General features: G+C 45.4%; 3 protein-coding genes across 5 annotated transcripts; 1 reads left to right on the top strand and 2 right to left on the bottom strand.

The window, feature by feature from the left end:
• Positions 1-28,049: 28,049 nt before the first annotated feature.
• On the top strand, positions 28,050-28,298 carry LOC121435761 (cytochrome b-c1 complex subunit 8-like). Its single transcript, XM_041635203.1, has one exon. It carries the CDS (start codon positions 28,050-28,052, stop codon positions 28,296-28,298), a length of 249 nt encoding a protein of 82 aa, XP_041491137.1.
• Positions 28,299-29,248: 950 nt separating this feature from the next.
• Positions 29,249-30,523, bottom strand: Becn2 (beclin 2). Its single transcript, XM_041635240.1, has one exon. The coding sequence runs from the start codon at positions 30,521-30,523 to the stop codon at positions 29,249-29,251; it is 1,275 nt and encodes a 424-aa protein (XP_041491174.1).
• Positions 30,524-43,727: 13,204 nt separating this feature from the next.
• Exo1 (exonuclease 1) lies at positions 43,728-66,774 on the bottom strand. 3 transcript variants are annotated; one of them, XM_041635425.1, is made up of 15 exons: positions 66,647-66,774; positions 66,180-66,396; positions 64,456-64,629; positions 60,977-61,096; positions 60,360-60,483; positions 58,947-59,084; positions 57,817-58,029; positions 55,946-56,133; positions 55,235-55,328; positions 54,164-54,383; positions 52,540-52,783; positions 50,229-51,156; positions 49,005-49,106; positions 47,222-47,415; positions 43,728-44,172 (listed from the first exon to the last, which is right to left on the bottom strand). In XM_041635425.1, exons 3-15 carry the CDS (start codon positions 64,614-64,616, stop codon positions 44,037-44,039), a joined length of 2,862 nt encoding a protein of 953 aa, XP_041491359.1. In that variant the 5' UTR covers positions 64,617-64,629; positions 66,180-66,396; positions 66,647-66,774; the 3' UTR covers positions 43,728-44,036. The 3 variants fall into 3 exon arrangements, with proteins under 3 accessions (XP_041491359.1, XP_041491360.1, XP_041491358.1); XM_041635426.1 differs by lacking the exon at positions 55,235-55,328 and adding an exon at positions 55,329-55,341 and having other exon boundaries at positions 66,500-66,698; XM_041635424.1 differs by having other exon boundaries at positions 66,500-66,698.
• Positions 66,775-71,263: the final 4,489 nt, after the last annotated feature.

Raw genomic sequence — 71,263 nt, 5'->3', positions numbered from 1 at the left:
ACCTGACTTTAAACAAAAATACTTACTATGGTCCAGTGAGACAGACGCCTCAGCAGGTAAAGACACTTGTTGGCAAATTGACAACCTGATTCCAGTGCCTGGACCCCACATGGCCAAAGGAAAGAACTGGCACATGAGAGTTATTCTCTGACCTGCACACAAGGGGATGAGGAGAGGGAGAGGAAGGAAGAGAGAACTTCAGAGTTCTACCAGGTAAACCTTGAACATCAGTGTTCGGTTCCTCAATTCTCAATAAATGAGAACTTCAGGGTAGATCTACAGAGAGAGTTGGGGTGTGTCTTAGTAGTAGAACTCTGGCTTAACATGACAAGGCTCTGCCCAGATGTCAGCAACCAGAACAGCGCAGTGGGTGACAGCAGATGTGGCCCCTCCCCTCATCCCCACTCCTTCCTGCTGACCTTCTGCGTGCTCACTCCCATAAGCAGCCCTGGATTATCTGCTTTCTTACATTCCCATGCCATCTTTTCCCTGCTCCCATGTCCCCTGACACCTGTTTACCTTGGTTTCCAAACACCCTCTCATCTTCCTGCCTTTCTTCAGCATTCCTTCAGTGTTTGACCCCCGTCCCACCAGGCTCTTCCGGTGCTCAAACACAACCTTCCCGAGACAGCTGCCCTCAAGACAACAGTCATGGGGGAAAGCAGAACTGTGTGTCTCTGATTACCTAGGGCACACGACTCATTTGTGGAGCTAATAGCCAAATCTGGTCCTAAGAGTGACAACGACTCTAGATTTGCTGTGTTAGAAAATATCGGGAGACCAGACGGGTTCTGCTACTCAGGCTGTGTGGGGCTTGGCACATCAACTAGTGCCTCTTCTTCCTCACCTGAGGAAGGCATCCTGAGGGATCCTCTTCAGGCTTAGTTATGGTCTGGCTTCAGTCTGTGTACCGAGGGATCTTGTAGCACCACATGGCTCAGTGATGAGGTAACAGCCCGCAGCTTTCCTGAGTCCTCCTGACTCAGTGGTTTCCCTCAAGTCTCTTCCGTTGTCATTCGCCAACAAATCCTGATTCTGTGGCTGGAGAGTCACACATCCATGGTCAGCTTTACAGGTTTCTTTTTCAGTAGCTGTTCTTAGTGCCAAGTAATAGATTAAATGTTTGTCCTTCACCTCAGGATCAATTCGAATGTCATTTTCACACATGTGAAGGCCCGATATTGGCCCTCGCTTCTGTAGCCAATGCTGTGGCAAGTCTCCTTGTATGCTGCAGTAAATTGGCACATGCTGAGTCCCTGGTGCCATTTGTCACCTCAGCCGCTAGGCCAAGTGTTGGAAATGGGGGAGTGTAATGAAGCTCCTGTCCCCCTTTCGAGGTTGAGTCCTTCTGGATTGTGGCCTAGCAGAAGAATTCTATTCTGCTTCTTCACTTCTTTCTGTGTTCTCCTTTGCCCTTCTGTTCCTGAGGAATGGAGTGGATGGAATGGGGAACAGAAAACAAGAGAGAAGAGGACACTATTTTAACCTTTGCCACCTTTGCTCTCTGTGGCCCTATTCCCTCCCAGTGTTGTCTGACTCTAGTACAATTCAGGCAAACCAAAGAATTCTAAGCTTCCTGGAACACTTAAATTGGGCCCAGCCTGTCAGAATCCCTTTCACATATCCGCAAGTGACCCCACTTAGACACTTCTCCAGAGTGCTGAGAAGCATCGTTGTCTCCTCTGGAAAGAAGTGAAAGAAAATACACTGCCTCTGCTCCAGACTATCCTCTGTGAACCCGGACCCATATACCCAGTGCAAACATGCAAGGAGTAGGAAGGCTGGAAATGAAGATAGAGCATGCTCAGAAATGCAAAATACTCAGAAACAGGGCCCATGCAACATTTTCAGGAAAATGGATGTGACCGGAAAGCCTTGCATCAAGCAAAATAAGCTAGATTCACAAAGACAAACACTGTATGTTCCGGGCTAGAGAGATGGCTTTGTGGTTAAGGGAACCAGCCACTCTCACAGAGGACAGTTCCCAGCACCCATGTGGTGGCTCACAACCATCCATAACTCCCATGCCAGGGGAGCTCATGCCCTCCTCTGCCCTCTCCAAACACCGGAGGTGCACATGATGTATATACATATATTCAAGAAAAACACTCAGGTAAATAAAAAAATTTTTAAAAAGAGTCTTTTTAATAAAAATACCATATGTGCATATATGAGAGATACTTTAAGGATGCAAATGGGTTCAAAACATGGATAAGAGAAGCAAGAATATATTTTTAAATATGTTATTTCCTAATTTATTATTTGAATTTCCCACACTAAAATACAATATATCACAGGAGAATTTTTCTTGATGACTTTGTACACATGAAGCATTCCTATGGACTAAGCCTTATTTAAACATTGAAGTGTATGCAAGATTTAGTATGACTTTGAGATGCTGTACTTTTTGTTAGCTCTGGTTTTCTCAAAATGCCATATTTTTACAGTATGACAGACCATAACACTATTTTTGTGTCCATGCAGGAACTGGGCCAGTATCCCACACTTTATTTTAATAACCTACTATATAATAGTTGTTAAAATCTATTACTGGATTGTTCTGATGGAAAAGTTTTTGGAATGTGTTGCAAGAAAAGCATTTCTATTTTCTCCTTGGAGAAGGAGCTGCAGACTTTCTCATCCAAGTCATGCCTCTATAATAAAAATAGTTGGGTCTCAAGCGCCTCCCAGTGACAAGGACTATGGAACACAACTTCTCAAAGGATGTACACACAGGGTAAAAACAGCCTCAGGTTCCATAGTAGGAACACCGGTGAATGTACATCATAGCTTTATCACTGTGCAAGTCTCTTCCTGACCAATAAGAACCCAACACAAGTATTTTTGTTGGGTCCTTTAGCTCCCCCCAAGTCCCTATAATCCTGCCATTCTTACAATAGACAGAGAAAAGGAGCCTCACTTACAGATGTGATGAAATCCAACATGACCCTCAATCTCTCTTAACCCAGAAGTCGAATCTCAGCACATATCTGTGAGGAGGAGAGATGTGTTTGGTGGACACTGGACCTCTGCTTGAATGAGTGAGAGACATAACTATGTATACATAAATATGTATATCAGGCGGCTGGAGAGATGGCTCAGTGATTAAGAGCACTGGCTGCTCTTCTAGAGGTTCTGAGTTCAATTCCCAGCCACCACATGGTGGCTCACAACCACCTGTAATGAGATCTGGCGCTCTCATCTGGTGTGAAGGTGACCATGCAGGCAAAACACTGTATATATAATAAATAAACCTTAAAAAAATAAATATGTATATCAGGAAGCCTAACCTGGATTAGGAAGTTATACTTCCCACCCGGGACACTACAGCAAATGGATAACGAAAAGGGCACTGAAATTTTTTCCTCATAGTTCTGGTCCTGCTCAAAGTCCTGGCAGATTTGGTGTCTGGTGAGGGCTTGCTTTCTCATATTGTTCTTACATGCTAAAAGGAGCAAGGGTGCCTCTGCAGCTGCAGCCTGTTTCCTAAGAACACTCATCCCGTATGTGCTAGTTACTTGTCTTGTATAAAATATCCGACAGATGCAACTTAAGAACTTCTTTTGGTTCACAGTTCAGGGTGCAGCCCCTTATCGCAGAAAAATCATGGTGCGGGAGCTCAAAGCAGCTCACAGTGCACCAACATCAGGATGCGGCTAGTCACATTGTATTCACATCAGGACATGGCTGGTCACACTGTATCCACATCAGGACCAGATTTGTCACATTGTATTCACATCAGGAAGCCACTGGTCACACTGTATCCACACTCAGGAAGCCACTGGTCACGGTGTATCCACACTCAGGAAGCCACTGGTCACGGTGTATCCACACTCAGGAAGCCACTGGTCACACTGTATCCACACTCAGGAAGCCACTGGTCACACTAGATCCACACTGAGGAAGCCACTGGTCACGGTGTATCCACACTCAGGAAGCATCTGGTCACACTGCATCCACACTCAGGAAGCAGAGGGTGGTAAATGACTGCTGAGATCACTCTCTCGTCTCGTCGTAAGGAAGACATTGTATGTGATTCTGCCCTAAGTCATGTGGTCTCAGGAGTGCTACAGGGAAAGACTGGGGAGGGAGGCACCATCCGTATGGCTTTGAAAACACTCTCATGTCTGCTGGGTTAAAACTTTTTGATGTGTTTTTTTTGGGAAGGGTGAGAACCTCCCACAGCCCCTCACCTAAGCCATGTAAGAAATCCCAAAAACTCATTTCCCCTAGAATGAACTTTAATGGACTTGTACCTTAGTTTGTCATCAGAACTCTAAGGAGAGGGGTAGCTGTTGTTTATGTCTCCCTTGGAAAGGCTTTTAACTGCATGTGGGGAGCTAAGAAGGTGATAAGAGCTAAAAGAAGAAGAGAAGGAAAAGAAAAGAAGAGGAAGAAGAGCAGGAAGAAGGAGGAGAAGACGACAATAGCAAAGAAGAGGAAGAAGGAGGGGAGAAGGAAGAAGTCATAGGGGAGAATACTAGTAGAGCAAAAGCAAAATAGTCCCACAAAGAGAAGAGGCACCAGGGACCTCTCCCTCCGCCACAGAAAGAGGCACCAGGGACCTCTCCCTCCGCCACAGAAAGAGGTACCAGGGACCTCTCCCTCCGCCACAGAAAGAGGCACCAGGGACCTCTCCCTCCGCCACAGAAAGAGGCACCAGGGACCTCTCCCTCCGCCACAGAAAGAGGTACCAGGGACCTCTCCCTCCGCCACAGAAAGAGGCACCAGGGACCTCTCCCTCCACCACAGAAAGAGGCACCAGGGACCTCTCCCTCCGCCACAGAAAGAGGCACCAGGGACCTCTGCCTCCGCCACAGAAAGAGGCACCAGGGACCTCTGCCTCCGCCACAGAAAGAGGCACCAGGGACCTCTGCCTCCGCCACAGAAAGAGGCACCAGGGACCTCTGCCTCCGCCACAGAAAGAGGCACCAGGGACCTCTCCCTCCACCACAGAAAGCCAGAGAGATGCTTCTGTGTCAACCCAAGGTCAAACGCGTCAGCAGCCTCAGCTCATGTGCTCAACCTCCAGAACAGAGAGAAAAAGACATTTACTTTGCTTAAACCATCTAGTCCGTGGTGTTTTATGTCAGTCCAAATAAAACATCAGAGGGAAGAATTTACACAAAACCACCCTTGCTGCTAATACCAACTGCAAGTTCAGGGGATTCCCAAACCACTCTCAAGCTCAGTAATTCATTAGAAGAATTCATAGAATTCAGTGAAGGATATTATATCTGTGGTATTGCTGCAGGGGAAGACAGGAATTAAAATCGGCCAAAGAGGATACAATCTGAGACCTCCGGAGTCAAGAGAAAGAGCAGGAGACTGTTTGAATGGATGGATGTCATGGCTGAAACACTCCGTCACCTGTGGAAGGAAAAAATAAAACCTGCATCAAGCCATCAGCATCATGGGATTCTGGCAACCGAGAATGGCAGACACGGAGGAAGAGGGGGACACTTACTTTTTTTCATGCATCTTTGCATTATTTAGCTGATTATAACAAGTGTGCACAGATCCCTCCCCAACATCATTTCAAAACAAAAGTCCCAGAGCTGTAAGAGGTTGATGGAAGAGAAAGAATCACCCACTATGAACTGTGACTTTCAGCTTAACATTCTCTAATGCCCAGAACCCAAATTATTATTAGCTGCTCTCCTGGAAGATTTATTATCTCTGATGCTCAATGATGTGTAGCAACTGTTTACTCAGAGTGACTGGAAGACAGATGAGAGAAGAGAGCCTGGTTGTCGGCTATGACAGATTTGTGCAAGAAGTAACGTTCCCTGTCTACCTCCTAGCCTGCCTTGAGGCTTGCTGCACAACACATGTGTGCAAAAGGGCACATTCCCTTCGTTGTGGGTGCACCAAGAAGCTGAGTCTTACATGTGTACTGACGTTCAATGCTGAGAAAATGAACCTACAAGGACTACTGCAGCACATCCTAGAGCTGCCTAATGTATGCTGAGATAATACTTCCCAAAGATAAAACTTCCCAAAGTATTATCTCAGTGGCCCTCATGACAATCCATAGCATGCATTCGTTCAATGGCAGACATTACTGCTAAACATTAACCTTACTGTTTTGTATATCAAGACCAGGAATCAAGGCTTGAAGTGGTTAAGAGTACCTGCTGCTTTTTTAGAAGACCAGAGTTCAGTTCCCAGTACCCACATAGGGCAGTTCACAACTGCCTGTAACTCTGTCTCCAGGGAATCTGATGCCTCTGGTCTCTGTGAGTACCTGCATATACCCATGTGCATATACCCAAACACACAGACATGTAGACACACAAAAAATAGAAAATAATTTTGTTTAAAGATCAGGAATTGTGGGGAAATTAAATAAGAGAGGGAATGTAGGTGCTTTTTTGTTGTTATGCACTTTACTCAAGTAAATCATATTGAAAATGTTTGTGTACAAAACCAAAACTAATTTATTTTGCTATATAACGTCCCCTCATGTTTAATATAGTTGCTGCTATGACTAAACACATGCTATATATCATGTACTGTTGCTAATCTTCATCTGCAAAATAGACTTTATCACCTTCAGGTAAAAGATAAAGTGAGAAACTGGGCATAGTGGCACACACCTTTCATCCCATCGTTACAGAGGCAGAGGCAGGCAGATCTCTGTGAGTTCAAAGCCAGCCAGGTCTACAAAGTGAGATCCAGGACAACCAGGCCTATATAATGAGACCCTGTCTCATAAAACAAACAGCCAGGCAGTGGTGGCTCATGCCTTTAATCCCAGCACTCGGGAACTCAGGAGGCAGATTTCTGAGTTTGAGGCCAGCCTGGTATACAAAGTGAGAAAGTGAGTTCCAGGACAGCCAGGACTATTACATAGAGAAACCCTATCTAGAAAATCCAAAACCAAAAAGAAAAAGAAAAAGAAAAAAGAAAAAAAGAAAGGAGAAGGAAAAGAAAAAAAAAACAAAAACAAATGTTGTTGGACCATTTGGAGTCCTGGCCTCCAGCTGCTCTTCCCTGCTAGAGATCTTTACTTTCCTTCTGATTTGAGTTACTGAAAGCTGTGTCAAAGTTGTTTACCAGCTCTGCTTCACAAACACGTGTTGCCTTGGCCTTGAGGATCAGAGGATAAGGTTTTCACCTGTTGGCCCACCTGACTGTGTTGGTGCTATTGAATTAAGGGCTTCTTACCAGTGACTAGAGGTCCATGTCCCTGTCTCTGTCTGTCTGTGTGTTTGTGAGTTTGTGTGTCTCAACCTCCAGCTCCTTGCCCGAAGCTCATGAACTGTATGTTAGCACATAGAGCACAGATGGGTGTTGTGTACTGCACAAATGAAAACGATAAAGCAAAGTTCTAAATGGCTCTCTACCTTTGCCCAATGTAATACTTTCTAACGCTGCTGTGTTACTCAGCTTTCTCCCACTATAACAAAGTGCCTGAGATGATCAAGTTATAAAGAAAAAAGGTTTAAGCTGGGCAACGATGTCACATGCCTTTAATCCCAACACTCGGGAGGCAGAGGCAGGCGAATCTTTGTGAGTTCGAGGCCAGCCTGGTCTACAAGAGCTAGTTCCAGGACAGGCTCCAAAGCTACAGAGAAACCTGTCTCGAAAAAAATCAAAGAAAAAAAAAAGAAAGAAAAAAAGAAAAAGAGAAAGGTTTGTTTTGGCTCACAGTTTTAGATGTTCTGATCCATAAATAATTGGCCTTATTGCCCTGAGTCTATGACAAGACAGCATGACACGGTGGGGAGAAAGACTCTTGAACTCCAAGTCAGAGAGCAAAGAGGGGCTGAGGCTCCACAGTCCCTTCAGTGGCACACTCCCGAGGACTTAAAGACCTGCCCTAAATCCACAACTCTTAAAGCTTCCTCCTCCCAACAGCACCACACTAGAGACAAAGCCTTTGACAAATGAATCTTCATAGGGCAATAGAAATTTAATTTCCAGGCTGCCATACTTTGTTTCTCATCCTGACAGGGATCTAGCATTGCTGTAGAAATCCTCTCTCCCACACCCTGCTGTATTCAGGATCCATCCTTTGAACAAGACTGCCAGGGCTCTCTCCTTCGCCATGTTTCCAGCAGCTCCTGCTGCACTGGCTTCTTCCTATCTAACCCACAAAACAGGTTCCCAAAGTAGGATTGAAATCGAGCCCTGAGGTTACACTACATTGATTTCTTTCTCATCTAATAACCATCCAACCCACCTACTCATTGTACTTTGGGCTGTATCAATATTTGATATGTTATTTGGAGAAACAACTTATGATGTCTTACCTAATCACTAACAAAGATGGATGAGATAAAAAAAAAAAGACAATACATCAGGAGGACAGACAAATGTGCAGGTGCACTTGGCTTCTGACTCTCCACTCTGTGGACGACGAATGATGAGAAAATGTTTGTGTGACACACCTCTCATGCTTGGTGATATGCAGATCCTGGACTGAGCCAGACTCCTCGGTGTCCCTCTGAAAATCCCATAGGAAATGGGAACTGAGGAGAGGGCTCACAATTTTCTCTTCACCCTTCTCTTCATACCCTACTTGCCCCTTAAAGTGGAGACTTGAAGATTACTAGATGGGGGGCTGGAGAAATGGCTCAGTGGTTAAGGGCACTGACCGCTCTGTCAGAGGATCCTGGTTTGGTTCCCAGCACCTATCTGCTAATTTGCAACTGTTTGTCTCCAATTCCACACACCCTCTTCTGGCAGTGGGTTCTCAACCTTCCCAATGCTGTGACCCTAATACAGTTCCTCAAGTTGTGGTGACCCCCAACCATAAAATTATTTTGTTGCTATTTTACAACTGTAATTTTGCTACTGTTAGGAATCGTCATGTAAGTATCTGATATGCAGGACAGCTAACAGTCAAACCCCAGAGGAATTTCGGCTGAGACTGAGAACCACTGGTATAGGAGAAAGTCCAGGATATTTAGTCTCTTTTAAAATTATGCATTGGCATAAGAGTATATTAGTCTATTTTAATTGTTAAATCTTAAGGTATTTGTTATTTGTATGTGTGTTGGGTGGGAGGTGCACGTGTGTGTAGGCTCTCACAGAAATCAGAAGGTGTTGGATTCCCCGGAGTTGAAGTTACAGGCAGTTGTGACCCACCCAACATTCATACAAGGACTGGAACTTAGGTGTGCGATTCTTAACCACTGAGCCATGTCTCTGGTCCCCAAAACATGCACTATATTAGAAGCTGGGACTAGAATTTCTACGTGAGGGAAGGAGAACCATTTTTGTCTCAGGACGTAACTGAGTCAGCAACATGGAGGTTAGAAGATGAAGCTGGTGACATGGGGCGGCATCGGTCAACACCACACTAAATCTCAGCAGGCAGAGTCTGAGAAGAGCCTAAGAGAAAGGGACGAAGCCACAGAGACATTGGCGAGAGCTGTGATTTGAGGCATGACTGAAGGATTTCTGTAGAGGGCTAATGGTGCTTTCAGATGTTCGTGGGTTAAAGCTCTCCCCTGCCTCGGGTTTTCAGCATGTCATCCACATGTACAGAATAACGTGCCAGGGCCTAGCTGTTCAGTGAAAGTGGGAGCGGGTGGGGGGGGGGGCTGGAGAGATGGCTCAGCGGTTAAGAGCACTGCGTGCTCTTCTAAAGGACCCAAGTTCGATTCCCAGCAACCACATGGTGGCTCACCACCATCTGTAATGAGGTCTGGTGCCCTCTTCTGGCCTGCAGGCATATATGTAAACAGAATATTGTATCCATAATAAATACATATTTAAAAAAAGAAAAGAAAAGAAAGTGGGAGCCGGAAGCCAGAGGTGACCCTGAGAATAGTGGCCTCTTGGAAGTCCGTGGGAAGCTTGACACTCTGAAAGAGGTTGATCAACTGGGTAAGATCTGGGTCACCTCTGCTGACCCCTGAGTTATGACATGCTCCCTGTGCCAGCTCTCACCAAGAGCTGCTCTGCGGGGAAAATGTGGAAATTCACAAGACAAATTGGGGAAAACATAGTTGCATGTTCATATCTTTCCTAGAGTCATAGAAACCCCACTCTTTAGTGCTGTATCCTAGGAGACAGCCAGTCTTAGACGAGGTCATCACTGTAATGCAGTTATGGTAGAAGTGACACCTTTGTAACAAGGGAGACGGTAAAGACTGTGTGTGTGTGTGTGTGTGTGTGTGTGTGTGTGTGTGTGTGTGCGCGCGCGCGTGCATGTGCCATGATTGTCAAAGTGGATAAAGTGGCAGATCTTTGCTGAGAATCCAGCCAGGCTCATACCCTCATCTTGGACTTCCAGCCCTCAAGTTATGAGAAGTACGTGCTTTCTGTTTGCCTACTGTCTGTGACTTGTCTCATAGCCAGCCTGTTATCTGGGTCTGAGACTTCCACAAGACCTGAGTGCCAAAGACCTTTTCTCCAGCCTGGCACTATTGAGAGGTGGCAGAACACATCTTCTCTGTGGTGGTATGCTCTCCCTCCACAGACCCAAAGAGATGAGTCATGGACTGAAACCTCCACACCTGTAAGCCAAAACAAACCTGTCCTCTTTATAAACTATATCACGTGTTTTGTCGAAACAACATAGATCGGAGTAACATACAGCCCACACTGGCTGTGACACAGAGCTAGGTGTGATGGCTATCCGTGATTGTCAACTTGACTGTATCTGGAATAATAATCCAGAAATGGAGGGCATACTTGTGATCTGGATCTTTTTTTTTTTTTTTTTTTTTTTTTTTTTTTTTTTTGGTTTTTCGAGACAGGGTTTCTCTTTGGTTTGGAGCCGGTCCTGGAACTAGCTCTTGTAGACCAGGCTGGTCTTGAACTCACAGAGATCCGCCTGCCTCTGCCTCCCGAGTGCTGGGATTAAAGGCTTGCACCACCACCGCCTGGCTTGTGATCTGGATCTTGAGGCAAGAAAACAGCATGCCTTTGATCTGAATCTTGACTCTAGAAGACACGTGCCTTTAATCTAGACCTGGAGGCTGGAAGGTACACCTTTAATCTGGGGCACACCTTCTGCTGGAAGCTTGTATAAGGACAACGGAAGAAGGAAAGGTTCCTTCTTCACCTGCTTGCACTCCCCTTGTCAGCATATCCATTCCCTCACTAGCATTGGAGCCTCCTTCTTCAAGATTCCAGAACACAGAAAAGAACAGGTAAGACTCCCAGCCCCCTGGGTCTGAGCAACTACTAGAATCTTGGACTTTCCATTCATAGCTAGCCATTGTTGGACTGCAGCCTGTAAGTTGTTTCAATAAATTCCCATAAATGTATTAATTTTAGATAAATAGATAGATGGTAGGTAGATAGATAGATAGATAGATAGATAGATAGACAGATAGACAGATAGCTGATAGATGGATGGATGGATGGATGGATGGATAGATGGAAGGACAGACAGACAGATAGATTCATTCTGTAAGTTCTGCGATGCTAGAGAACCCTGACTAATACACTAGGGAAAAGTGACTTCAAAATGAGGCTTAGTACAAAATAACTATGTCCTTCCTGATGCAACATTAGAATCAGTACTACAGCCACACTGGCCCTTGGTTGTTCTTGTTCCTTAGAGCGACCGTTTCAAACAGTCTCCCCTAAAACACTCAAGCCACAGCCTGACATCATTCTGCCTAAAACTGATCCCTGCCCGTGTTCCTGTCTCTGCTCACCTCAGGTATCCTAAATATTTTCCTTTTTATTCCTCTATCTTTGACCCCTTTCTCTCCACCTACTCTTTTTTTGGGAATTTAAAAAACATTCAGGGTTTAGCCGATTCTTCCATGCCATCTTCCCTGCATCCATTGCTATAGCTTTTCTCTTTATTCCCCAGCCAGCCTCTTAGAGAGACACACTTCCTCACCTTCCTGCATCCACTGCTACAGCTTTTCTCTTTATTCCCCAGCCAGCCTCTTAGAGAGACACACTTCCTCACCTTCCACCAGCTTCTCACCCACAGTGTGGTGGTTCTCCATTACCTCTGAAGCTTCAGGCACCAGCGTCAATAAGCATCCTTTTTCTAGATTTCATTTTCCTTAAGTTACTGATGGCTTCAAACATTATCCTCTCTTCTACTCAGATAAAATATTATGCTTTTTATCTCCCTTGGTCTCCACCATACTTAGACGCACTCAAATTTCTTCTTGTTACCCTGACAACTTCATCTTGGACCCCTTTTCCTGATGGAATTGTTATTCTCATTAAGATGTTGACATTGAACCAAGCAAGGTGTTGTGTACCTGTAATCCCAAAGCTTCAGAGACTGATAGGAGGACCAGGAGTTTGAGACAAGTTTAGACTACAGAAGGAGACCCTGTCAAGGTCAGTCATAGTTAGCAGTCAGCTAACAGACTAGAGTTGTTTGATAAGGGAACTTAGTGGTTAAGGGATTTCCCAGATCAGATTGGTCAGTCTATGGTCATGTCTATGGGAATTGTTGTGATTGTTACTTGATGTGGCAAGACCTAGGCCACTGTGGGCAGAACTGCTCCCTAGGCAGGTTGTCCTGTGCGTACAGGAAAGCTAGTTTAAACATGGATGGAGATGACAACAAGCAGCATTACCCCCATGTTCTCTGCATAGATTTCCTGCTTGAGTTCCTTCCTTCGCTCCCTTCCATGATGGACTGCTGAACAACCCTTTTCCTCCCTCAAGTCACTAATGGTCATGGTATTTGTCACAGGAACAGAACAAAGTTAGAACGAGGTGCTTCCCTTGCTTTCTCCTCTTCAGAGTCTTCCAGATCTCCATCTTCTTCCTTTGAACATTTCCACGTGGATGTCCCATCTTCACCCCCATCTTCCAAAGCCAATTGCCCTCCTTTGCCAACATGTTCCTTATCCCCAACTCCCTCCCACTTCTCCCCAGGTTTTTACAGAGGGTCTCACTGTGTAGTCCAGTCTGGCTTCAGATTCATGGTCCTCATGCTCCAGCCTCTTGAGTGCTAGGTTTATGGACATGTACATCAAGTCAGGCTCCCAACTGCTTCTTTCTAGTCCCCACTTGCACTTTGCAGACAGATTAATTCCTCATAGAGCATCTCTCTACCTACCTATCTATCTATCTATCTATCTATCTATCTATCTCTATTTATACCTCTATCTATCACCTCTTGGTCAGCATAAGGCCACCTCATTGGTCATATACTGTCTATCGTGAGTCGCTGTCTCACAGATCTAAAAGCACAGAACAAAGTGAATGTGGACTGAAACTTGAGACAAAATGACTTTTTATCCTTTATTTGTCTCAGTGAATTTTGTCACAGTGACAGAAAGCCATCACTGCCCTCATTGTTTCCTGATTTTAAAAATTCTTATAAATCTTTGCTAATTTCTTAGAAATTGACTCTTAATTTTAAATTTTGTGCTCATATTCCTATTAATGAATCTGCATGAATTTTCTTGTCTATTAACTGCTCTGTTTCATCATCCATGAATAATCTTTCCATATGCTTAACATTTTTATGGAGCCTTAACATCTTATAAATATGCATAAGCTCTTTATATATTAAAGTTATTGGCATTTGTGGTGATCACTTATCCAGTTTGTGATTTGTCTATCCTTTCTATTTGGTTTCTTCTAATTAAAAACCATAGAACCATATTAAGAACTCATGTGTACAATAATAACAACTCAACAGGTATTTTCAACTGCCGTGCTGTGTGATTATCAATAGCTCCTTCTGAGATTGGTATTTCTGATATGCAGTCAAAATTTTATAAGCCAAGTCCTTAAGAGCAATGCTGTCCTATATAGAATACAGGGCTAAGAACATCACTAAGACTCTAAAAGTCGTGACACAGTGCCACAAAATATAGAAGGATCATTGTGAAGACAGTAGAGAGTGAGCTCAGAGGTTAATTGCTGGCGATCTTACAGCTCTTCCTATTTTATTACATTTAGTGTGTGTGTGTGTGTGTGTGTGTGTGTGTGTGTGTGTGTGTATGTGTCTGTGCATGTATAAGCATACATAAGCACAACTGCATGTGCAGTCTGTGTCCCATGGCATGCATTTGTGGATATAAAACAACTGCTCCTGGAAATTGATCTCTGTTCTTAGAGACCGCATGGTTCCCAAAAATTAAACTCAGATCATCAGATATGGTGGCGAGTGTCTTTACCCACTGTGATATCTGGCTGGCCCACATCAACTTATTTTAAAAGACAACTTTTCCTTGCTAGGCATAGTAGCTCCTGCTTGTCATCCCAGAATTCCAAGTGGGAGTGGAGGCAAGATTTCAAAGTTAAATTGGACTGTTTAAAAAGAGTCTGTGAGGGGGCTGGAGAGATGGCTCAGTGGTTGAGAGCATTGCCTGCTCTTCCAAAAGTCCTGAGTTCAATTCCCAGCAACCACATGGTGGCTCACAACCATCTGTAATGAGATCTGGTGCCCTCTTCTGGCCTGCAGATGTACACACAGACAGAATATTGTATACATAATAAATAATAAAATTAAAAAAAAAGAGTCTGTGAGCTGGGTGGTGGTGGTGCATGGCATGGTTCAAGCCCAGCCTGGTCCACCGAGTTAGTGCCAGACCGTCAGAGTTGTTTTACACACACACACACACACACACACACACACACACACACACACATCAAAACAAACAAACAAAAAACAAAGGGGTAAAAAAATATATATAAAAGAATTTACGAAAAAAAAGAATTTACATCAGCCGGGTGGTGGTGGTGCACACCTTGAATCCCAGAGGTAGCAGACTGATCTCTGTGAGTTCAAGACCAGCCTGGCCTACTGAGCAAATTCCAATAGAGTTACACAGCTACGCAGAGAAATCCTGTCTCAAAAAACCAAAAGCAGGAGCTGGAGAGATGGCTCAGTGGTTAAGAGCATTGCCTGCTCTTCCAAAGGTCCTGAGTTCAATTCCCAGCAACCACATGGTGGCTCACAACCATCTGTAAAGAGGTCTGACGCCCTCTTCTGGCCTTCAGGCATACAGACAGACTATTGTATACATAATAAATAAATATTTAGGGGGCTGGAGAGATCTTCCAAAGGTCCTGAGTTCAATTCCTAGCAACCACATGGTGGCTCACAACCATCTGTAATGAGATCTGGTGCCCTCTGCTGGCCTGCAGACATACAGACAGAATATTGTATAGATAATAAATAAATAAATAAATTTTTAAAAAAATAAATAAATAAATATTTAAAAAAACAAAAGCAAACAAACGAATTTGTGTGGGAGAGAGATAGTTGATGAATGTTTGTATACAGATCACAAAATCCTCTTTATTGACTTGAAAAGACCCATTGTACTGTTCTAATTTCAGCTTGTGTGTTAAATTCTCAACAAAGGTGGAAGGTTGTGATTATGTGGTCAAACTCAGGCAGCCACTATAATTAATAATGAGAGATTGGATTGTCCTTTAGGTGACCAGGGTTCACTACTAGCATGGTGGCGATTAGTCGTATTTGTTAACTTGGCAGAATCTAGAGTCGCCTAGGAAACAAAGTGACGTATCTGTGAGGGAATTAGTAGACTGTATAGCTGACATGAAAGGCCCATTGTAGGGGGCATGGCACATTCCACGAGCTGCCATTCCTAGTGAAAGCAGGTTGACCACCAGCATCTCGCTTACTCACTGTGGATACAATAACCAGCCGCCTTCAGCTCCCACTGCAGTGATATCCCCACCACCATGCACTGTTTGCTCCTCGAATCGTAAGTCAAAACAAACCCTCCCTTCTTTAAGTTGCTTTTGTTGGGGACTTTGACACGGCAAGAGAAGGAGCTGAAACCAAGAGGTAGGGAAGATCTCACGTGAGTATTACATTATCAGTTCCAAAACCGACTACTAGTGGTTTGAGCCTGTGCGTCCTCTCCCTTTACAAATGAGTCATTAGAAGTAAACCTTAATAGGAGGGAGGAGTCTGGCCAAAGAGCTTTATCTACTTATGGCTACAGTAACTCAAGCCCAGAGAAGTCTGGAGCAACAGCTCAGGAACTTACTGTTCCTGAATCGAATGTGGTGTGACATCTAGTGGTGAGAGACGCTAATTTCATTTCCCCCTTGAGTTTATTCGTAAGTAGAATCTGTACCCCAATACCAGAACGCAATGGGCCACTACTGCATGTGAACTGCCTAGCTAAAGGCTGAGGAAGGGCTCGAGGGTGAAAATGTGCTGCCTGTGTTTCCTCTGGTGCTCGCAAGACCTGACAGAAGGCAGAGAGGTCAGTCTTTCGCTTTTCAGCTCTGGCCAGACATGGAAGTGTGTGTTAACTCCACCTCCTCGTGGGTTTCTAGTAATTGACAGAAATGATGGAGACCTGGGCTGGAGGGAGAGATTCAGGATCCATCGGCCAGCAAGCCACTGTGGAGACCTAACTGTGGGTGACACACAGGAACACTTAGTGAGTACAGGATAGTTCAGTATATATTTTCCACTATTGTTCAACTCAAACTGGGCAGTGGTGGCACACACCTTTAATCCCAGCACTCAGAAGGCAGAGGCAGGCTGATCTCTGTGAATTTGAGGCCAGTCTGGTCTACAGAATGAGTTCCAGGGCAGGCTCCAAAGAAACACATAGAAACCCTGTCTCAAAAAACAAAAACAAAACAAATAAACAAACAAAAAGAATTATTAAAATGCCAAAGTTAGCCCAGTGTGTATTTATGGATACATGTCTGTAATCACAGCACTTGGAAAGTTGAGGCAGGAGAACAAGTTTGAGATTGGGCTGAGCTAGCTGCATAGTGGGACCTCGTCTCCAAAGAAGGAAAAGCAAGCCGAATAGCAGTGGAGGGCCTTCAAAAGGTTCCCGGTCTACCTTAAGGAAATGCCTGTTAAGCTGGTTAACACACTTCAGAGCTGGCAAGATGGTCAGAGCTTGTTAAGAAAGCCAGGCAAACTGAGTTCAATCTCATGAACCAACATAAAAGTGGAGGGAGAGAAACGTTCCCCAAAGTTGTCCTCTGACCTCCACACGCATGGTGCGGCATGCTCACCCACACTCTGACATCATGCATGTGCACAGTAAGAATAACTATTTTTTAAATATGTGCTTTATTTTGACTGAAAAGTAAGTCAGGACTGTAAATTGTCTGGAAAATGTTTCATATTCTGGGAGATGTTTACTAAGAAAAACTAGAAACAGAACCAGACAGAAACTATCGACTGAGATAGATCACATGTGAAAAGGACATGTGCGTGAGGAAAACTTGAAATACTTGAGCTCAAACCTAGAGAAGAGGCACAGAGGCCGTACAAGAAGAGAGGCTGGCTTAATCCTTGTCAGTTTGGTTTTAAGTAATAATAAAGATTCCTTGTGTGTGGGTATGTGGGGGGGGGGGTGTGCGCATGTGCACAGACACCAGAGATATTTCCTTTTTTTCTGCACCTTATTGATTGATTGACTGATTGTCTGATTGATTTTTTAGAAAATATCTCACTGTGAAGCCTTGGCTAGCCTGGAAGTCACTATGTAGGCCAGGCTGGCATTGAATTCATAGAGATCCACCTGCCTCTTCCTTCTGAGTGCTGGGACTGAAGGTGTGTCCATATGCCTGCTCCCCTCTTTTGGGGGGGTTTAAGACAAAGATAGGGATTCTTTGTGTTGCCCTGGCTGTCCTGGAACTCACTTTGTAGAACACGCTGGCCTCAAACTCATGGAGACCTGCCTGCCTCTACCTCTCGAGTGCTAGGATTAAAAGCGTGCACCACCACTGCCCCACCCCCTCGCTCCAATTTTTTAAACAGTCTCTCACTGAACCTGCAGCTCGTTCTTCTTTCTTTTTTACTTACTAGACCATTTGGCCAGGAAGTTTCCCCTTCCCCCCACCAGTCTCTGTTCCACCTCACCTAACCCCACATCCAGAGCAGAGGTTACAGATGCACACTGCCATGCCAGGGTTTGAGGTCCTGTTTCACCTCACTTAACCCCACACCCAGAGCAGAGGTTATAGATGCACACTGCCATGCCAGGGTTTGAGGTCCGTTTGCGGATCCAAATTCAGATGCTCATGGCTATGCCACGCATACCTTACTGCTGAGTCATCATTCCCCATCCTGATGATACAGGTGAACTTTGCTTTGTTGTTTTGGGGTATTGTTTTGTTTTATGTTACTGCTATTGCTATTATTTAAGATGGCATGGTAATTGGTTTGAATGTAAATTGTCCCCATAGGCTCATAGAGAATGGCACTATTAGGAGGTGTGGCCTTTTGGGAGTAGGTGTGGCCTTATTAGAGGAAGTATGTCACTGTGGAGGTGAACTTTGAGGTCTCCTATGCTGAAACTATGCCCAGGGTGGCACACAGCTGACTTCCTGTGAACTTGAGGATTAAGATGTAGAACTCTCCGCCCCTTCTCCAGCACCATGTCTGACTGTATGCTGCCAAGTCCCACCATGACAATACCTCTGAACTGTAAACCCCCAAATAAATGGTTTTCCTTTATAAGAGTTGCCATGGTCCAGGCAGTGGTGGCACATGCCTTTAATCCCAGCACTCGGGAGGAAGAGGCAGGTGGATCTCTGTGAGTTCGAGGCCAGCCTGGTCTACAAGAGCTAGTTCCAGGACAGGCTCCAAAGCTACAGAGAAACCCTGTCTTGAAAAGTCAAAAAGAAAGAAAGAAAGAAAGAAAGAAAGAAAGAAAGAAAGAAAGAAAATTTAAGACAGAAATGGGTCTTGTATCTCAGGCTGGTCATGAACTCACGACGTAGCCAGGGATTACCTTGAATTCATAATGATTGCAGTCATGTACCTCCATGTTAGACCCTAACATGTTCTCATGAGCTGATTCAAATTAGTAAGTACAACACACAGGACAGCGAAGAACAACAAAGGGTTGATGTCCATTGCAAAGCTGTATTCTCTGTGTTCGTGTGAAGAAGTGAACTTAGTATTCCCAGGTCTGAGGACCGCCGTGTTGTTATTGTTACTAAATAGCTTTCAGTTTCAAGGTAATTCAAATTTCTAATTAAGTTATTACTTACAAATAGATTATTCTGGTAATATTGTTTGCAAAAAGATAAAGCAAGGGCTGGAGAGATGGCTCAATAGGTCAGAGCACTTGTGCTCTTGCAGAGGACCAGGCTCCATTTCCCTGAACCCATGTGGCAGCAGGCAATGTCTGTAACTCTATTTCCAGAGTCACTGATGCCCTCTTCTGACCTCCTGGGCTTCAAGCATGGGTGTGGTCCACATCCATACATGCAAACAGTACTCTCCCATCCCACAAATAAAATAAAACTAAAGATTTTTTTAAATATTTATTTATTATGTATACAATATTCTGTCTGTGTGTATGACTACAGGCCAGAAGAGGGCACCAGACCTCATTACAGATGGTTGTGAGCCACCATGTGGTTGCTGGGAATTGAACTCAGGACCTTTGGAAGAGCAGGCAATGCTCTTAACCACTGAGCCATCTCTCCAGCCCTAAATAAAGATTTTTTTTAAAAAAATAGATAAGGCAAAACTAAGACTTTAAAAAGATAAATTTAATGGTGAGCTGGTAGTCCTTGGGAGATTGTAAGTGCACCCTCTTCTATGGTGCCAGTTACCCTGTGATGCTCTCCACCTGCCTGGGACCACTCCCAGCTGTGCTGTTGGCGTGAGCATCACCTCTGAGGCTTGTGAACAAACAGGCCAGCCGCCACACAAGTATGGCACAAACAGAGAAGAAACGGCTCCCTCCTACCTCCCCAAGATGGAAGGCAGCAGGTCGTATGCGTGTCTGCATTTATCTTTCACAATTCCCACCAATTGAGGGTGGATTAAAAAGCCAAATCCAATCTCACTGGCTGAACCCATGTGCACACTCAGAGTCAAATATGAACGTGCACCTGGAAACACCGTCACTACAGGAAGTGTGCGAAGAGAGGAGACCTTCCCTGGAGTATAGTTGAGCAAGACTGGAAGGAAATACAGCAAGAACATTCCGGGAGTGGAAATTAAACCCAAGGCCTGCAGAAGGAAACAGGGATGGCTGTGATGGGTGGGAAAAGCCTGAGCTGGAGGGGTTGTTAAGAGTGTTGAACTATGGGGGCTGAGACTCAACCATGAATGGTCCTGATGAGGATCTGCACATGACTGTGTATATGAGGAATCAGAGGTAAAGTTTAAAAAAAAAATGAGATTTGTCTTCCTTTCTCTATCCTTCATTTCACTGTTCCAGGTAAGGTGGTTTTTTTTTTTTTTTAACTTATTACATTAGTTGGTTTGTTTATTTGTTCATTTATTTATTTGGCTTGGGGGCATGCCATGGTGTGCCACTAGAAGTCAGGAGACAATTTGCAGGAGTCGGTTCTCTCCTTCCACTTCGTGGACGCTGGGAATTGGACTCTGGTCATCGGGCTCAGGAACAAGAGCCTTAATTCACTAAGCAATCTCGCAATCTCGCCTGTCCTCCAGGAGAAACTCTATGTAATAACAGACAGAAGGCGCATGCCCACCTGACCCAGACTAAATAGTCAGGATATGCCTCAAAGAGGAGAATATCTCCGAATTTCTCATTTCCTTTGGCACTTCATCTCTCCTTGACACCGATGCTTGAGACTCCTGATGAGCCACACACAGATGAGTGGAATATGGGAGAAGATCAGCAATGAGAAGAAGGGCTTTTCCACCTCTCATGCCTTCCCTCTTCTCCTCAGTCCTGAATTCTCTTTTATTCTCTGCATTCTTCTGTACCTAAACTAGAGTGCTTTCCCAGGATGCATGGATCCCTGGGTTTTATCTCCAGTGTAACATAAACCTGGCATGGTAGCACACACCTGTAATCCCAACACTCCAGAGGAGTAGAGGGGAGAAATGGACATTCAAGATCATCCTGGACTGCACAAAGGGTTTGAGATCAGCCTGAGCTATTTGAGACTGTGTCCCAAATTGTTTTTAAAGAGAAACTATAAGTGAACAACATACAGTAGTGAAACTACAGATATTGCCGAGGTGATACATGAGTTAAGGTACAGATTAAGAAGCCATGCATAATTGCGGTGGATCTTTAGACCTGTGCGTGTCAATCCATGCTTCATGTGGTATGCTCAGTCTTCACTGCCAACATGACGGAGTAGGTCAGCCCAGGGATCTTTTCAGTCTGTCTTTTCTCTGCAGCCATCAAACAATTCAATGCCTACAACTCCCTTCAATCTAGACCCTCAGCTTCACATCCTCCCAAGCCCAGACACTGCCTGACCCTTCACTGGCTTCAGTCACAGGCCTCAAAGGCATCCCAATCTCCCCACAATAGGTACTCCACATCAGCTTTACTCTAGCCCAGTTTCCCGGACAACTGAGCATTGCATGCATTTGCCATAGCCATAAACCCACTAATTACCAACATGTGGCTTTATATCTGCTCCAGGCTTCTGAGGTTACCCTGCTTCCTCGTTTCCTTCATAGCTCCCAACTGTGTCTAATATCCAAATCATAACCTTCTTAAGCCAAGCTTCCATCTTTTCTTCCCTCATTCTCTTCAGTGCTCTGCCTCCTGTCTATGCTCCACGTTCCTACATGGATAGATTCTTTCTTCAAGGTAGTAATTTAACCCATTGTACTTCAACTAGGGGTTCCCAGTGGTTGCCATGGACTCACCGTTGATCAGCTGGTGGAATTCGCCATAACTCTTCAGCTGCTTTTGCATGGGGTTCTCTTCCTGCATTTGGAACTCTTTTAAAGATGTATTTATCATATCTTTATATAATAAATATATACATATATTTATTATATGTACAGTGTTCTGCCTGTATGCCAGAAGAGGGCATCAGATCTCGTTATGAATGGTTGTGAGCCACCATGTGGTTTCTGGGTATTGAACTCAGGACCTCTGGAGGAGCAGCCAGTGCTCTTAACTGCTGAGCCATCTCTCCAAACCCACATTTGGAACTCTTAACCACACTGCCCGTTAGCACTCCCTTAGGCACACAGCACACAGTGTCCCTCTTTGTTCACAGGCTCCGCCCCCTCCCTCAGCCCTACCCCCTCCTATTTCCACCTCCATCATTGCCTTGTTCTGTTTGTGTTTTTGGGAACCTTTCTTCCTAGCAAATCCTGCCCTAGCACCTAAGCCTCTCCTCCCATGATCGGCACAGCTGTGTGCCCTCTTGGCATCTCCACCTTCTCTGCTGGAAGTTTCAGACTGCATTCAATTTTCCTTCTCTTTCGTCTGCCCAGAATTTCTGAGGGCATCTACCACAAGTAGACAGCCAAAAGCTTAGAAGTTGGCTGTGACTCCCAGCGCTTGGTGGGAGGAGATGAGGTGGGGGGGGGGGGGGAGGTGAGGTGGGAAGCAAGATGATACTCCTCCCAACCCTACAGGTGCTAAAAATGATTTTCCTTTCATACAAAACGTAATTTCCCCGTGTCTTTGAGTGCTTTGTAGATCCTGGGTATAACAGAAAACGTCCCTGGCTCTTTAGTTCCCTTTTCTGGCTGCTTTTCCCGACGGCCAGAATCCCTTTATCCCTTTATCCCTTTCCCATCATATCAGAGTTCTTTCAGTTCCCTCTGTGCCTCTGTGTCTGAAGGATTAGTAAGCAATGGATTGCTTCCTGTTGTCTATATCAGTTTTCACCCAGAGTGGTAGTGAAGAGCCAACAGCTGCACAGCTGAGTCAGGGAAAAGAGGAGCCAAGCTTTCCAGCTGTGGATGTGGGGTCTGGGGAACCAGTCCGCAGCTCCAGTCCCCAGGTGGTGAAGGCTCTGGAGTGGAGCTGCTCAGCCCAGATCTGCACCACCCAGCCCAAGGACTACAATGAGCGAACAGTGGCTTGGGCCTGGGCTGTGAGCACTCCGAGAGCTATCAGACAAAAGTCCTTTAGGACCAAAAGTCAGAGACCTTGTCAGTGAAGGGAGAGGGTTTGTGTGTGTGTCCTCGCAATTCCAACACTGCACACAAGAACGCAACAGTGGTGAGTGTTTTACCAATAACAGCCATGGCGCCACTCCAGGCAAGTCTCATGAAAGGGCTTCGTACCATATGGTCACGGGTTCAAATCACCATCCACACGACACTGATCAAACGACTTCAACTCACTCCCTAAGCTGCGGGTGCCTTTTCTCCACCAGCCATCCCAGGGCCTAAGCTAAAGCTCCCTGAATGTCCCCATCCTGACGACTTGCAAATGCTAAGATAGTAAGCGACAATATTGGCAGTGGTGACACCCGAGATGGAGGCTGCTGCCCTGAAGGGAATGCTAGTGAACTGGGTGGCGAAGGGTGGAAGAAAATGCACTGTGGTCATTTGAACTAAAGCTCAAAGATAATCAGATGGACTATGGAGTGTCCCATCCAGTGAGGGTTATCCATGTTTCCCAGATCAGTGTCAATAAAGCACTGAAAGTGATGAATCTTCCAGCTAAAGGCCAAGCAGGAAACCCAGAAGGCCCCTGACAAAGAAGACACTCTTGGTCTGTAACTATGGAAACACTAAGGTAAGGACCAGGCCCAGAACATAGCTGTATGAGCAATAGAACATTCATGAAGGTTGAACCCTCAGACTAAGCGTGCTTGCTATCCCAAGGTCAGGGTACTCTGGCTGAAACATTTTGGAACCTGCCATCTGGGATGGGTACATCTGGTCCGAAAGAAAGAAAGAAAGAAAGAAAGAAAGAAAGAAAGAAAGAAAGAGAAAGAAAGAGGAAAGGAAGGGAAAAAATCTGCCTCCTACAGCTGACTCTGAACTTGATGAACAGTCTTTTTTTTTTGTTTTTGTTTTTGTTTTTGTTTTTGTTTTTCGAGACAGGGTTTCTCTGTAGCTTTGGAGCCTGTCCTGCAACTAGCTCTTGTAGGCCAGGCTAGTTTCAAACTCACAGAGATCCGCCTGCCTCTGCCTCCCAAGTACTGGGATTAAAGGCATGTGCCACCACCGCCCAACTTGATGGACAGTCTTAAATTCTCCTTATGCACCTAACTGTCCATGGCCACCCCTCATCCTCTCCTGTCCAGCCTTCTCCGCTTCCCTGTTTTGCCTGAGATCCCAGTGTCTACAGTTGCCACCATACTACAAATACAAGGGTTTGCGCTGGGCAACCTTTCGTGTCATGTTCGGTCTCACCTCACCGATGTGACTTCCTCTCACTTCCTAATGTTCTTGGCTGATGTAGGATGTGTTGAGGATGGCTCGAGACCCTCTGGCGGGGTGGGCATTGTTCACGACTAAGCGGACCTCAAGCTATAAAGTGAAAAGTAGCCACTATGGCATACAGCTCTGAGTGCGGGGGAGGGGGCTACAGAATCTGCAGACGGCTGACTCTGCTCCTGGTCTAGGGACTCAGCCCTGAAGACACGAAAGACTTGGTACTACTGGCTCAGAGGACTGACAGCAGGAACCATCTGGAGGCCATTTCAGACGCATGCCTGGGCCCAGAGGACTGAGGACTGGACTGACTCCAGGAGGCCTCTTCTCAGCATGGTGGCTGAAGTCCACGTCGAAGCATCCTTTCAAGCAGGAGGATGTGTGATTCCAGAAGCCAGGCAGGAGCTGACCTGTCTATAGGAGACAGATTCAGACCATTTCTGGTCTGGATATAGCCTTTCTTTTCTTAGCGCCCACTCACGTAATTGGAACTAGTGGGCAATTTGTACGCTAAGGATCATATCTCTTTGCATCTAGGTTGTTTATGATTCTCTGTTAAATTTTTTTTGAACTGAGTAATTTCCTCATTGTAAGTCATGCATTTTAAAGCTAATTCCACCATTCCCTCTGACCGTTAAGTCAATTATCTCATCTAGGTTCTTATGATATCTTTTTTTGTGTGTGGCTTCCGAGGTTCGTGTTTCTAAGCGCACTCTCCCACCTCAGGTATCGTAAGATGATAGCTGCCCTTTCTGTATTCTCACAGTATGTTTACACATGAGTTTTGTGAGTAACCATGATGCATTGGGCTAGCAGAAGAGGGCGCCCAGGTCCTGACATTTTTCCCAAACGCACAAGCAATTGTCAGTGTGTGCTCACTGACTGATCTCTCCGCGGACATCTGAACTTGCTGAGACTGAGAGTCTCTGTCAGCGCCACACAAACACATGAAAATCCTTTGTAATCATGGAGCAGAACTAGTTTATGGAGTTTATATGACACCAGGAAGTCTGAGTACACACAGGTACTGGGCCATCTGATCTGGGCCTGTCTGGATGTGAGATGTTGGATTGTTCTCATGCCCGCTGATCTCTGTCTCTTGGGTGCTTCTGTGTGACAACAGCAGAGTGGAGTAGCAGCTGCAACAGAGATCACGAAACTTGCACAGCCTAAAACCCTAGTTGACCCTTTAAAGAAAGCATTTGTTGATCCCCTTCTCTGCATTTACTGTGAGAATTCTAGCATCAAGATATCCCGGGGAAGGATGTTCTGAGACCTCAGTGGTAGAATGCTTGTCTAGCACATGTAAGATACTAGGTTTCACTGCCCTGGACCCTAGGAAAAAGCCACTCTTGGGAGACAAGAGCTTTGTCAAGTCCACTGAACTTATTGACTTTGTTATGCAAGGCTTTTCCTGGAGCTTAACGGAAGCGTATATGAAAAGCCTCCTCCTGAGTCTGAACGCATTCTTACTTGTGATCCTGCTATCACAAAATGGTCTAGAGTCCGCTCAAGACTCCAGCATCAGCATCACCTTAGAGCTTGACAGGATGGAGTACACCCCAGACTCTTCCTTAGAACTGTTTCCCAAACTCTCAACTTCTCAAGGTTCTCAGATAGCTCAGACAGCCTTTTGAGCTGGCAGCCCGGGGATCTTTTATGAAAGAACTACCAGGATGTTTTGTTCTTATCCATCCTGACCCATCCTGAGTTCAGGTAAACATATGGAGCACACATCTTCAGCACGCTGTCCTGGGACGAGCAGGGGTTTTGGCATCAGATGGTCCTGGATTCAGAAGAAGGATCTGTGCTGCAAGTCTAATAGATTATTTAATCTGTTTAGTTCATATCTTAAAAAATTAACTAGGCTTCTAAGCAGGCTATGTGAGGTTTACACCCTCCAATTCAAATTTACCCCGTCACTTGTCTTTTCTTCCCAAGAGATAATAGCATCAAACAGAAGTAGCTCCCTCTGTCTGTCAGTTCAGAACCCAACAGGTCTTCACTGGTGGCTGTCAGAACTGACAACTACCACTAGGGGGCGGGAGCAACCTTTTTTAGGTTTAGGAGAGCAGGATTGTGATCACTAAACCCTCAGTTTTTAAAAACTTTGGTGTGTTTATATAAACCTCATAAAAATTATCTTTAGACAAGTGAAGTATTACATATAAATATTGGTGTGAGGAGGTTGCTGGTAGTTAAACTTGGTACAAGCTAGAATCATCAGATAAGGAGGCTTAACTGAGAAAATGTGGGCAAATCTGTAGGGCATTTTTCTATTATTTAGTGACTGATGGAAGGGGTAGCCCACTATGGATGATGCCACCCCTAGACTGCTGGTCCTGGGTTCTGTAAGAAAGCAGGCTGAGCAAGCCATGAGAAGCAAGCTGGCAAGCAGCACCCTCCATGGCCTCTGCATCAGCTCCTGCCTCCAGGTTCCTGGCCTGTCATCCTTCAGTGATGAAGGCTGATGTGGAAGTGTAAGCCAAACAAACCCTTTCTTCCCCAACTTGCTTTTTTAGGTCACCGTATGGTGTTTCACTACAACAGTAACCCTAAGAGAGTGGCTAAACAAAACAAAACAAAACAAAAAAAAAATGCATCTCCTTAGGAACTCTAGCGGGTTCTTGGAAAAAGAACTGAAGAACCCGGAGTTCATGCCAGCTCCTGGTGCTGCTATGGCAACCAACGCTGGCTGTGATAAGGGAGCTTGCTGGTGAATTAAAGGGCACAGGCTGGGGAATGAGAGTCTAAGACTACAGTAAGGGAAGTAAAGTCAAAGATAAAAGCGGAGAATGTCGCCAAGCAGTGGTGGCGCACGCCTTTAATCCCAGCACTTGGGAGGCAAAGTGCTGTTCAAGGCCAGCCTGGTCTAAGGAGGGTGTAAGGTCTACAGAGAGATGCTCCAAAGCTATGTGCAGAGAAAACCTGTCTCAATAAATAAATAAATAAATAAATAAATAAATAAATAAATAAATGAAATCAGAGAATCTCTGGCTACTGAATGCAGACATGATTTTCTGGGTTTTATTTATTTTTTTCGAGACAGGGTTTCTCTGTACCTTTGGAGCCTGTCCTGGAACTAGCTCTTGTAGACCACGCTGGCCTCGAACTCATGGAGATCTGCCTGCCTCTGCCTCCTGAGTGCTGGGATTAAAGGCATGTGCCACCACCGCCTGGCAATTTTCTGTTTATAAGATGCCTTTGTCTAAAGATAAGCAGTTAGTTATGAGTATGAATTCATGCGGAGCACCTAGCAGGGAATGCACAGCTGCTGGCAGCTGATGAGGTGCTTAGAGGGACGGCTAGAATTTTGTCTCAGTCCGGAGCAGGCACTTGCTCGTAATCTTTCAGGAGATGCTGTGGCAGGAGGATCAGGAACTTCCAGACCTGGGCTGCAGTGAATTCCAGGCCAGTTGGGGCAACTTCAAGGTGTGCACCATCACTGCCCCACGACATTATTACATCTTTTTGGGGGGAAGTGGTGGGACAGGGTTTCTCTGTAGCTTTGGAGCCTATCTTGGAACTGTCGTTTGTAGACCAGGCTGGTCTCGAACTCATAGAGATCCTCCTGCCTCTGCCTTCTGAGTGCTGGGATTAAAGGCGTGTGCCACCACCGTCCAGCTGCATATTACATTTTTGGAGTCTATGATCCAGAACAGGCTCCAAAGCTACAGAGAAGCCCTGACTCGAAAGACCAAAGGAGTCTATGAATGAGAAGGGCGGTGATGGCGCATGCCTTTAATCCCAGAACTGAGGAGACGGGGGCAGGCGAATCTTTTGAGAATTCAAGGCCAGCGTGGTCTACGCAGTGAATTCCAGGACAGATTAGACTGTCTAAAAACAATTTCTCTGTTTCAGCGTTCTTGGACAAGTTAATTGCATTGTGTGAGATATAAACATTAAAATTGGGGAAAGTGGGCCAGGCGGTGGTGGCATCCCAGCACTCGGGAGGCAGAGGCAGGAGATCTGAGTTTGAGGCCAGCCTGGTCTCTACACGAGCTAGTTCCAGGGAAGTGACGTTAAGCCGGGCTCTGCGTGCTGGAGGGCCGCTGCCACCATGGGCCGCGAGTTCGGGAATCTGATGCAAACGCGTCCCGTAATCTCCTACAGTTTATCACCCTTTGAGCAGCGCGCCTTCCCGAACTACTTCAGCAAAGGCATCCCCAACGTGCTGTGCCGCACTCGCGAGTGCATCCTGCGCATGGCGCCGCCGTTTGTGGTGTTTTATCTGATCTACGCCTGGGGGAACCAGGAGTTTGAGCGGTCCAGGGTGAAGAACCCAGCCATGTACGAAAATGACAAGTGAGCAGCGCGCGTCTACATGACAGTTTCCTGCCCGAAAGACCCTTCTCTGCGAGAGAAGTCTATGTGTCCTGAAGATACAATAAATTACTTATGTTATGGGCAAAAAAAAAAAAAAAAAAAAACTACAGCAAAACCCTGTCTCAAAAAAAATAAAAACATGGGGAAAGTGAAGGCATAGGAATACTTTACTGCTTGTTTGGTTCTGGAATCACCTCAACGATGTCTAAGAATGCGTCCCCCACTTTACAGATGAGCAGAAGGGGACAGAATTGTCTCCCTGGAAACTGGCATCTTCATTAATCCTTTCCCACCTATCCTGGAACTTCCTCTGGACCCTCTCACTTCTACATCCCACTGTATCCCCAGGCTTCAAAGCTAATTTCAAACAAACAAAATGTCCTGGGTAAGGTGGCACACGCTTTTTATCCCAGCACTCAGGAGGCAGAAGCAGGCGGATCTCTGTGAGTTCGAGACCAGCCTGGTCTACAAGAGCTAGTTCCAGGACAGGTTCCAAAACCAGAGAAACCCTGTCTCGAAAAAACCAAAAAAAAAAAAAAAGAAAAGAAAAGAAAAAGAAAAACCAGAGACAGCCCTCAGCTGCAGCGGCATATGGCACATAAATTCCAGCATGGCAGAGGCTGAAGTACAGAAATATAAAATGCCAGGCCACCGTGAGCTTTAGGCAATCCAACCTCAAAGATGACACACTCTGAATCATTTAAGAAAATGTAAACATTTATTGAAATTGTCTTAGAGAAAACATAATCCCGAAGCCTGATCCCATGACTGCCGCCCTCCCAAGGTCCACTCCACAATAGAGCCAGTTTTTCTTAAAAAGCTCAAACGAGCTTTTCTCCCCACTATCCCAACTCCATTCATCTCCCGCCAATTCTCTCATCTCTTTACCGGTCATTTTTAAAGCAGGAGTGATCCTATGTCCCCTTCAGTTGGTTACTTCTTACTGTAATACTTTGACGAAGCCCAAGCAAGAATCAATTTTAAGTTGGTAAGCATGAATTTAAGAGCCTTTGCCCACTCGTCCTCCGTGTTCAGGTGGGTCCTGATGGAGTAGCATTTCCCACTGCCCTTGGCATCCTCCAGCATACCTCCCTTCACGTGGATCCTGTAGGGCAGGAAGAGGCCTTCCTCCTTCTTTAGCATCTTCACAAACTGCTGAAGGCAGTCCAAAAAGGCCTTCATCCCACGGTCATACTTGTTATCATAGAAGATGTTGTGGCTCCCATCTGAGAACAAGAGCAGCATTTCCTCACCAGCCAAGGACTTGATGTAGGAATGGTCCCCGCAGGGAACTAGTTGGTACCTCTGGAATTGTAGTCCTGCTATCTTGGATAAGGTGAAGAGCAGCAAGGCTGTCTGTCCCCAGGCGGCGTTGATCTCATTCCATCCCACCTGGATGTCAGGGATGCGGCCCAACCTGAAGTTGTTGATAATGCCCAAGGGACCCTCATCCAAGATGGTAAACGTGATGTTTAAGATGTCGGTCTTGCTCAGGCTCTGCAGCTGCCTCTGGACATACGCCAACTGATTCTCCATACTGCTCAGTTCGTCCGTCAGCTCCAGCTCTTCCATCTTCAAGGTAGCGTAGTCCTTCAAATCCTGTTCCTCCTGTTGTTCGAGCTCCCTGCTCTCTGCCTCGGCTGCTTTGAGTTCGGCCTCTATTCTTGCATGCTGGTGGTCAACGTCCTGCAGCTCCTGAGTCAGCCTTGCTTCTTCCTGCTCCAGACTCTGCAGCTCAGCCAGAAGCTCTGCATTCAAGGCCTCCCGCTCCTCCTCACTCACCAGGGACTCTCTCTCCATGAAACTTTTGTACTTCTGATTGTCAGCTTCAGCTAGAGTGAGCTGGGCATCTAGCTCCTCCAAGAGGCCGTCCATACAGTCCACACAGAGCGGGTGCTCCACATCCTTTTGGCCAGAGACGATTTCGAAGGTCTCTAAGATAGTATTTTGGATACTGTCCAAAGTTCTCTGGGTGCTCGGCTCACCAAGCAGAGTGAAGGGGCAGCAGGCACTTTCCTGGGCTGTTCTGCCATGGTCAGGATGGTGTCTTCTGGAGGTCCTGTCCTCTAGTTTCCCAGAAACTGGCATCTTTGCGGAGGGGCTGGCATGATGCTGGGCTTCCAAGGACCTTTTCTGTATTGCAGAGAGGTCCGGTGAGATTTTCAGGGGCTTGTTGCAACGGTGGCACAGGAAGCAGGTGAAAGACATCCTGGAGATCAGATCTGCACTCCCACCAGAGTCTAGGTGTCTTTCCAGCCCAGTGAGTCTTTGGAGACCTCTCTCTCCTACTTCCTTATCACAGTTCCCTACTGGGCTACCTGTAGAGCTCCTACAGCTCCCAGAGGCCAGCGATTCTCTGGGAAAGGAGATGCTGACTTTATTGCTTTTTCCCTTTTTAAAGTTCTCAAGACACACCTTAAAACTAATTTCTGGCCTTCAAATCTGGCCACACTTTATCCCACCTTAAAATGCTTAAGGCACTGGGCTGTGTTAGCACGTGCCTTTAATCCCGGTTCTAGGGAGGCAGAGTCAGGTGGATCTTTGTGAGTTCAAGGCCAGCCTGGACCGGCTCCAAAGCTACAGGGAAACTCTATCTCAAAAAACAAATAAAAAAATTCTTAATTTCTTTATCTCATTTTTAGAAAAATTCTCCGTGGTCTAGTGGCACGGGCCTGGAATTCTAGCATTCAAGGGTGGAGGCAGGAGGATCTTGAGTTTGTTTGTTGGCTTATTATTGAGGCAGAGTTTACTGTTGTGTGTAGCCTTGAACCTTTCAGACCAGGCTGATCTTCACCTGCCTCTGGCTCCCAGGTGATAGGATTAATGGTGTGTACTGCCACACCCAGTAAAAGTGGCGCTTGTCACCAGGCTAAACCTTGCCGTGTCGGGACAACCTAGAGCCTATACTGAGAGCTTGTCTTAAAAAAAGGTGTGGGGGGGGGGAGAAGAGAGCTCAAATATAATAACACATGCCTGTGACATGCCTGTGATCCTAGGATTGTTGTCAGCCTGGTACCAGGCCACCCAGACACACAGCAAGACTGTCACAGAAGCCAGGCGATGGTGGCGCACGCCTTTAATCCCAGGACTTGGGAGGCAGAGACAGGCGGATCTCTGGGAGCTCCAGGCCAGCCTGGTCTACAAGAGCTAGTTCCAGGACAGGCACCAAAGCTACAGAGAAATCCTGTCTCGAAAAACCAAAAAAAAAAAAAAAGACAGTCACAGAAATGAAAAACAAAAAGGGACACATGGTTGTAATCTCAGCACTTGGGAATTTAGAGGCAGAAGAATCAGGAGTTCAAGACCGGCCTCCACTACTCAGTAACTTTGACACTACCCTGGCTTCTAAGTGGCCCTGTCTCAAGGTGTAAACCCCGTTAGGAGGCAGTGGCTTACTACTTTGCTCCTAACACTCAGGAGGTAGAGACAGGTGGATCTCTGTGAGTTCTCTAGTTCAGGTCTTCCAGGGCTACACAGGGAAACCCTGTCTTGAGAAAACAAATACATATAACATGCATTTATTATATATGTATATATAAACTTAGCAAGAAGCCTGATTGTCTCAGTCTGACTCCAAGTCCAGACAGTTTTTGAGCTCTGCTCTTCCTGTCTCTGATCATGACTTGATTTTTTTTTGTTTTTTTAAGACAGAGTTTCTCTGTGTTGCTTTGAGCCAGTCCTAGAACTAGCTCTTGTAGACCAGGCTGGCCTTGAACTCACTAAGATCTGCCTGCCTCTGCCTCCTGAGTGCTGGGATTAAAGGTGTGCGCCACCACCGCTTGGCTTGATTTTAGTTCTTAAGTGTATTATAGCGTCCACGTACCACAATGAGGTCAGAAGATAACTCTCAAGAGCTGGATATCTTTTTGTTTGTTTTTTGGTTTTTCGAGACAGGGTTTCTCCGTAGCTTTGGTGCCTGTCCTGGAACTAGCTCTTGTAGACCAGGGTTGGCCTCAAACTCACAGAGATCCACCTGCCTCTGCCTCCTGAGTGCTAGGATTAAAGGCGTGCACCACCACTGCAGGCTCACAGTCATTTCTGAGTCTTCAGTGCTCCCCCAGGGCTATGTAAACATACAGATCCAGTTTCTGAAAAACAGTGTATGAATTAGGAAAGGAGTTTGTTTGAAATGTAGGTTCTTCTCTGGGAGCTGAACTACAGATGGGCATCGAGGCACCTGTGCCACCACGTGTTTCTCCTCCATTCAACAGAGCTTAGGGCCAGCAGTGGGAAAACAGGTGTCTGTTAGGTTTTGGAGGGTGCAGGCTCCAAAAATTCAAGAAAATATACATGTGTACTAACGCACACATACATCCCTGCACCCACTCACAGCCATGGCCCATGTTTTAAGGACAATTTTTTAGATGTGAGGCATTCAGAGTCTACTATCATTTTGTCCCTTCCTGTACGATGGATGACCTTGCCACTGCACTATCTGTAACTAAGAGAAGCACAGTTGAGGACTACACACCCATCCAGCCTTCTTGTTCCCCAGATCCAGAGGCTGGGGAGGAGCTGACCAGACCCCCTTACACTGAAAGGTGATTCCTAGAACAGTTTTGTTTGTTTTTATTTATTTGTTTGTTTGTGTTTTGTTCAGTGTACACCCCCAGCGCCGACCCAAACCTCGCTAGTCCCAGCAACATCCGCACAGCTGGTTAGGGGGATGGAAGGAATGGTGGCTCAGCCTTGAAGTCGCCTACTACTGAGCTGTGTAAAGTTGTTTCTCCCAGTTATTCTGTGGGGACACGCGAGCACGTGTGTGCTCTGACGCATATATGGGGGCGGTCAGAGGGCAGCTCGCTGGAGTTCTTTCTCTCCTTCCAAACCTTGTGGGTTTCCAGAATGGAACTCAGGGCCCCCAGGCTTGGTGGCAGGAGCCCTCAGCTGCAGAACCATCTCACAAGCCAAGTTGTATGAACTTTGACAAAGCTTGACCACCTCTCACACAGGTGTGGCCAACCTTTTGGTACTGGCACGGGTCATTGTTATCCACCAACTGCCCAAAAGAATTACAAGAGAAGCAACCCGAAGAAAAGCTTATGGTGTTGGAAGCTTGGGCTTTGGCGTTGGGCTTCATTCATAGCTGTCCTTTGTCACAGGAAGCTGGGGGGCAGGGGTCACAGGTTAAACACACCTGACAGGCTGAAAGGGTGTTCAGAGGCTGTCTCTACTCGCTCTTTCTAATTGTATCAGGGCCTCAAAACTTAGCAGGCCCCGTGACCTCCACACAACCGGCTCCATGATGGAAGTATCATTCAAGTTATGAAACTAAGCAGGTAGACAGTACCACTTGCCAAAATTAAAACAAAGACCTAACACATCAATGTCCATAGTTCTGGACAAGTCGCTAAACTTACTAACCGTGCTCTGGCTTCTGCAGCTCTACTTCTGGCTAACTGTTCTTGTTAACTGAAGTGTGTCAGCCCAGAATATGGGTTCTGTGACTAAAAGCTCACCCTGAGAAAGGCTCAGGGCTCCCTCAGGTCCTAGTGTAGTGGCCGGTTGGCTAATAAAGACTTTCTATTGAGTAAACCCATGTCCAAGTAGTCTTCCCTGCTAAACACCCCACAACATTGATCCCCCTCCATGTCCAGCACAGAACCTGTTATCGATAAGCTATGAGCTTTTGTTGATTGAAACTGAGCCTGGAACCAAGGAGTTCATAGGGCTTTGTAACTCGGCGGACACCCAGGGTATTTGTGAAGTGACACCTGGGAAATCTAATGTGTAGCGTGGAGTGAACCTTAAATAGTGGTGATAAGGGAAGAAGGCTGGGGTGGGACTGTCATCACCCTCCTTGTGACATGTCCAATGTGTCAGGTACACTCATGCTCTCCCTCATCCCTGTTCTCATCAGACAAAGAGCCAGCATCAGTGTGACCTCTGGGTACAGGAGGAAGAGTGACAGAGAGCCAGGAACCAAGGGAAAAGGAGGCTCCCAAGAAGGCCATGTTTTCCCAGAAGATCCCTCTCTCTGAGAAATTCCTTGTTTTACAAAAGACTGCAGCAGGGCTGGAGAGATGGCTCAGAGGATAAGAGCACTGGCTGCTCTTCCAGAGGTCCTGAGTTCAATTCCCAGCAACCACATGGTGGCTCACAACCATCTGTACTGAGATCTGGCACCCTCCTCTGGCGTGCGGGCAGAATGTTGTATACATAATAAATAAATAAATCTAAAAAAAAAAATTAAAAAAAAAAACAAAAGACTGCAGCACACAAAAAACTGACCCAAGAGAAAGCCTGCGTTTAGGAAAGGGGCTGGTTCAGAGGAGAGACACAATCTGGAGAAGTCAGTTCCAGACCAAACAAGATGGTGTTAGCCTGTCAGAAGATAAGTGTCCCCAAAAGACAGCAAACAGTGCCTCTGAGAAGATGCTGAGGACTGGAGAGATGCTCAATGGTTAAAAGCACTGACTACCCTTCCAGAGGACCTGTGTTCAATTCCCAGGACCCACACGGCAGCTCACAGCTGTCTGTAACTTCAGTTCTAGGGGACCTGACACCATCATAAAGACGTACATACAAGCAAAACTCCAATGCATGTAAAATAAAAGTAAATTTTTAAAAAAAGGATAGAAGATGTTGAACTGCCGGGCGGTGGTGGCGCACGCCTTTAATCCCAGCACTTGGGAGGCAGAGGCAGGCGGATCTCTGTGAGTTCGAGACCAGCCTGGTCTACAAGAGCTAGTTCCAGGACAGGTTCCAAAACCACAGAGAAACCCTATCTCTAAAAAAAAGAAGAAGAAGAAGATGTTGAACCTTGTCAGGCAGTGGTGGCACACGCCTTTAATCCCAGCACTCGGGAGGCAGAGGTAGGCAGATCTCTGTGAATTTGAGGCCAGCCTGGTCTACAAGAGCTAATGCCAAGACAGGCTACAAAGCTACAAAGAAACCCTGTCTTGACAAAAAAAAAAAAAAAAAAAAAAGAGATGCTAAACCTCAGTTAGTTTGAGTCCAGCCTGGTCTACAAAGTGAGCTACAGGACAGCTAGGGCTACACAGAAAAACCCTGTCTTATAAAGTGAGAAGATCCTGAACAAGAGGCTGGGACTGGAGAAACACTCTTTCTTTGAGATGTCACTGGTCTCAGAGACAACGGGGGCTCCAAGAGTGCAGCAGCCTCAGGACAACCCCAGGTCCCTGGGCGGGTTGGGGGGAACCAGGGCCTTCCACAGTGCAGCAGAGGGCACAGACTCCAGCTGCGGCTTAAGACAGGCTGTTGGAGATGAATGGGACACCTGAGATAGGAAGGCATAGAACAGCTGGGACTTCAAACCATGGTTTGATCTCTGAGTTGGATTCCAGGACTCCAGCCCTCTTAGGAAGTCTCAGAACCTTCCAGAGGCTCTCTTAGAGAGCTCTGAAGGCTTGGCTATGAGACAGTAACAGCAGAGGCAGCAAGGAGGCTCATCACTCTCTTCTCTATCTCCTGGTTTGAGCCAAACCCCATGAAGTTTCCACTAAGGTTTGGGCTTGGTACTACCTTGGCCTTGGAGGACCCCAAATCTCCCCTGACCATAAAGAAGATGAATTCCTTTTTTATACCCCCGAGACAGGGTTTCTCTCTGTAGCCTCGGCTGTCCTGAACCTTACTCTTGAGACCAGGCTAGACTCAGACTCACAGAGATCTGCCTGCATCTGCCTCCCGCATGCTGAGGTTAAAGGTGTGCACTACCAGCGCCTGGTAGAACACAATTTCTTGCTTGACATGTCCATGCTCCATTCAGGTGACAGTCCCTACCAAGGGTGAGGAGGAAGACATCTTGACCTATGCACCTCACCTACTGGAAATTTCTCGAATATCTCAGCCCTTTCGGTTGGAATCTAGGTTGCCCCGTCACCAATCTAATATAGAATATGCCAAGAAATGGACTCTCCATAGCTCTAGAGGCCTGAGGCTGGACAGCAAGGAGAGCCTCTGGGGAGAGTAAGCCATAAAGAGTGGACTGAAGATGGCTTCCCACAGAAGGTGGTGGTGTGACCAGGTGTGAGCAGCCCCACCTAGTGGGGAATACTGGAACTGCAGTGCAAGACAAGACCACCTTCTCCAGGCTCTTCACTGCCCTGCCCAGTGAGGGCAACTATTAGTGAGACTGCAGGTTCCCAGCTGGGCCTGTCCTCATGTCCACTTTCAGTTCTCTTTTTGGTTAAGATGGTTATCTTTCTTGTTCCTGAGCAAGGACGCACTATGTAGCCCAGACTGGCCTTAAATGCATGGTGAGTCTCTTGCCCTCTGCCTCTCAAGTGTTGAAATCGCTGATGTGAGCCGTGACACCTGGCTTTTTCTGTGTCTTTGCTAATGGTATCCTGGGAGACTGAAACCTTTCATCCTACAGGGGAACTCCAGGAGGAGGTGAAGAACCGGCAGGACTGTCCGTATCTGGGCAGAGGCAGGCGATCCCAGCCACAAGAACACTGTCAGACAAGCCGCACTGCCAAGAAGACCCTGAAACGAGAGTGTCTGCAAAGACTCTGAGAGCAGACCAGTTGCCTGGAAGAAATAGACACCAACTGTTGTTGCCTGAGAGAGGGTTAGAGCAGTGGTTCTCAATCTGTGGGTCACCGTCCCTTGCTGGGGGGGGGGGTTCACAGGGGTCACCTAAGGCCATGAGGAAACACAGATATTACATTACAGTTCATAACAGTCACAAAATTACAGCTATGATGTAGCAATAGAAATAATTTTGTGGCTTGTGGTCACCACAACATGAAGAACTGACTATATTGAACGGTGGCAACATTAAGAAGGTTGAGGACCATTGGCTTGGACCGACCTAGGTACCTGGAAAGGACGCTCGCAAATCTGTTGAACTATCTGCAGACTGTGCAGTGCGCTCCAGGTTCACAACTTTTGTGAGCTGGCTCCCATGCTGGGGTGCCTTGGTAACCCCTTACTCATATTCCTGTAAGTAACCCCAATAAAACTCGTTGGTTCACCAAGTTGGACTTCAGTGGGGTCCCTATCTGGGGTAAGGAGATGTGTGTCTTGTCTCCCTAGGAAAAGTTTCGTCACACAGCAGTCTCGTACTCTAGTGCACGCCAGGACTTGGAGAGGAGGCTGGAGGCCTGAAGCTCACCGATGCTCTCCAGCCCCTGCTCTCCCCACCAAGGGTCTTGGACAGTGGGGAAGGAGGTAGGAACACGGGTGTGGCGGATACCAGGCAAGCCTTGGAAAACAAAGGAAAACTCTGAACCTAGACAGATGGAAGATGCCTAAAGACAAGATAAAGGCTTTGAACGAAGGTGCAGCCACCTAGGGTGTTTATTTTGGTGGGTGTTGTTCTGGGAAGAGGATGCATCCTGAGAGCTGGGTCTCTCACTGGAAGGGGCCGCAGGTATCCTTGGGATCCCTATTTGCCAATATCAAACAATACTCTCCTCATTTCACATGACCCCCAGGAAAGACAACTTCCTGAGGTTTTCTCGCTCTTCTCTGGTCTTGCTCTGTGTGTGTGTGTGTGTGTGTGTGTGTGTGTGTGTGTGTGCAGGATATATATGAAGGATCTCATACATATCTTTTAACTCAACTTTTAAAATTTTTTTTGTTGTTTTTTTGAGACAGGGTTTCTCTGTAGCTTTGAAGCCTGTCCTGAAACTAGCTCTTGTAGACCAGGCTGGCCTTGAACTCAGAGATCCGCGTGCCTCTGCCTCCCCAGTGCTGGGATTAAAGGTGTGTGCATTTACAACCATAGCCATGCATGAACTTGAACTCTCTATACACCAGCCTCAATTTCCAGGTGGGGATTACAAGTTTGTACCTCTATGTTTGGCTTATGTAGTGCAAGATGGAGGTAATTATTTTAAATATTTTAAATCATGACAATATACTGTCATTCATGAGATCCTTGGGAGCTACACATATGACTGCAAATGCCGAGAGAGGTGCTTAGGATTTCGCTGTAGTTACTCTCTTCCCAGCTCCATTAAGCACTTACTGAAAGAACAGCAGCACAAGACCAACGGAGCACAAAGGAGAATATTTGCTCCAGAGGCAGAGAGGGCGGACAAAGACAGGACATAGAGGAAGAGGGAGAAAGGGAAGGGAACCAGGGAGGGGGCCGGAAGGGAGTAAGAAAGGGGTAAGAGGGGTATTTGTCCCAGGGGGGGACAAAGGACTGTCTCTGGATAGTAAGCCAGATGCAGTCCACAGGAAAATGGCCTTTATAAGGGTAAAGGGGGAAACCCTGTGTTAGGCTGAGGTTTTTAATTTTATTTGTTTGGGATTTTTTTTTTTTTTTTTTTGGAATTTTTCGAGACAGGGTTTCTCCGTAGCTTTTGGTTCCTGTCCTGGAACTAGCTCTTGTAGACCAGGCTGGCCTCGAACTCACAGAGATCCGCCTGCCTCTGCCTCAGGAGTGCTGGGATTAAAGGCGTGAGCCACCACCGCCTGGGCTTTTAATTTTAATTGGGCACATTAATTAAGTGAGCCCAAGGGGGCCTTGGATTGCTGGGCCTCAATACTTTGAGAGTTGGACCTTGGTAGTCAGTCTCAGGAGGAGAAAGTGGGCAAATAATAGACTAGACTGTGATGGCTAGCTTTAGGAATGTAATCTAATGGTTTTCAGCAAGGCAGAGGGAATGGTGGGGGGAGCAAGGTCTGCCACAGCTACACACTCAAGTGCACTAGGGTCCTTTCACTTGTAGCTGACTGGGGAGACAGGGAGAAATAAAATGAACACAAGCAAAACACAAGGTAAAGCAGCAAGGTGACCTGGGATGAAGACAGCCGGATGAGGCCTGGCAGAGGGTATTCTCGTGGAACACAGTCCAGCTAGGCACTTCCGGCTTTACCTACTTTTACCCTTTCCTGCCCACTCACAAATACTAGCAGCTCAATGAAACTTCAGTACTAAGAATGGAGACTGGGTGCTGGTAGCACACACCTTTAATTCCAGCACCTTTAATCCCTGCAGAGGCAGGCAGATTCCTGAGTTCAAGGCCAGGTTTGTCCACAGAGCAAGTAACAGGACAGCTAGGGATTTACTGAGAACTTTGTCTTGGAATCCCCAGCCCCCAGGAGGGGATGGAAGAGGGAACAGATACTGGACAGGCACACCTTCCTCTCACACCTTGATCTTTAGTCTATACTGTATCAGAACTTTCCATATCTCATCTCCTAACTGAATCCCAGCCCTTTCCTTGACCCTCGGCAAGTTCTTGGGACTCAGTCTCCTCACTTCCTAACCACCCTTCTCTGTTCTATGATGGCACAGCTGCCCTACATTAGAACAGGGTGTCCCTCCCTCTCCCATCCCTTAGATCGATTCCATGAGTCCCAGGCATGCATCCTATTCAACTCCAGGCACGTGCCAAGTACTAATGATCTTCAAAAACATTTGCCATAGTACTCCAGGCATGTCTGGTGTGTGTGTGTGTGTGTGTGTGTGTGTGTGTGTGTGTGTGTGTGTGAGCATGCGGTGGCATTTGTGGACTCAGTTCCACCCTCCCATTTAACATGGGTGTTGGGCGAGAATGGAAATCAGGTTGTTGGGCCTCAACAGAGGTTTGTACCTCTGAGCTATCTCTGATCCTCAGACTAATGTTCTTACATACAGGACATACAAGTGATCCTGGCCCATGGCCAGGAATTCTCTTCAGCACAGTGGAGGCAGCTTGTCCTCATAGGACGATCGGCTTGAATACCTCTCCTTGCTTGTTCTTAGCATTAATGGTATACCATTTGCGACTTAAGGTCTAAGCTGGCCTGAGCTTGGCTGGGAAAATGCCCCGACAGAAGAAACAGCACCCCAGAATGGCCCACGCCACCAAACGAGTAAGTCAGCCATCAAGCATAGCTTTTCGTAATCTCTTCTTTATAAATTGACTTTATCTATTTTTGCGGCTAGCAAAATTATTAAAAACACTCTTACTTTGGAATGGAACAAATTTAAAATAGCAGTCATGGCAGGCGGCGGTGGAGCATCACTTTAATCCCAGCACTCGGGAGGCAGAGGCACGAGGATCTCTGAGTTCGAAGGCAGCCTGGTCTATACAGTGAACTTCAGGACAACCAAGGCTGTTGTTACACAGAGAAACTCTGTCTCAAAAAACAAAAACAAACAAACAAAACAAAAAGCAGTTAACAGATAATCAGCCATTTGAATACCGAGTAAAAATTGTTATGTTTTTAATTAGGCAAATCATGTATGGCATGTGCATTGAAGTGAGGACAGTGGCTTGTTGATCTGCGTACGTCTATAGGAAAAGATGCTCAAACCACACGTGGGTTTTAAAAATTCAGATAATTTTAAAAGATCTTCAAAACTACAGAAAACAAATCTTCATTTAAAAAAAGAATCTTTTAACAGAGAACTGGATTAGGATTAGGGGCATTAATTTCATGAACAAGGATATGTTTGTTACAGGATTATGAAAATCTATAAGGAGGGAGGGGCTGCTTTTCCAAGAAATTCAGACGTTAGACACAAGCAGCATGAAGGTGCTGCCCCCTTGTGGGCATTTTAGTATAGTCATTATTGGAGTTAGGTAGGTTTTGTTTGTTTGTTTTTAACTGAAAAAAACAAAATTCTACTGGGTGGTGGTGGTGCACACCTTTCATCCTGTCACTTTGGGGGAGGCAGAGGCAGGTGAATCAAGGTCAACCTGTTCTAAAGAGTGGGTTCCCGGAAGGCCAAGGCTACACAGACAAACCTTATCTCGAAAAACCGGGAACCAACGTAAAACAAAACGCCTGGTTCCACCCCTCCCTAGGATGAAGGAAGCCTTGAAGTGACTCATTCTTCCATTAACAACAACATTGGACAATGGGGCCAGATTTAGAGGTTCACATCTTTAATCCCAGCACTCGGGAGGCAGAGACAGGCAGATTTCTGTGAGTTTGAGACCAGCCTGGTCTACGTAGTGAGTTCTAGGACAGCCAGTGCCACAAAGGGAGACCCTGTCTCAAAAACACCAAAACAAACAAACAACAAACACATAAAAGACAACAGGGAGGGGAGAGTAGAGAGATGGCTTATGGCTAAGAGCACAGGCTGCTCTTACAGAGGACCCAGATTTTATTCGCAACACCCACACTGGGGGCTTACAAACATCTGTAACCAAGTATAGAGGATCTGGTACCCTCTTCTGGACTCCACGGGCTTTGTTCTCTCACATGCACAAACATACAAGCATATACACATTAATATATACGTATATATTATACAGATGATGCAGATTTTAACTCTATTGAGTTGTATAGATTTAGGTCTGGTTAATTTTGGTGTTTTTAGTTATTTACAAAGCTTCTTTAAATAATAGTTTATAAAATTAAAAGCGCATAAATAAATAGAAAACCTGGACAGTGAACAAAATCAGAACTTTCTGGTCTCCCATCAGAGGGCTTGCGTACAAAACAAAGCACTTGAAAGCACCAGAGGTATGGAGGAGAGTGGGCGCTGTGACGCTGGCCGAGCTAGAACACAGCAGACATGTGGGGCCTATGCCCAGGAGAGTAAGGATTCGAGTTGAAACAAGTCCCTTAAACCCAGGCACAGGTGACAGCCCACAGAACCCCTGTGCCACCCGGGCAGCCTGGTCTACTTGTAGACTTGCAGGGGGTGCCTACTAGAAAGATGGGGAGGACAGTGATCAGAAAAGCCCTGCTAGGAGGTGCAAGCATGGGGAGCACTGTGCTTCATGAAACCCAAGTCAGAACAGCAAACCTTAAATCCAGGGCTGAAGTCAGGGAGGGAGAATTTTAAGTTAGAGCCCGGCCTGAACCATAACAGGTTAGTAAGGACAAATTATTGAACACTAGAGCAGCAAACCTTATTGTCGCCAGGGTGTTGGGTGCAGAGGCACACATGGGTGCAGAGGCACACATGAACTAGATATGCACAAAGCCAATTTTATCTTTGAAATTTTTTTCATTTTCTGCTTAACGATTTTGAAAGCAGGGTGTGGACACGCTAGGTGAGTGTTCTACCCGAGCTTGCGAACTCATTTGTTGGTCTCCATTTTCGGCCTTCTGATTGAGCTTTCCTTTCTGAGACGTTTTTATTTGGAGTGTCCTGAGTTTTTCCAGTTCTTTGTTCATGTTTTTCAATCATTTAAAAACTGTCTTCAGGGCTAGAGGGATGACTCCACAGTTTAGAGCACTGACTGCTCTTCCAGAGAACCAGGGTTCAGTTCCCAGCACCCATGCGGCTGCTCACAATCATCAGTAACTCCCGGGTCCAGGGGATCTGATGAGCCCTTTTGGCTCATGGGCACTGCATGCATGCATATGGTACACAACTTTGCTATTTCCTTTCCCAGCAACCTCTTCGTGTCCCTTGCTCAGTGTGGCCCAAATCCCAAGTTACTGTTGTGAGCAGGAACTTGTGGATGAGCTGTGAGAAGTCACATTCAAAGGGACTGGCAGGCTCCATCCTGGCGGCCTACGGCATGCATGGAAGGCCAGGCCTTCCATTGCAAAGTGCCCTTCTGCCTGTCAATGGCACAGAAGTTCTCAGGTCTTGGCTGCTCTTTTCCTTCACCTGCACAGATGACATCATCTTGTGACCTGTGGTTGTCTGTGACCTATCCTTGCCAGTTTGGGGAATATAAAGATTGCTTTGGAAATTAGCTGTTAGTGGGGTTGGTGTTATGTAGTGATTTGGAGACTGTAAAAGTAGCATTGCCATTACCTTCTCCGTTTTTAAAGGTTTTCAAAAGGGGCCTGTTTTCTCTGCTCTGTCTGTCTTCACTGAGACAGACGGGGTCCTTCTACAACTACCTGCCTGGCTCCTGCCAACAGAAAACTCACCCTCCCTTTACAGAACACTCCTCATCCTTGCTTGATGTCTCCTCTTCCATGCTGTGAACTGGGCACTTATAGCACATCTAGTTCTTTTCTGACACTGAAGAGAGGTAAGTACCTGCAGTGTCTGCCCGAGCTGACTTGTTCAGCGACAGGGATGCTCACAGGAACTCAGATGTGATCTTTGGACTAGGTCTTTCCCAAATACATCCAATTTTGTTTGCTCCTCCCCCAGACCCCCTTTTGAGGATTTTAAGTCTTGGTCTCTCCTCTGTTGTCTGTATCACAAATGCCTTCACCATCCATCCCTCTCCTTCTGGTGGTATAAGATGTGCCTTGGTGTGGCTGGTTTCTTCCAAACCTGCTTCGATCTTTGCAGAATATATTGATCACAGGCCCTGCAGCTTTTGCACCTTGCACAGGGTTTGCAGAATATATTGATCACAGGCCCTGCAGCTTTTGCACCTTGCACAGGGTTAAGTCAATGCTAAGGGATGTTTGAAAGAGAGAATAAACAGCAGCCTTGAGACCTAAGCATATTAATGATGATAATCCAAAGAGAGGTCCTCCTACTGCCCTTCCCTTCCCACATCAGCAACATTACTTTCAATTTGCCCTTCAAGGACAGACAGGGAAGACAGCTGCAAAATATCAAAGCCGTGAACTATCCATTCTTGGGTATGAGTGACTACAGATCTGTGGCTTTCCATTTATTTATTCCCATTTTCCATTCTCTACTGACGTTAGAAAATCCTTTAGATTGTTATCAGTGTCAGATTTGCCCAAATTAGCACTGAAGTCCCAGAAATGTCAAAGACAGATTTATTCTTCTATTTAGCTTTCCATGAAAATATAAAAAGCTAAGCAAAAGAAAGTCACTAAGTTAATATACAAAATGTATTCCATTTTAAAAATGGCATTGACAGCAATAAATCTCTCGAATTGGAAAGGTTTTCCTGAAGGCAGCGGCCCTCACTTAGTGGAATATCGCTCTCTGAGCACGCGCACACTCAGGTTTGTTGAAGATTTCATCTTCTGTCTCGGGAGTGAGCTGGATGTTATCCTTGACTGGAGACAGGGGCTTCTTACAAGAAGAAATCTTTTCAGAATCTCTGCAAAAGTATAAGAAAACAAACTTGATTTTCAGGTACCGACTATTAGAGAAGCAACACCCTAAATGGAAAAGCTAGGGGCACATAAACCCTACTGTGAAATCTAGGGCAATTCATATGGTTTTATTCTGCATACTTCCAATATGTTTTGAAGTTTTCTTCGAGCCTCTTCTTGCTTTCAAAATCACCTTCCAATGTAGGTGCTAATCTATCAGTAACACACACACAGAATATAGAAGCAGAATCAAGAATGCAACACAGATTTTTTTTTTTCTCTTTAAATACAGGGTCTTAGCAAGTAGTCCTGGCTGACCTGGAACTAGCTATGTAGACCAGAAGGGCCTTGAACTCAGAGATGCTTCCATCTCTGCTGGATTAAAGGTGTGCACTTTAGTAGCCTCTTTATTGCCTTCAGCTAAGGATGAACATAAACAGCACAACTAACAATACTGTACCTTTGTGTTTTTAACCAAACTCCCTTCTGCTGGATTAATACTCCACACCTATTAAAAACCCAATTATGAATATAACACAGAACATTTTTATCTCCCCTAAATACATTAAACACCACTATGTTATTTTTTTCCCAATAGATCTTTAAGAACACTATCATAAACCGTGCTGGTGGTGCACGCCTTTAATCCCAGCACTTGGGAGGCAGAGAGTTCCAGGCAAACCTGGTCTACAGAGTGAGTTCCATGACAGGCTCCAAATCCTGTCTCAAAAAAGAACACCCAAACCCAAAACAAACAAACAAAAACAACAACATAAAAAAACGTATTATAACTTTGATTTCTTCTAACACAGGCTCTGAAAGTCCCATGCGCCCTGGAGATGAGGGTTGGTGGAGAATTCCCATAACAGACGCTTCTCTCAGCTTTGTAAGATCAGACTATTTTCATAATATTTGGACTCCCTGTGTTGACATTTGTACCAATAAATGTCAAAGCAAAATCCTGTACAAGCTGCCAGCAAGTCAATGTGGGTGCAGACACCAGGTCACATGCAGCCAGCACGACCCTCTGTTCCAGCCACCTCCACCAAGGGTAGCGAAAACAGGCAAACAGCCAGAGTGCATACATCTGATGGCCGGGAGTGGTGGAGGCAGGAGGTTCTCCGTGAGCTGAGGCTAGCCTGGTCTACATAGTGACTTCCAGGGCAGCTAGAGCTACGCAGTAAGAAGTATCCAAACCAGAAAAAGAAGAATGGGAAGCTCGTTAAGATGGGCATGGTGGTGCACTCCTTTAACCCCAGCATTTGGAAGGCAGAGGCAGGTGGACTTCTCTAAGTTTGAGGACAGCCTGGCGTCTTGCTGAACCAAGCTCAGGTGTTTAGGCTAGGCTCTCAGGATCTGCCTGTCTCCAGCTCCAATGGCTGGGCTATAGGTCAGGGAGACAAGCCTGGATTTTTAGGTGGATCCTGGGGATCCAGACTTTGGTCCCCATGCTCACAGAACAAGTGTTCTCAACCACTCAGCCAGATAGATCCACAGCCCCAGAATGACGAACTTCCCACAAATCTAAAGCCGCTGGCACCCTCTTAACATCCATATGACGTCTGCACCATGGGGTGCGTGTGGAGGTCAGAGGACAACTCAGAGTTGGTTTTCTCTTTCCACTATATGTACCCTGGCCTGGGGGGCGGGGGGGGGGGGCACGACTCAGATCTGCAGGCTTGGAGGTGAGCTACCTGAACTGCTCTTTTAAGTTTATTTAATGTTGAAAGTTTCCATTGAAGATTTATTTTGTTTTTAATTATATGTATGTGTCTATGCACGTGAGAGCAGCAGCCCACAGAGGCTAGAAAGGATATACTCTCCTGCCCCAAAGCTGAAGTTAGTTATAGGCAGTTGTGAGTTCCTGATGAAAACTAAAAATCTGCATGCCAATCCCAGTTCCCACTCTCTCCCCTCCTCCCATACCATCTACTTTTCCCTGTATCCCACGCCCCATCTACTCCTCAGAGAGGGTAAGACACATTGCTTTAAGGAAAGACCAAGGCCTTCCCTACTATACCTAGGCTGAGCAAGGAATCCATGCAAAGAGAATGGGTTCCCAAAAGGCCAGTACAAGCAGTAGGGATAAATCCTGGCCCTCAGTCTACCCCAGCCATACAACTGTCACCCACATTCAGAGGGCCTAGTTTGGTCCTATGCTGGTTCCTTCCCTGTCTAGCTGGAATTAGTAAGCTCCCATTAGATCAAGTAAGCTGTTTCAGTGAATGTCCCCATCATGGTCTTGACCTCTTTGTTCATATTCTCACTTCTCCCACTCTTCAACTGGATTTTGGAAGCTCAGCCCAGTGCTCCACTCTGGGTCTCTGCCTCTGTTTCCATCAGTTGCTGGGTGAAGGTTCTGTGGTGACTTTTAAGATATTCATCAATCTGACCACAGGGCAAGGCCAGCTCGGGCCTCCTCTCCTCTATTGCTCAGGGTCTTAGCTGGGGTCATCCTTGTGGCTTCCTGGGAGTTTCTCTAGTGCCAGGTTTCTGCAGCAGGTGCTCTAAACGAAGCCCTCCCCAGGGCTTCTTCAGATCTGCAGAGTATGTAACAGGCACAGTCTATAGCACATAGACCCCCTCTCTAGGCACTTTAACCACAGCACTTCCCTGTGCTGGATGTCAGTGTCAGCCAGAGAGGCACCAGTGCACAGCTGAGTTCCTTGTACTTCTCTACGGACCAAGCGTCCTATGGTAGAGTTGGCAGGAGTGGAGACATAGTCTCATAGGAAGCTTCCTTGGCGTTCCCAACGCCGTCTAGTCACGTCCCTAGAACAGGACTGGTGCCCAAACACTGGTCTGTGTGGTTACATCTGTGAGCACTGAGCCAACCAACACAGCTCCCACTGCCACTATTCTCATGCCAGCCCTGAGCAACGGGAAGCAAAGGAGCTTCCGGTCTGGAAAAGCAGCCCCCAGCTGGACTGAGAGCTGAAGGTGAGCAACAGAAACTGAGTCCCGCGAAAGCACAAAGAGCTGGGGTGTGGGCTACAGAAGACAGCGCTCTGTCCTGCTTCAGAGGTGGAGCCAGGACGCTCACTGCTCACTCACTTTTTAAACCCGAAGTTTTTCCAGAGCTCGCTGATCTTTATCTGCAGCCCTGGCTTGTTCTCCGCATCACGGTGTTTTCTCTTCTGGATGCTTCCTGGCTTCTTGCTCAGGCCACTGACTCGGGCTGGCACCAGGGGCTTGATCTTGGTGGTAGAAAGACAGTCCATAGAACTAGCCCTACACAGCCCAGGAACCTGGAGAGAAATTAGAATTTAGAATTGTTGTTATTTTGCTTGTTAGAGTTAAGAGTGGGTCTCCCCAAATGCCAGTTTTAACCTTCAGTTCTAAAAGACCCTAAGTGTTCTTTATATACCAGAATGGGAAAAGACTGCACATGCAATACAGATTTCTAAAGACGTCTACTATAGGAACGTCTACTATAGTCATGCAACAGGCAACACATGCCTGGCATAAAGCTTAAGTTAAAAAGCAAGTCTTACTCCCTCCCTCTTCACCTCATTTGAGAAGAGCTTGCTGGGTTCAGTGCAGCCACTAAGTGAGCTACACACACAGAAAAGTGTGAGGTTTTATTTTGTCTTCTTTGAGTTCATGTAATGATAAATCTTGGCGATTCCTGCATTCCAACATGAAACTGAATTGTATTTTGATGATGCTCTACTGTGTGAAGGCAGCATACATAACCAACTTAAATCTCTTGATAATTTTGTTTCTACTCAAGAGCTGATTTTTTTTTTTTTTTTTTCTTGTTTGAGACAAGGTCTCTCCCTAGAGTCCTGGCTGTCCTGGAATTCACAGAGCTTCTCTTGCCTGCCTCTGCCTCCCAAATGCTTGCGCCACCATACCCAGCCTTTAAGGGCAGATTTTTTTTTTTTTTTTTTTTTTTTGTGAGCACAGTAACTGGTTCCTAGGATAGAGAGGGAGGTGTGTGAATAAATGTTTAAAACTGATTAATCTGGCAGAGTGTACATAAAAGTCAAAAAATTAAGCAAAAGAACCCAGAGCTCTGCCTGGGTCCACAGTGTTTAGTATGTGAGAACCAAACATACATTTCAAGTTTTAATTATATGCCTAAGAGATCCAAAAATGCCTCTGCTCTGGAAGCCCCTGCCAAGGACAGACAGTTCCTGCAATGCAGGAGGCCACTGTTTAAGGGAGATAACAAGGGACTGTTTGTTTTCACTCCCTGGACAAGTTTGTTTGACCCGCCTGCACCAGACGTGCTTGGAGGGAGGTAGTAGGTAGGAAAGACGTCAGGTATGCATACTCTCTGATGGGAAATGAATTATGGGTTTTCCCTTTTAAGGCCTTGCAAAATTTGATTCTGGACCGTCTTCTGGAGATCCAGAGATGGACATGGCCACAGCCCATCTGCTTAGCCAGTATTTAAATTTAAGTTTGCTTCAAGTTTGGCCTGAAATTGTGGACGTGGTCTTCTTCTCAACCGGTGGGACCAACAGGTATTTTGGCAATACACAGCAAACCATTCTCACACTAGGAATAGTCAATCACCATGGACTTCATTCTCACAAATTAATTAGGGTAAACAATTATAAACTGGGTTATGTAATATATGTAGAAATACTTATTACTATGTACATGGAAAAAGATCTTTCAGAAACAGAGAAAAGAGGTTCCAACTAACATGTTAAGCATCCACAGCTGAGCACAAATAGTATCTAAAGAAGTTTGAAAGAGAGCATTTTTTAAAAAAGCAGAATACTGGTATTTTAATTTTTAATGTTTTGTGTGTATATTTCTCATTTTCTGGCAATAATTACACACTGCCTCTGAAAATAAAAAAACATAATTCTAACTGTTTTACCTTGTTCCTTACAAGTGTGTCCTTCTTTGAAAAGGGAGGCGACTGTTGCTTGGAGTTCTCACTGCCTTGATTATCAAGTGACGTATTGTTACAGTCCGATTCCTAGATTCCCCAGATGGAAGACAAAAATTTACTTCAGTGCTTTCTTCTTTGTTTGTTTTTCAAGACACGGTTTCTCTGTGTAAGGGCTATAGCTGTTCCGGAACTCTCTTTGTAGGCCAGGCGGGCCACCTGCCTCTGCCTCCCAAGTGCTGGGATTAAAGGTGTGCGTCACCATACCTGGCTTACTTGATTGAGTTTTTATGACAACTTGACCAATATTTAATTAACCAATTGTATGAAACGAGAAACTTGGATAAATAACATAATTTCATCAAAGACATAAAAACACAGGAAATAAAATGAACTAAACATGGGAAACAATGAATTAAGATGAAAAAGATATGTCAGTTTCACTCAAGAAAACACCAAAACGTTTTAGCTGAAGAAATATTCTACTAAATACACACTTATGATTTTGTGTGTGTGTGTGAATATATATATATGTATGTGTGTGTGTGTGTGTGTGTGTGTGTATAAAATTATGATTTTAGGGAAGCTAGTCACTTCAGGAGCCTGTCAAATGCTGACGCACAAAGTGCTGATCAGATGGTGCTTAGCCCTAAGTGGGATGCCTTTCTCAGCCCCCAGCCCTGCCAAAGGTCAGGGGACGTCTCAGAAAGAGCAGGAGGGGAGAGGTACTGTGAAATGCTGTCCTCTGGACATGGTGTGACTACCACACACACGTACCCACACAGCTGTGCAAACTAACACCATACACACATACCCACACAGCTGTACAAACTAACACCATACACACATACCCACACAGCTGTACAAACTAACACCATACACACATACCCACACAGCTGTGCAAACTAACACCATACACACATACCCACACAGCTGTGCAAACTAACACCACGCACATGTAACTGGAGTTACAGACAGTTGTGAGCTGCCCTGTGAGTGCTGGGAATTGAATCCAGGTTCTCTGGAAGAACAGTCAGTGCTCTTAACCACTGAGCTATCTCTCCGGTCCTGGAAACAGGAGGATTTTGAATAAAAATTGAGAAAGTCAGTTCATTTCTACAATGCTGGCAAAATTTTCTCAACTGTCTGATCAACACGCAACTTTTTTCCTGCGGTTGAGTCTGAAAGCAAAGATAGCAGACACAGACTCACCTCTGAATCCGAATCCTTACTGGAAGGCTGGGAAAGACTCGAAGCATTTAAACTGTACAGAGAGTCTATGCTTTCCTGAGATCGGGAGGCCTGGCCCACCTCATGCAAGGGCGGAGACTTAGTACTTGACATCTCATTCTTTGACTGACAGGTGTCAGTCACAGCACAGGTCTTGGGCAGCCAGGTGGAGGACTCGCTCCTTCTGCGGAACTGCTGCAACACAGTGCTTGGAGAGGGACTGGGAGTTCTTGAAAAATCTCTCAGAGTTCCTGACCAACTGAAACAACTTCTTAGTGTCCCCAGAGTGGGCGGGGAAACAGTCCCCACAAATTTGCTGGTCTCAGACTGAGCCTCATCATCAGGAGACACAGTCTCATTGCCTGGGATCTGAGCACTTGGATCCTGTGTCCCATTTACAGCAACCAGCTTCTGGCCCTCTGTGTCTGGACTGTCTGACGCTCCAAGGCCCTCTGTGCCTGGACAGTCCGGTGCTCCGAGGCCCTCTGTGTCTGGACTGTCTGATGCTCTGAGACCCTCTGTGCCTGGACAGTCCGGTGCTCCGAGGCCCTCTGTGTCTGGACTGTCTGATGCTCTGAGACCCTCTGTGCCTGGACAGTCCGGTGCTCCGAGGCCCTCTGTGTCTGGACTGTCTGATGCTCTGAGACCCTCTGTGCCTGGACAGTCCGGTGCTCCGAGGCCCTCTGTGTCTGGACTGTCTGATGCTCTGAGACCCTCTGTGCCTGGACAGTCCGGTGCTCCAAGGCTTTCGGTGCTTGGACAGTCCGGTGCTCCGAGGCCTTTAGTATCTGGACAGTCTGGTGCTCTGAGACTGGTAGTGGCTTTGCCTGTTACAGCAGTTTCATTCAGAGGTTGAATGCTTGCTTTTTTAGGTACGAAGTTGTCAAAATCTGGAGAACTGCAAAAAAACCTAACAAGAAATAGGAAGAATGGATTATCTTAAGTATTTTCAGGTCTACTCACAAACCTATCAAGATTCAAATATCTACTTTCTAACATAAAGACCACAAAGATCTTGAATTTTAATTGAGGTTTAAATCCTTTTTTTGTTTTACTTTTTGACACAGGGTTTCTTTATATAGTACTGTCTGTCCTTGAGCTCACTATATAGACTAGGTTGGCCTCAAACACATAGAGATCTACTTGCTTCTACCTCCCAATGCTAAGATTAAAGACTTGCGCCACCATGCCTGAGTTGCAATTTTTATCATGATAACACACACATCTTTAGAAAGTTATTTATATGGTAAGCCTTTAGATAGAAGACAGGATCTTGGATTTTTTAATCCCTGCACTTGGGAAACAGAGACAGGGGGATCTCTGTGAGTTTAAGACAAGCCCAGCCTACATAGTTCTAGGCCAACCAGAAAACAAACCAAAATCCTGTCGCAGGTCACAGCTGACTATTCCCAATTAGTTATTGTGTCATTTGGTATATTTCTAGATCTTAAAAGATAAGCTGAGGGGCTGGAGAGATGGCTCAGTGGTTAAGAGCATTGCCTGCTCTTCCAAAGGTCCTGAGTTCAATTCCCAGCAACCACATGGTGGCTCACAACCATCTGTAATGAGGTCTGGTGCCCTCTTTTGGCCTGCAGACATACACACAGACAAGAATACTGTACATATAATAAATAAATAAATATAAAGAAAAAAAAAGATAAGCTGAAATATTTATAGGAAAGGTGTTGTCATTAATAAAGATAACTAAGATAAGACAGATCAAACAGCTTCTCAAAATACTGTAAAAGAAACAATGGGAAATGGAAAGAGAACCCTAAAAGGACACTCTGACCACAGTGACCTGCAGGGGCGCCAGTCTTCTTTCACTCGGATTCTGTAAAGACAGATCCCAGAACCAATGGCGTGGGAAGGAATCGATGCATCCCGGTCTGAACTAGGGTCACCCAGGAAAGGTGGCCTCGGACATGCCTGTTAGAACCCTTTTGACTGGGCTGACGTAGATGAAGGCTCGCACTAGAGTCCTGGGCTAGAGCTCTGAACTGAAGACAAACAAGCTGGGGCTCGCTATCTTCCTCTTCCTGACTGGAGGTGCAAAGTGACAGACCAGCTGCCTCCTGCTCCTGACACCTTTTCACACACGTGAAGGACTGCACTCTTGGAACGTGACCCAAAACAAACCTTTCCTTCATCACGTGACTTTTTTCTAGCAGACACTTTTGTCTCAACAACGGTAATGTAACGGAGACCTAAGGCAGCTAAGAAAACAGGCATGCAGCAGGATCCCGCAGAGAATGCTACATCCAGCTTAAAGGGCGCTCTGGAGACCCGGTACCTGCTTCTGGTGCCCGGAACTACAACTGCACCACTGTCCGCGTTCTTCCTCTGTAAAAACACTGCGAATTTATTCCTTATCCTAGACGGAGTGTGTGCATCTATCCCGTGAACCATCCCATTATCCAGGTTGGGCACAGATATTTCGGAAGAGTTAGAAGATGCGCTATCTCCACAGCTGTTTTTCTTGGTCTTCTTTGTAAATGACGAATACTGACCCAATAGGTCATCTTCGGACAGAGCCTCTAAACAAAAACAGAACCATACATAAACACCTGGGCTTCCTCTGTTGCTGGCTACTTGCCACAGATTTTACATCCTGAGCCCTGGTGTCCTAAAGGCAAAGCCTCCTTTTTGTCCCACACATGCTGGGCAAGAGCTCGCAGCAGCCATATACCCATCCTATTTTGTTTTTTGAAAGCTATGCCTCGTAAAAGGATATATTAAGAATGACTGAAAAACAATGACCTTAACCGTGTTATACAACTTTGCAAATTAGTTAACATTTAACGTCAATTTTCTGTATGATTTTATATGAAATTACTCTAACCAAAATTTTAGAGCATAACAGCTTCTGAATGACTGACTTTATTTTTAGCTTAAGTGTAGAAAACAATTAGAGGGAAGCTTATATATAAAGCTATAATTAATGATTCAAAGTTTTTAATATCCCAATAAAACCAGCAACTATTTACCCTCCGTGGCAGTTGCTGAGGTAAATATTCTAGCTTGGCTCTTCATTACCAAGCCCCGAGGCCAAGAGTTGTTGGATCAAATGTGGAATACAAATATTTTACACACAGATACAATATAACCTAAAATGCAAGACACAGGAGTCACAGTTTCAAAAATCTACGTGGAAGTTTAAAATGTCACTGTGTTTGGCTTTAACAGCAACTGGAGAAATTCGGCCTAGGCTCAGCCAGTGACAGAAACAATGACAAGGACATAACAGGAGCCATCAGTAAAAGCCGCCTTGCAGAAGGGCTCGAGTGCCACCAGGGCACACTTGACCGCTGTCTGCATAGCCAACCACACTGACCACCACAGTCAGTCACAGTCTCGCCATGACTAAGGAGCTCAGGTATACCCAAAGTACAGAGAACTAGAAACTGAAATAACATCTTCAAAAGGATCAAAACCTGAAAATATAAGGATGAATTTGACAACTGATTCAACATCAGTACACTGAACAAAAGATCTCTGAAGTCTTCAAAAATAGTAACTTTTAAGATACCACTTGCTCTAAATTATTGATTTAAATCCTCAAAGCCACCCCCCCCCCCCTTTGGCTGTCATGGAACTTACTCTGTAGACCAGGCTGGCCTGACTTCTCTTAAGTGTGACCTGCAAATGCTCTCCCCGTGCCACCCACATAATTAAGTGCTAAGCTCCCATCTGTATGACAGAACCATGCTAAGTGCACTAAAGCAAACGTATTAAGCGATGCCCCGCTGCGGTCTCCCTCTGGATTAACGCCGAGCGGTCTTGCCGTAGCTGATGCCGCAGGTTTACAGCCATTTGCACCCTGCTCCACATCATTTCTGCTCCCTCTTCCCCATGATCACCGAGGAAGAGGACCCATAACCAACAATCACCACATTTGGAAAAAATGAAGTACATACCATTTCTTGGTCTCTTTACCATGGAAGACTTCCTGGGAAGATTTAACCCTTTAGTGGTAATTACTTGTTTAAGGCCCAGAGTGCTTGAATTTTCCATCAACCGAGGAGCATGGGAAACACCATTCGCCTCAAGTCTAGGACAATAGTTTCTGTGCCATATGCTATTAGGTGACTTCTGACACACTTTGTCATTCCAGCTATAACTTCTTGAGTGGACAGGCTAGAAAAGAACAAGGAGGAAGGTTATAGCAGTGTTCAGTTACTGTTCAAAAGAAAAGCTTTAGAGCACGGTCTGATGGCGCAGGCCTGTGATCCCAGCTACCCAGGGGGTTGAGGAGGGAGGACCAGGCTACCTAGTAAGTTCAGGCCCAGTCTGCGGGACTTAGTGAGCAATTTCAAATTCAAAGGGGCTCAGTGGTGGAGTGTCTATCAAGTGTGAGGCCAAGAGGGAGTCGGGAGGGAGGGGAAGGAAGAAAGGAAGCGAGGGAGGGAAGGGTCCTGAGGAAGTCTATGCTTTAGTAAATTTTTAAGTCTCTTCTATTAATACAAGCTGTTTAGGCTCACTCATAAGCTAGCAAGATTTCATGAGTACCCTGCCTTGTGTTTGACCTCTTCACCGCTGCCTTCCTTACACGTATTCTTTACGATGCCGTGTCCTGGCAGTCTGCACTGTCTCTTCTGTGCATGTTTACTTCTTCCGTAAGTTCTTTTAGTTACTATGACTTCTTTTGTTCTTTGAGAATTCATGCATGTTGTACAGTGTTAGGCCATTGGTGCACAGAACCTGTGTATCTCATTGTTTGGGGAATCATGACTGAGAAGGCAGTCTGGGATGTGCTGGCTGTGCTGTCTTTACACATTTAAATTAGCAAATTAATCTCCAGCAGCCAGGAGGCAGGGGCAGGTGGATGTCTGTGAGTCTGAGGCCATCCTAGTAGACATAGTAAGTTTCAGGACACTCTGCATAGCACTGAGTACAGAAATACTTCACAGCTGCTGGGCAAAGGAAGATCTGCCTCAAAGTTCTTAAGACAAAACAAAAATGTGCTTTTATAGTTTTTAAAATGTTACCATAGTGTCGGGACTGTAGTCGTCAATCTGCTCCAAAGTATTTACATCTCTGTTTCCAAGGGCTATTTGCAGAGCCACAGAATCATCGACATACCTGGTTGCTAAGGCTAAGGAGAAGGTCCTTATTAACAAGCAATCGAATCATACGGCACTAAGAAATAAAAATGCTGTCTATTACCACAGAGAATCTTCAAGGTTTATGACGTACAGAGATCCCATCTACTGTTCACATCAGCATCCAAGGACAGGCAGGGTTGCTGGCCTGTTTCCCTGCAGGAGCTGCCCGTCTTCTAGAAGAGAAGCCCGAGTCAATTCCTCCCTTCCTAGAGATGTGTGGGGGAAAGTCCTGGCTGCTCCCTAAGTGATTCTGCAGCTGCCTGAGTACTGGTGACCAGAAACACTCCTGAGGAACCAGGCTAGCCTCCGTCTCGGGCGACACTTCTGATGTGTTTGCTAAGAGCAAGGGACCTGGCGCCAGTGCAGTCAATTCACTTGCTACACAGACGAGCCTCGGGTTCATATTCAACAACTTGACTTTTCACTAGCATGGTTTTCTGAAGTTGAGTGGAATATGACCATCGGCACCATAAAATATAAGGCCGATCTTCGAGTTTTTCTTTTCCACTAAGGTCTCACTAGAAATAGTGTGCCATTACCAACAACGCTAACAGGGTAAATGAGAAACTGCACCACGTGGCTCAGAAAGGATACTGCCCAGCATAACTCAGGGTGTCCGGGTTAACGTCATCTCCGTAAGCATTCAGAGGGACCAGCTTCCTTTGGATGGGGTCGAACACCAGCTGGTAGAGGAAAGTATTGTTGGCTCGAATAAATCCTGTGATGTAATCCTCAGGCACCGTTATGTTCATCTTCAGGTAATGCCCAATTTTCTTGATAACCTAATAATGGATGTAAAAATATCTCATGAAAAGCTGAAGAGGAGAAGTGTGTTGGTCCCACACCTGACACTGGAGAGTGAGGCAAAAATCAAGTGATTTTACCCAAGAACACGGCCATACCACATCACCCAAAACTCAGGTTCCATGCCCACTTTTGCACTCTTCATCCAAAATGCAAAATATCTGGCTTATGTCAAGTATACATTTCTAGAAATACTGTTTTTATCCTTTTGGCAACTGATGCCGAGAACAGGGACCCTGCAGAGATAAGCCCCCTTTGTCAGTAAGAACAGGACTTCATCTAAAGGTTTCAAGAGCTAACTGGGTAAGAGACCAGGCAAGAGAGAGGGGGAAAGAATTGAAAAATTTTGAGAAGTCATGGGCCATAATGAGTCTGAAGAAAGATGTCTCTCTACAGACATAATGCAGCATACTTTAAAGAAAAGGGGAATTAAAGTTAATACTTCATAATTGATTGTTTCCCTACCATGTGTAACAGCAATGCAGTCCTTGGTTCCCAGATCAGGGAACTTTAAATTTAGAAATCTGGGATAGAGTAGGAAAGGATATTCAAGTTTGGGACCACAAAAAATGTTAACTGAACCTTTTTCTTATTGGAATATTCTGAGACAAGCTTTAGATATTAATAAGCCCCAAGAAATATTTAGGTACTTCACCATTCCCCTACGGTGGTCCCTGTTGGACATGTTTCACACTCCATTCTGTTCATGTAACTTCACGGGATGCCGTAACATGAAAGCAGTGACTACTAATACTACCAATCCGATGGGAGCAGAAAGGACATTCTCACATTCGGCATAAAACTAGTGCTAATGTTTCTTTTGGACACAGCGAGAGACCTCCTGTGTGTTTTACTACCAACACAAGAAATGTGCCTCCAGGATGCACGCATCTTATGCCTCGATATCTGCCTGCTGATTCTCCTAGCACACCTGGACAATGAGACATCTGGGTTCTACCAGCTCACCGTTTGTAATGCCTATGTGAACTTATGAGTCACCACCTCCTGACATTCCTCCTAGTAAGACCATGGGTGGGATTTGGGAGCATATTAGCAAGACTATGGGGTGTCCTTATCAGTAAGGCTGTATTTTTCCTAATCAAGGAGTTGCTATTCCAATTCCTCTCACACCTTTACAAATTCATGATTGGTTTATATCCAAAAAACAAAGCAAACAATAAATCTGAGAACTGAATAGTTCAAGACCATCCTGGGCTACACAGCAAGTTCAAGGGCACTCTGGTATTCATAAAAACTTGTCTCAAAAATATTTGAATGGGGGTGGATTGAGATGGTGCAGGAGGGGCTAATAGTTCTGCTTTGTGATTTCTGTTAACAGAAAGAGCTTTTTGCTAACAGAATATTAAGTGAATGAATATTAGAATTTTGTTTGGATTTCTAAAACTGTGTATTGAGAGCTATAACCCATATAATCAAAAGCTATTACCACACAGAACTTTTCAGAATATAAAGATCCTTAGACCAGAAGGCTTGAGAACCGCTCCCAGGTACTAGGATCCAGAATTCAAGAGTTTTCAAGTCTAGACACCTTTTCCCTTTGGTAACACGCACAGGCTATAGATTAAAATTCAGAACCCACTTTGAATTTGAAGTCCCCCTGCCATCTGACTGCTCCTTCGTGGAGCGAGGGTCCCTCCTACCTTGACGATATCTGGGTTATTGGCCAGTCTCAGCACTTTGCAGGCCTTTGCTAAGCCGATCCCACGCAGGGAGGAGAGGTAGTCGCAGCCTGACAGGATACACATGTACCGAAACTTCTCCTCCGTGAACACGTCCCCAAGCTGCTTGCACATGCCCAGCCGGGCCTGGTCCACTTCCAGTCCATTTCCAAAGTGGTCCATTTTCAAAACCACCTTCACACAGAGGGAAACGGTGAGTACCCGGGAAGGCCACGTCGTTACCGTTATCTGGATCACACCAATGCTAAGGAATCGCTCTTGCTCCAGAACACACGCTTTTCTTCTGACCCTCTTTTACATTCTAAAGTGGCCAGTCTTCTATTACTGTCATAGGGGCAATATGTGCTTATTGCAGGAAATTTAAAAATCCCGAAGTTGTCCACACCCCGTTTATGAATCACCCAGAGTTAAGATTCTGACAAGCATCCTAGCAGTTTATGAAGAAGCATAATCATATTACAGCTGTTATCAAAAGGGAACCACCTATGGTTTTGTATCTTAACTCCTCCTTTAATAGACCATTATAAAGTTTACCATTCAATTGGTTAATACATTATTTCTAAATAATAGAATAATATCCCTGTCACTGATAAGTTCGTTTACAAAACCTAATAAAAAAAAATGTAAGACGTGAGTTATTAATATTAAAAAGTAAAACTAGCCAGGCCTGGTAACACAGGTTGGGAGGAAGGAGAACCCGGAGTTCAGGCCTGCCCAGGCTAGTAAGTTGAGTCCGAGCCCAGGCTGAGCAGTTCAGGGAGATTCAGTCAGAGTGGAGTGACGAGGGCTGTGGCCCAGTGGTAGAGAGTGCTTGTCTAGCAGTCAGAGGTTCAGCCACACACACAAAGTCAACTAAAAGACAAGCTAAACACTAAAGCATTCACAGGTGGAGGTGTAGCTTAGTGGTAGACACTTGTCTAGCATGCATAAAGTCCTGGGATTATTAGCAGAACCCACAAAAGCAAACCAAACCCAATTGATAAAGCAATTCAGTGATACCAAGTGCCATGAACAAGTACTCCAGGTGAGGTCTTTGGCTCCCCAACATACACAACCCCCTCCGCCCCATAGCAGCAGCTGCAGTCCAGTACCTTCTTACAGCCAAAGGCGAGGAGGTCCGAGTCCTCTGTGATGACGGCTTGCACAATTCCAGTTTTGTTAAGATAGGCTAACTGAGCATCAGCTTCATAGGGAGCCACCAGGCAGTCCACTCCCAGGGCCCGAGCAGCCTGTGAGAGACCACAGTGAGCTTGCAGCCCAGCATCAGAACGGCACGGTGTCACCAGCCGCACACACATGCCCATAATACTTTCTAGAACCCATGTCCTTTGAAGCAGAATCGTTCTCCTTTTAGTTGGAATACATTATACACTGCTTTGTTTTAATGAATTTATATAGGCCTGGCTGACAGCTCACTGGCCACATAATTCTGAAGACCTTAGTTCTGATCCATAAAGAGACGAGTCCTACACAGTCTATATGTGACTCCAGCACCACTACAGAACAGAAGGCGAGACAAGGATCCTTGGAAGCTGGCTGGTGGCATGAACTGATAAATAGCAGAGACCCTGCCTCAAGTGAGGTTAGAAAGGGAGGACGTACAGTCAATGCTGTCCTGACCGCCCTAATCAACCTGTGCTGTGTGCATGCCTGAGCACACACACACCTGAAAAAAAATCAATTTATGAATTTGAAGAAATTCTGCAATATATTTGGTAGTAGTGGTGATTATATAAGTTTCTACCTTAAGAATTGTTATGCTCAGAAGGTAAACAGGATACTTGTTTGAACCTGTCCAAGCACTTTTCCCTCTAAAGACTGCAGGCTGCCTCGTCAGGCAGAAGGCCTGTCCAGACCCTAATCGCTGCAGCTACATCATGGGAAATACATCCCTCTGCCTTTCTCCTTCCTCCCTTGCCTACCAAGTGCCCCCGTGACACCACCACTTGTGTCCAATCGCGATTTCTCCTCTACTGCACACGGAACTCTCTTCAGGGGCAACAGAGAGCACATGGTTTCTGTGTAGCTCACTCTGGCCTATAATCCCCTTGCTTTCTGAATCAAGCCATGACCAACAATCAAAAGAAATGTCTACACGACAAGGAACTATGGGATAAGCCCCAGGGCGCTATTTTAGCTCAGAACCAGGTGACAGGACAGCAGGGTACACACAGCTGTCCACGACTTTATCCTAACTTTAAGAAGCAATCTCAACACAAACCTAGGACAAGGAAAGTGGGGGCTGAGACTAAGATCTGGGTGAGGGGTGCTTAGGAGCTCCACAGCAGGAGCAGACTCTGGGGTTCTGCAGAGCCCCTCAATCAGAGTCAGTGGGCCACCTCTCTGGCCATCATTCAGAAAAGAACGTGAGTTGATGGTTAAAGGCACATTCGACCACAGTGGGGTAAGAAACAGGCCCCAGGGAATCCGCCCCTTGCATCTCTGCACACAGCACCCCAGGCAGAGCTTGAGCTCGGTGCCTTTGCTGCTTCTCACTGACTCACTTTTATCACTTTGTGGGCCATGGCGTGTGTGATGTTGACAGAGCGGGTGAAGCAGTCCCGTGCTTCCGACACCTTGCCCTCTCGCAGGAGCTGCTTCCCCTTAAGAAGGTTGCTTTGTCGTCTCCTGAAGGGGAAACACATGGTGAAATATAAATACTTACAAGCAGACCCAAGAAGCAATAGGAAAACTGCAATTACAGGGATTTTCTAGAATGAAAGAGCTGAACTCATTTAAAACGGCACAACAGATCTGCTGGCATATCAGCCTGGGCAGCTCAGGCTAGCCTCACACTCACTAAGATGACCCAGGACCCTGGACCCTACTGCCTCTGCTTCCCATGTGCTGGGACTACAGACAGCATCATCTCTGCAGCTGAGCACGTGACTGATAATGTATGCAGCCGACTGACGGCCAACTTTACCACAGCAATGTTTCATGTCAAAAGGTAATTATTTTTAAACGTGACAACAATCTAACACAAACAGATCATTTAAGGGAATGTGCTCACATACTACGCTGTACAAGAAATCAAGATTTTAGAAATTTAGTATCATACATCCCAAAGTGTCTAGTCTTAGCACAGCTAAGCCAGATGCTAAGTGTGGAGTCAACTTACTCTCGTCGAGATCTCTCCACTTCCTTTTTAGAAGGTAAGGTACATCCATCAAAAACGAGAATGGGCTTGACCCCATGGGACAGCAGCATATTAACAAACTTCATACAAAATCCTACATACCTATGGGATGGAAAAGGAAAATGGAAAATTCATTTACATGCTTTGACTCTCTTAATTTTTCTTTTCTTTATTTAAGACCAGATGACAGGAAGGACTGTGAGGCAGGATTTTGGTATTTGACACTAAACTTTCCAAAGGAAACAGAGTTAGATGGTTCAAATCCTGCTGTGAGTACTTACAGGGCACATGGTGGTTATCAAGTTATTTGACTCTCTAGGTCAGCAGTTCTCAACCTATGAGTCATGACCCCATTGGGGGATTGAATGACCATTTTTAAAAAGTTTTTGAGAAAAAAAAAATAAAATAAAAAGTTTTTGAGACAGGATTTCTCTCAAGCTTTGGAGCCTGTCCTGGAACTAGCTCTGTAGACCAGGCTGGCCTCGAATTTACAGAGATTCATTTGCCTCTGCCTCCTGAGTGCTAGGATTAAAGTCGTGCACCACCACTGCCCAGCTTGAATGACCCTCTCAAGAAGTTGCCTAAGAGTATCAGACATAACAGATATTTACGATTCATAACAGCAGCAAAATTACAGTTAAGAAATAGCAATGAAAATAATTTTATGGTTGGGTGTCACCATATTAAAAGGGTGCAGCATTAGGAAGGCTAAGAATGACTGCTTTAGGACTTTCTCAATTATAAATTAAAAGCCTCTACATCTTCCAATTTTCATATTTTACTGTTATTCCAAATATTTTTTTATGTTTCTATTAAAAATTGATTTGAAACATCTCAAATCTATTGCAAAGTTTTAAGAATATAATACTTGATACCATCATACCCAAGAGAAAGTATTATCTACAATTCACCCTACATGAAATTTCATCCACTAGTGCCAATAATGTGTCTCAGGACTGGTGATAGCCTAGTTAACGCTGACAACACGGTGCCCACGGTGTCTGATTTCCACACACTCCACAGCAACACATAAGCTCTGCCAACTCGCAGCCAGGATGCTGAGGGAAGACCCAGCAAACAGTGTCATTACTGTCCCCACATCCAAAACCCAATGATACTTAAGCTAAGCTTTCGAATCAAATGCAGTCACCTCTGTGACCACTTGCTGTATTCTTTGCTGTGGACAGTGACAAGGGTACTGCGCAGGGGACAATAGTGGTGACAGCTCTATTAAACATCAAAGAGCAGATGGAAGCAAACAAGGAATAGTGATGTTTTAAAGGGAACTCTCAGCTCTTCCTGACTAGAAAGCATAAAGCACCAGGTAGCATCACTCTTCTCACTTCCAAGTTAGAACGTGTTTTAACTTCAACATGCTGACATCAATCTCTACAATGACCGTAAGTGTTTATAATTAGCTTATCGTCAAATTCCAAAGTAGTGACCATTTCTGGCTAATACTGCTATCCCAGGAAGGAAGAAAAAGTAAGGCAATTAAGTATACCATATGACTTCTAAGTTGTCAGGAGAAATTTTAAATTCAAAGCAGATATTAAGCATTTTAGTTTTATCGATATTTAATGAGTGTCCATCATAGAGTGGGCCCTGTGGATTTCATCTCTCACTTTTCATTTTTTCAAAGATTTATTTACCTATTATGTATACAGTATTTGTCTGCATGTATACCTACATGCCAGAAGAGAACACCAGATCTCATTATAGATGCCTGTGAATCATATCATGTGGGTGCTGGGAACTGAACTCAGGACCTCTGGAAGAGCTGCCAGTGCTCTTAACCACTGAGCCACCTCTCTAGCCCTTCTTTCTAATAATAAAGGATACTGCCTGTATTTTAAAACTTCTTCCAATTAATCAAAAATTTAAATCAAAGGCTGGAGAGTTGGCTAAATGATCAAAAATGCTGGCTGCTCTTCCACTGACTGCTCCTCCAGAACCTGGGTTCAATTCCCAGCATCCACTACTGCCTATAACTCTAGCTTCAAGGGATCCAATGCTGTCTTCTGGTCTCCTCGGGTACCAAACATACAAGTGGTACACAAATATATAGGAAGATAAAACACCAATACACATTAAAAAAAAAAAGTATCTAAAACCAGAAACTAAGTTTTCTTGTAATGAACTATTCAAAGAAAGCCAGTTGTAGTTTGAATAAGGATAACCCCCGTGGCTCATATATTTGAATATGTGGTTCCCCAGTTTGTACAACTATTTGGGATATTTGGGAAGGATTGGGAGATAAGGCCTTGCTGGAGAGGTGTGTCATTGGGAGTGGGCTTTAAGATTTAACAGCCCACACCACACCATCCTGTTAGCCCTCTCTGCCTCATGCTTGTGGTTTCAAATTTAAGCTCTCAGCTACTCTCAGCACCATGCCTCCCTCCCTGCCTGCCTACGGCCGTGCTCTTCGCCATGAAGGATTCTAACCCTCTGAAGTAAGTTGTCTTGGTCACGGTAGAAAAGGAACTGAGACACCAGGGGTAGGGGTGCAGTGCCATAAACCCAGTTTGGGAAGCTGAAGTGCGAGTGAAGGAATTCAGGGTCATCCTGGGCTATCAGGTAAGGTTAAGGCCCACCTGGGATACTTAAGACCCTGCCTCAAAAAATATAAAAACAAACAAAAAACCCACAAAAATCAAACACGGAAAGTAGTAATAAAGTGTGGGCTTTTCTTTTTAAAAAGCTAAAATGGTACGGCTTTATTTTCAGAAATTAAAAAGCAATTATACACACATACATGCAAAAAAGGATGTGTGTGAAAAACAGCATAGTTTTATATATGAACACATGTGAACCTGCCCTAAGTGAGGTCAGAGTTCAGACTGATGACAACAGGACCCACCAGTTTTGGCCAGAACATATTGTCCCTTTCCTTCATTTTGCTAATGGAGATTAGCGGTGTGTTATGGGAAAACATCATGGATTCTGAAAATGTTGTTAAAAAGTTTACAGTGGGGGGAAAAACAAAGGCTTCTCTTAAGCAAAGAAAAAAGAGTTAACTTTTGATTTTTGCCTGTCCATATCATGCTACCCTGACTTCTTATCAAGAACAAAAGTCAAGTCTGTAGCACAGAAGGAAGTCTGGCAATATTCTAAACACACGTCCTTAATAAATGCTAGTATTTATTGAAACAATGACCAGAAAAACAAAAACAAGCAAACAAATGAAAAGCACCAGAAGCCGGAACTATAGCACAGTTCATAGAGTGTTTGCTTAGCATGCATGAAGCCCCGGGCTCAGTCCCTGGCATTACATGAAACTGGGCGTTGGTGGTGGAAGCCTGTAATCCCAGCACATGGTAGGATTCCTCCTCCAGGAAGGAGAAGCATCCTTGGCTATAGCAAGTTCCAGGCCAGTCTGACATACCTGAAAATTGTCTCAAAAACAAAAAGCACCAAATCATCCTACATTGTAAACAAACTAATACACACTCCAAACTTACCTATCTGTAGGTTCCCCTTTGGCTAGCTTTTCAGCACAAGCAATAGCTCCTTTGTGGAGCCAACAGTAGGTATCCACAGCTACTGCCTGCCCTTTGTATTTCTTCACGTTGATGGGTTCCGAAGCTTCCTTGATGAACTGAAGCAGTCCCTGAATCCCCATGGTGTCAAGTTAACTACATGGGGACGAAGGAAAAGGGAAGACAACAAAATTACAGCAAGACCTATTTACCAACAAGTCTTAGAAAAACAAACCCAGCCCGGAGCCTAGCACAGAAACTAAGAGCCTTCTCCCTGCCAACTTCAGTAGCTCAGAATTTCATTCATCACCAACACTAACTTGAACACCTCTGGGTGGTTTCTTGGTTAGTCTTTCCAAAACACTTTCATACTTGGAATCCTAACATGGGCTCTTATCTCTTAACACAGTCCTGGGCACGCAAAAGTCATTAAAACTTTAAGTCTCTCTCAAAAAGATAGCGTTGAAAGCCTACAAAACTGTGCACTCTATGGTATTATATTCAGCACTACAAAAAGGCATTAAAGGGCCACATCCAAATCTGTCATGTATAAACTCAAAAGTTAGGAGGTAGACAAACATTTCAAGTGAAAGGTAATCAGAATTATGGAAACAGAGCTGTACTTTTATATGACACCAATCCAACACCATCAGAATGCATTACTCCAAACAAGATTAAGTAATAAAGTAATAAGCCTTGGTGGAGTCTAGGGACCATTTCATCAGACTCACTGAATGCTGTACTCAAGCAACGTGAAAACATATTGGCTGCGCAAAAACAGCTTCAAGAAAAACACTTTTAATTTCCACTCCCTTCTAGCCCCTTACATGGAAATCCTGGAGCTGCAACTAATCCTCCCCTCTGCAATCCCAGCACTTTCTCGGCACTTCCCAGTACAAGTATTTCTATCAAAGACCACGTTTTTAATTTGTGTTGGGTGTGTGTGTGCGCATGCGCAATGACTGTGTGGGTACAAGCACTCAGAGGCCAGAGCAAGGCATAGGGCACCCTCCTCCACTGCTCTTTACCTATTACTTTGAGGCAGGGCATGTTACTGAACCAGCTAGGTCCCAGTGAGCTCTTGGGATCCATCATCTGTGCCTCCCGATGCCGGGGTTACTGGCATTCACAGCCCCTAGGGATTTTAATAGGGGTTCTGGGGACTCTAACTCGGGCCCTCATGTTTGCAAAAGAAAGTGCTCTTACCCACTCTGAGAATTTTTTTCTTACATGTATCATGCATGCATGTTGGAGTTTCAGTGGGAGCATAGGGGCCCCGGTTCACCTTGTCTCAGGCAATCTTTTGGTTGTTCGAGATGCATATTCAGCCTCGTTGGGACTCCTGGGTTTCTCCGTTTGTAAGCCTCCCCACCCTCAGCACTGGATGACAGGATCAGGCACCTGGCTCACCAGGCCCAAGATCATATTCTTACTACAGGATAGGAAGTCAGCGGTGCCAGTTGACACCACAGGAAAACAGCAAGGCTCTTGTCTAGAATCCAGAGGTTCTTAGACCTTTAAAGCCACGCCCAGCAAGTATGATTTCCTAGAGGGGGCATGACTTCTGAATTTTAAACATCGGGCAATTTGGACGCAGGTGGACCTGCAGCCACGATTTGAGTAAAACAATGAGTCCACTACCTTTAAAGACAATGTCTCTAAAATGTGTGTTCGTGCATGCTGAGGGAAAAAAAGGGCATAATTACATTTCATGAAACTTCGGTTTCTTCTAGGCTAAGTAAATCTCGAGTAAATATTTCCTCGTTAGGACAGGAGCGACGGAGCGCCATATGGCACACCAACCCCAGGAGATCGCCCGTGGCACCCGAGCTGACAGCAGCCGCGGCTTCACCGAAGTCCCGTCTCCCAGGAATGAACAGGCATGACTCGCAAACCCATTTCAGGCGCTGCGGTTCCTCAAACCTGCATATGAAACATACAGAAAGGAAACTCCTGGACGTGAGGTCACCCGTCAGCCTGCATGTGCGGTAAGACCCGAGACGTGGCGGTCAAGTTGGTCGCCTACCAGCGCCCGCGGCACGCTCCACGCTCGCCTTCTCTGCCCGGAGACCCCGACCTCGTGCCGTGGAGAGGACGCCCGGATCGGAGCTGCGGGGACTTCACTTTCCTCCACACAGGAGACCGCCCGCCGCCCGCCTAAGGGATCACTCACCGGGGTGCAGAACACTAGCCAGCCGCGGGTGCCAGGAGAGCAGCCGCGGAGCCTTTCAATTTGCGCGGGATCGCGAGGCCCCGCCCAGCGGACATGACGTCACGCGCGTCCTGAGCCGCAATCTCCGCCTCCCGCTCTCCGGAACCCCGCCTTCCTCTCATCCGGGTCTTGAGTCCTTCCTCGCAGAGGCGGGAGTCCGCCTCAAATGGTCAATGCAGTCTGAACAAGGCGAAGCTGGCCCCTGTAGGGACTGCTTGTCTTTGCGCGGGGCGGGGGAGGGTGGTAAAGGAGACCGGCGCCCCGGAAGTGCGTTCTTGCTCTCGCCGGTGCGCTGGGAGTTGTAGTTCCCGCCTTTGGAGTCACGTACAGGCGCTTTAAAGAACGTCCAACTTGGGGTCAACTTTGCTTTGTTGTTTTAAACCTGAAAAAGAACCCAGCAATTATTAGTCGCTTAGTCCCAGGCCAACCCCACGATCTTTCGTCTCTCTGAAATGTCCTCACCTCTATGCAAATTGAAGTTGAGTTTACTTCAAGGCTTTCTGTTGTCTCTGTATGACTGCTATCTGCCCTTACCTATTTTATCCAGTATCTGGCTTCATCCCTGACACGGGCTGAAAAAATGTTATCTTTATAACTGAACCTTATCGTTCACGGACGTTAAAGACACGCTACATTTTGGTGGCTGTCCTGAGCCACATTTCCTAATGTTATCGAGGAACGCAAACCCCTGTAGCCTCCCTTCCTCTTAATTGGCTTTTAAAGCTCACTAATTTTAGAAGTCACACAGCTGGACCGTGTATAATTTAGTCTCCCACTGGCTTTGCCGTAGCAGACAACTCTTAGTGAATCCATCTAAGTGTATGTGGCGTGTGGGGGGGGGGGGGTGTTAAGAATCTTTCTCACCTATATCTTTTGGAGAAAGTTTTTCTCTCTTGCCCTTCAAGTAAGGTACTGTTTACAACCCTCCATGCTCTCTGGGGAACAGAGGACTTTATTTTTTATTTTTTTTCGAGACAGGGTTTCTCTGTGGTTTTGGAGCCTGTCCTGGAACTAGCTCTTGTAGACCAGGCTGGTCTCGAACTCACAGAGATCCGCCTGCCTCTGCCTCCCAAGTGCTGGGATTAAAGGCGCGCGCCACCACTGCCCGGCTAACAGAGGACTTTAATATCCTAACAATTAAGGCTCGAATTAACTACTCCTGGGGAAAGGAACTCAAAAGACACACGTTGAGATTTTCTGTTGGGTTACATTTTGTTTGTTTGTTCATTTTGTTGTTTTTGTTTTTCGAGACAGGGTTTCTCTGTGTAACAGCCTTAGATGTCTTGGAACTCACTTTGTAGACCAGGCTGGCCTCAAACTCACAGAGATCCACCTGCCTCTGGTTTACATTTCTCTATAGACTTACAGAACACCAAACATCCATTAATATACAAATAGGTAGCTGCAGCTTGTGCACAGTTAAAACAGACCACTGAAGATTTGCAACTACCTGGGTGCCCCTCCTTTATACCCTCCCACAAGTCCCTAAATAAACAGTTGTGTCTGCAGCCCCAGGGAAGCTGGTCTTTGCTGGGGAGCTACTCCATCTTTGGTTTGCTAGCTTTCCAAGTGAATCTTTTTCCTTAACCAAATAACTTACTTTAAGTCACTGGACATTCTGAATGGAACGCGTTTACACTAATAGGAAATTCCCAGATCTGGCTAATGTTCTCTTTTCTTTGGAATGCTGTGGTAATATACTGCCCCTCCCCACCCCGTGTATGTGTGTGTATGTGTGTGCGCAGTGTACATACATATGTGTGGGGTAAAACTAGGTGGAAGTCCACTTTTGGTAGGCAGAGATGAACACATTAAGGGCATCTTGGCCCTTCCATGCCACTTTTTTTTTTTGACAGGTACCAGCTATGGAGCTGAAGCAAGAGGTGGCCTCCAGCAGGCTACACAGCACCTTCTGTGCTGTGAAAGCCAGCCATCATGGAGGTTTCCTGGTCAGTTCTAGATTGATTTGTCTATCTACATCCTGCAACCAAAGTGTGTAGTGTCTTTAGCAATAGGGTCTTCCCATCTAGTTATGGTGGACAGCCAAACATTGCTCTCTGCTTCCTTACTGTGGGTGCAGTCTGCTTAGCCGCGTCAAGCTCTTACTGCTGTGCCTTCCCCCACCATAATGGACTGTAGCTGCAAAAAACTTTGAAATAGAATAAACCTTTCTTCCTTAAGTTGCTTTGATTGATTGGAAAATTTTATAAGAGCAGTAGGAACTAAGACATAAGCTCTTAAATTTCAGCAGAGATGTACAGACTATACCTTTTTTTCCAGCCTGAGACGCAGTTCTGATATTTCTCATTTCCTGACATCCTCTTTGAATTGGATGTTAGTTTGGCAGCACCCGAACTTCCTGAGGTGATTCTACCTTGACACATATCACTTCCCATCCTGATTGATTTTGTCTCTGTATATTCTAAAAAATACACAGAGCATAATTGGTAGATTTCTATGTTCTAAACAAACAAGCAAGCAAGGCAACAACAGATGCATTTGATACAATGTTGTGAAGAGAAAAAAGTATAATTACATTTAATATCAATTGCAATTTGACTTATGTAAATTTTAAAATGCGTATTTAAAATAAGAATATTTTATGAGTCATAGAAGCAAAAGGATAGTATTGAGTATGTTAAGAAACCTGCATATGTGCGTGCCAGGAGGAGGAAAAAAAATGGGAATCAAGAATGGAGATATTGGGCCAAGAGAAATGGCTCAACAGTTTAAAATTGGCTGCTTTTCTAGAGGGCCTCAGTTAAGGTCCCAGAATCCACGAGATGGCTCACGACTGTTTGTAACCTCAGTTCCGGGATAGTTGAGCATATGTATTTGTGGCATGATTGAGCATCCTTTGGATATATACCCAAAAGTGGTATTACTGGGTCTTAAGGAAGGTTGTTTCCTAATTTTCTGAGAAATCGCCACACTGACATCCAAAGGGTCTGTACCAGCTTGCATTCCCACCAGCAATGCAGAAGTGTTCCCTTTACACCACAACCTCTCCAGCATAAGTTTTCATCAGTGTTTTTGATCTTGGCCATTCTTTCAGGTGTAAGATGAAATCTCAGAGTTGTTTTGATTTGAATTTCTCTGATGACTAAGGATGTTGAACATTTCCTTAAGGGTCTTTCAGCCATTTTAGATTCCTCTGATGAGAGTTCTTTGCTTAGGTCTGTACTCCATTTTTTTTTTATTGGATTATGTGATCTTTTGGTGTCCAATTTCTTGAGTTCTTTGTATATTGTGGAGGTCAGACCTCTGATGTGGGATTAGTGAAGATCTTTTCCCATTCTGTAGGCTGCTGTTTTGTCTTGTTGATCATGTCCTTTGCTTTACAGAAGCTTTTCAGTTTCAGGAGGTCCCATTTGTTAACTGTTTCTTTCAGTGTCTGTGCTGCTGGGGTTCTATTTAGGAAGTGGTTCCCTGTGCCATTGCATTCAAGTTTACTTCCCACTTTCTCTTCTATAAGGTTCAGTGTGGCTGGCTTTATGTTGAGGTCTTTGATCCATTTGGACTTGAGTTTTGTGCATGGTGATAGATATGGATCTATTTTCATTCTTCTACATGTTGATATCCAGTTATGCCAGCAGCATTTGTTAAATATGTTTTCTTTTTTCCATTTGATATGTTTTGCTTCCTTGTCAAAGATCAGGTATTCGAAGATGTGTGGATTGATATCCGGGTCTTCTATTCGGTTCCATTGGTCCTCCTGTCTGTTCTTATGCCAATACCAGGCTGTTTTCAGTATGTAGCTCTATAGTATAGTTTGAAGTCAGGGATTGTGATGTCTCCAGAAGTTCTTTTGCTCATCAAAACAAATTTATGCTCACATTAAAAACAGAGAAAATAAAGACTTAATATTAGACATCTCTAAATAGTATAGCTTAAGATATTTTTAATCCCTTCTCCATGGCCAAAGATTTTTTATTCTCCATACACTTGTGGTTTTTAATTAATTAGGCTAATTAATTATTTTACTATATGTATGTGTGATTGCTTCTCTCCCACCCCCTGTGTGTTTATGTGTGTGTGAGTGTGTGAGTGTGAGTGTAGGTCAGAGATAGCTTGCTGAGTCAGTTTTCTCTTTACGCTACGTGAATTCTAGGGCTGGAGGCATGGCAGCAAGTATCCTTTCCTGTTGAGCCATCTTGCAAGATCACAAAAAATATGTGAGTTTCTACTATAATCAGAAAATAGATATTACTTTAGAAGTAATTGGGCATCTTGACTTGTGATGAATGAGTAATACGAGAAGGAAAGGCATGGCATTCTGTCCAGGAGCAACATCGCCTCAGGTGACAAGAGTCATTGCTAGAAGCATTTCTGTAGATACTGTTCTCTAGGAGCCAGGGCTTTATAAAAGACACAGGACAAAAAACGTGGGTGAAGTCATCACTGCCACCGCTGGATGACTCTAAGGAAGTATGATGTGCAAGCGAAACAGAAGCCGGGGACAGACTGTTCTACCATGAAAGGTCATCCCGGTGTAAGGCATCGGTGACAAAGTCAGCACTTTTTCAGTCATCATGAAGGTGTTCTTTCTTTCTTTCTTCCTTCCTTCCTTCCTTCCTT

Source organism: Microtus oregoni, unplaced genomic scaffold (genome assembly GCF_018167655.1).
Source record: "Microtus oregoni isolate MIOR12 unplaced genomic scaffold, Mior012 000047F_ref0000412, whole genome shotgun sequence".
In the NCBI taxonomy this organism is placed as follows: Eukaryota; Metazoa; Chordata; class Mammalia; order Rodentia; family Cricetidae; genus Microtus; species Microtus oregoni.
The sequence above is the reverse complement of the archived record's forward strand: the minus strand, read 5'-3'. Positions and strand labels throughout refer to the sequence as shown.

Bases quoted from the DNA above. Each gene is read 5' to 3' on its own strand.
- Exo1 (XM_041635425.1), bottom strand. From the start codon at position 64,616: ATGGGGATTCAGGGACTGCTTCAGTTCATCAAGGAAGCTTCGGAACCC. The intron at 61,097-64,455 runs GTAAGTTTGGAG...TCCATCCCATAG, and splicing joins AAAGGGGAACCTACAGATAG to GTATGTAGGATTTTGTATGA. The intron at 58,030-58,946 runs GTACTGGACTGC...CTCTGTGTGAAG, and splicing joins TCGCCTTTGGCTGTAAGAAG to GTGGTTTTGAAAATGGACCA.
- LOC121435761 (XM_041635203.1), top strand. From the start codon at position 28,050: ATGGGCCGCGAGTTCGGGAATCTGATGCAAACGCGTCCCGTAATCTCC.
- Becn2 (XM_041635240.1), bottom strand. From the start codon at position 30,523: ATGTCTTTCACCTGCTTCCTGTGCCACCGTTGCAACAAGCCCCTGAAA.